Below are 72,089 nucleotides of genomic sequence, written 5' to 3' on the forward strand. Positions count from 1 at the left end.
GTGGTCTCCTCATGCTGCTACCATATACACACTATGTCACATTGCCACCCTGTGGCCTCCTGATGCTGCCGCCACCTTCAAACTATGTCACCTTGCTACTGGGTGGTATCCTGCTGCTGCTGCTGACATTTTCACATTATGTTACATTGCCCCTCTGTGGTCTTCTCATGCTTATGCCAACTCCACACTATGTCACCTTGCCACTCTGTGGTATCCTGCTACTGCTGTTGCCATCTCTACATTTTGACACCTTGCCACTCTGTGATCTCCTCATGCTTCTGCCAACTCCACACTATGTCACCTTGTCACTCTGTGGCATCCTCCTGATGCTGCTGCTGCTACTATCAGCTACACATTATGTCATCTTGCCACTTTCAGCTACACATTATGTCATCTTGCCACTAATACTGCTACTGCCATCTCCACACTATGTCACATTGCCACTCTATGGTATCCTCCTGATGCTGTTACTGTCGCCACCTCCAGACTCGGTCACCTGTGGCCTCCTCATGCTTCTTCCACTTCACCACTATATCATAGGGCCAGTCTGTGTACTACTCATGCTGTTCCCACCCTCCCCACTTTATGACTGGGCCACTATTTTGCCTTTCAGCCTGGCTGACATAATGATTTATTTGACCTTTCTTCTGATCTGTCAGAAGGAAGGAAAAATGAGACGCACAATAGGTCCTGTCTGTGTAGCAGCTGTAAGGCCTGTATGGTCCTATCAGAATTGGCTTATGATTTGGTAGCCAAAAGCAGGAGTGGGAACAAAACACAGAAGACATGCAAATATCCCATTCATGTGTCATCTCTGTCTTACATCCACTCCTGTTTTTCTTTTGGCATTAGCAATACTGATGGATTATTGAGCAAATGCTGACCAATTGAAGGCGTATGCTCCACAGACTGAATCCGTTTTTTGTGTGTTATTGTTTTGACTGATCAGAGGAAGGGCAAATCAATCTGTGATGTCAACACAAACTTACTGCTGACACCCTCTCCACTCTGTCCGGATGGGCTCTACTTGTATAAGCGTTTACCAGAACAGGTTCTGTAGACATCTATGTGGAGTCAACTGGCGATTGTGTAAAACGAGTGCACTTCTTCTTGACGCTTACATTGACTATTCTGAGTTCATGCTTGAGTTATTTGGTGAGTTTTTGCCCCTTGACTACCCAAATAAGTAAAGTGTGCAGTGATTCTAAGAGTGAAGCCTGTCATGTGCTTGTCATACTGACTGATGGTATTTTTTCACTACCACAGCAGACTCCTTATGCCTGTTACTGCAAGGCACAGTGTACTACGCCCCTATAAAAGCTCTCTGCAGCCCGTAAATAGCAGTTTTTTAACACTCATCTCTAATCATTATCTTTGAGAAGGGAAAGAAAGAGTCAAATTCACCCTCCTCCTCCTCCCTCCTTGCCCCATAGCAGTTGTGTTGTCTTCCTCCATTGAAGGTACATCACTGGCTGTATCAACTTTTAACCACTAATGTGTGGGAAATAAAACATTTCACTCTTAGTAGTCCTATTGAGTGCACACAAAGCATATTATTCAACTTGTTTTTGATTGATCATAGCAAACATTGTCTACTGTAAATAAATCACCTTTATGGGGGTACTGTGAATACCACTTGTAAGCGTTTCTATTTTCAATGGGCTGAGTCATAGCTTCATGAAATCCACTTTGATATCACAGTCATTGCAATTTCAGAATGCCATTGAATGTAAAAGTCTGGTACAAGCTAAATACAGTGCCTTGCAAAAGTATTCACCCCCTTTACTTTTTTTGTATTTTGTTACATACAACCTTAAATTCAATGTTTTGTTAATCTGAATTTGATGTGATGGATCAGAACAGAAAAGTCTAAGTTGGTGAAGTGAAATGAGAAAAATATATAAATAAAACAATAGTTTAGAAATAGAAAACAGAAAATTGGCATGTGCATATGTTAGGAAGCCCATACAAAGCTTTGGTGCAACCAATTATCTTCAGAAGTCACATAATTAGTGAAATGATGTCTACTTGTGTGTAATTTAAGTGCCACATGATCTGTCATTAAATGTACACACCTTTTTTGAGGTGCAACACCTAAGCAAGAGGCATCACTAATCAAACACTGCCATGAAGACCAAGGAACTCTCCAAACAAGTAAGGGACAATGTTGTTGAGAAGTAAAAGTCAGGGTTAGATTATAAAAAAATATCCAAATCTTTGATGATGCCCAGGAGCACCATCAAATCTATCATAACCAAATGGAAAGAACAAGGCACAACAACAAACCTGCGAAGAGACGGCCACCCACCAAAACTCACGGGCCGGGCAAGAAGGGCATTAATCAGTGAGGCAACACAGAGACCTAAGGTAACCCTGGAGGAGCTGCAGAGTTCCACAGCAGAGACTGGAGAATCTGTACATAGGATGACAAAAAGCCGTACGCTCCATAGAGTTGGGCTTTATGGCAGAGTGGCCAGAAGAAAGCCATTACTTTCAGCTAAAACAAAAAGTCACGTTGTGAGTTTGTGAAAAGGCATGTGGGAGACTCCCAAAACATATAGAGGAAGGTGCTCTGGTCTAATGAGACTAAAATTTTACTTTTCGGCCATCAAAGAATATGTTATGTCTGGCACAAATCCAACACATAGCATCACCCAAAGAACACCATCCCCACAGTGAGACATGGTGGTGGCAGCATCATGCTGTGGGGATGTTTTTCAGCAGCCGGGACTGGGAAACTGGTCAGAGTTGAGGCAAAGATGGATGGTGCTAAATACAGGGATATTCTTGAGCAAAACCTGTCCCACTCTGTGCGCGATTTGAGGCTAGGGCGGAGGTTCACCTTCCAGCATGACAATGACCTCAAAGACACTGCTAAAGCAACACATGTAAATGTGTGAGAATGGCCAAGTCAAAGCCCAGATCTTAATCTAATAGAAAATCTGTGGTCAGACTTAAAGATTGCTGTTCACAAGCACAAACCATCCAACTTGAAGGAGCTGGAGCAGTTTTGCAAGGAGGAATGGGCAAAAATCCCAGTGGTAAGATGTGGCAAACTCATAGAGACTTATCCAAAGCGACTTGAAGCTGTGATTGCTGAAAAAGGTGGCTCTACAAAGTATTGACTTTAGGGGGGTGAATAGTTATGCAGATTGAATTTTTATGATATTTTGTCCTATTTGTTGTTTGGTTCACAATAAAAAAAAGTCAACGGGGTGAATACTTTTGCAAGGCACTGTAAGTACTTCCCCAGCAGTGGTAAATATAATAAAATAACATAGTCATACTTACCACTTTTCTCTCCTACCATATCAACTGCTGTGTTCTGGTCCTACAACTCTGATGTTGTCTTCCTGGCTGTAGCAGTAATATTCCATGCACACTTTGTCACCAGGCAGCTAATCACTGGCTTCAGTGGCATGCAACACTTGACTACTGAATCCAGTGATTGGCTGAAGTCAAGATGTGATGTGTACAGAACATCACCACTGCATCCAGGATAGCAAACACAATGGGAGGCCTGGATTTTTTTTTTAAGGGGTTGTTCAAGTTAAAAGGACCCTGTCATCAAATGGCACAATGCTGCTCTGCACATTACACAGTTCTTAAAACTAAACATGAAGCCATTTTGCTGAAATAAAAGTTAATTTTTGTCCAAATCTGAAAATCATTATGGGACCAGGAGTTACTGGGGCATATTAACTTATTCTAGCAAAATGGTTTTATGGTTAGTTAAAAAATAAAAATAAAATAAAGTCACTTATCAAACTGGTGTAAATTAGAAATGGCTTAGTTACCCATAGTAACCAATCAGATTCCATATTTCATTTTCAAAGTGCCATTGGATAATGAAAGGTGAAATCTGGTTACTATAGGTAAATAAGACATTTCTAATTTACACCAGTTTGATAAATAGGTACACAAATTTGTTTGCGTGGCTCATCTGATTGTTAACATGTTGTGCATACTCAAAGTCTATCTGATTCACCCAATCAGTATAGTTAAAATGTAGTATATCTATATAGACGAGCATTCCTCACCTGGTTGTACGCAGAGCAAAGGTATTTAATTATTAAAATAATGTATAAAACAATTGTGTAGAAAAACAATAAAAATATATTGAAATATACAAAAAGTACATATAAATAAATGCATAAATAGATTGCGTAATCTCAAAGTAGGGCGGTTCTTTTAAATGTCCAGTTAAATGTCGTTTTCCCATATGATCAGTGACACATATGGGTAATTTATTCTTCCCCCAATTTGGCATAGGAGTGCAAAGCATGCAAAAGATAGTGCAAGAATTATATATAAATATATTTATGGATTATTGTGTATAGCCTGTTTGATTTTTGTGGATATAAAAACATTTGTTTCATGAGCAGGTTGTTCTGATGGACATAAGGTGTCCTACTATAGTACTCCTGCAATCATTATTCCATTAATTCGTAAAGAGACTATATTATACAATGTCCTTCTTTGCTTGTCAATATTGCCAGCTGTGTTGCTAGGTTCCTAAAAGGTGATGCTGCAATATCTTCCAATGGTAGTGATTAAACGTTCCAATGGTCTAGGATTCATTAGTGGTGATGTGACCTAGTTGCAGTACACTCCCACAACGATTGTTAAGTTTGTAACTCTTTCAGGCAGCTGGATGTTGGGCCATCTGTGGTGTCCCACATGGCCGCCAACAACAACCAGGACTGCTGTTGCCTGTCCTGACGTCTTCACGGCTGGTAGCCGCTCATGCAGGTCCGGCTCCCCTTCTATGGTCTTGCGGTAAGATGAGAACGTGGTCATGACGTCAGTCGTTCGGCGTCCCACGTGTATGATGCCGGCATTGTTCGTCCGATCCGCGGATGTTTTTTGCCGCTGCTGGAGGTGCATCCAGGGAAAAAGGGAAGAAGTTGTACGTTGTTATTCACACGTGGGATGCGGGTATCATCTTATTCACACCAGACGTGTTTCGGAGTCCAAGACTGACTCCTTCCTCAGTGGCTAACCCGCATTTACCCATAAGGCTCATATATATAACATCTTAGGATGTACATAAGAGATGGGGTGGATTTTACCCGTATATGGATTCATCAATTATTTCTCATCAGCCAAGGTCCATAGTATACATATTTTCCTAGTGCCCATATTACACTCCAGGCTATAATTTATCCTTAAATGTCAATCCATAGTGTCCATTCTCTCAAAATATAGTTTATAAACTTGAGATTGCTGAGTTGTGTTTTGTTGCGATAATGTAGCGTGTTTTTTTTTTTTTTTTTCCTCCTTTTCTCTCTTTTCCTTGCATTTTTGGTTTTGGGGGGATGAGATTGTACCTATTATATTAAGAATTCATGTTAAAAATACATACAAAACAATTATAATGAATAAAAACATATATGGTTGTATATGATTAATATGCAGGATTGTTCTCATAATACCCACAGGTGCCTATGTATCTGTGTATCTTTTTGAAATGGTCTATTCAGATAGCTGGGATGCTTGATAGTCGATGATGTTATCTACATTTGGCAGAACGGAGAATCAGAACTCCAAATGTTCCTTGAGGAAATAAACAACAATTCAGTTAATTTACATTTCTCAGCTAACATAAATAAAGTACAGATAGAATTTTTAGACCTTAATATCAAAGAAGAAAACAGTAAACTTACCTGTTGTACATTCCAAAAGCCGACAGTAAGAAACAGTTTTTTCTGCTACACAAGCTGTCATCTACCTAGATGGCTGGCTGGTAGGGTTGAGCAAACCCAAACTGTAAAGTTCGGGTTCGTACCAAACTTTAGGATTTTTGGACCCCGGACCCGAACCCGAACATTTCTGTAAAAGTTCGGGTTCGGGTTCGGTGTTCAGAAATTTATTGGCGCTTTTTGAAAGGCTGCAGAGTAGCCAATCAACAAGCATTTAACTCTGTGCCCTTAGAAGCCATCACAGCCATGCCTACTAATGGCATGGCTGTGATTGGCCAGTGCAGCATATGACCCAGCCTCTATATAAGCTGGAGTCATGTAGGACTGCACGTCTCTCTGCTGTTACTAGTGTAGGGATAGGATGCTGCTGCTGTGAGGAATAGAATAGGAAAGGAACTTTAATCAGAACTGCAATTGAACTCCGTGATCTACATAGATTTAGTTGTGTGGGTGCAGTGCACCATCTTTTTACCCTGCCCTGAACCCAGTGAAAGAGAAAAATAACTTGTATCCATCTGTTAGTTAGGTGGGCAACGGCGGCAGCCATTTTATGCAAGCTCAGTGCACCAGCACTTAAAATTCAAGCGTTATATACTGCTGTCATATTCTGTTATTCAAAAAACTCCCATTTAGGGCAAAAAACATAATTTTGCAGCCTTTGCTGCATCTGTCATTGTGACATACACGCGTTAGATACTGTTGTTCTAGTCTGTTATTAAAAAAACACAGATTCTGGGCAAGATCCTAAATTTGGGAAATTGTCACGGCCATGGCCATGACCGTGACTCCTGAACCGCTTGCTGTTGCCTGCGGTTTTGGTTGCTCGTTCAATCACAGGTGAGGGCCGTGGGGGCCACCCTTGTGGTCATAAGTTTAAGTTTAAGTTTGTGTGATGTTTAAGTTGATGTTTTCCTTTATTATTCAGTTCAGCTATGGATCTGGGTTCCTGTGTGTGGATGTGTGTGTGCTGAGTTCTATTTGTATTGTTGTGGACTTCAGCTTGCCTACACACGGATCCAGTCAGCAAGGCTGTGGCAGGTGGCTGGAACTAGTGCAGTTCACCTGCCATATCCATAGGCCTGTTTCTGTTCCCCTTTTTCCTGCAGCTTGGCCAGACTCCTGTTCCTCCGAGTCCAGAAGGAACAGGTCGTCTTACCCTTCACTCCTAGTTCAGGGACCGGCGGAGGGTGAGTAGGGATCCGAGGTTCCTGAGCATGGGCCCTCCTACCTTCAAGGTTGGCCCATGCAGCTAGGAGTTAGGGACGGATTAGGGATGCGTTAGGAGGTGACCTGCTCCCTAATTCTCTCGTCCTGGCCGAGCAGTGGTTTACATCTTCTGGCATCGCATGGCTGAGGATTTTCCCCATCTTCAGCCGTGACAGAAATATGAGGAGAGCGTCAAATAAGGGATGTGGCACCGGTCGTGGTGCTGCTGGTGGAGCTCATGTTGCAGGGAGAGGACTTGGTCGATCTGTGCCAGCTACACGCACAAGTGAAATACCTTCTTCAGGTGCGAGTGGGTGACAGAAGATTTATAGGTATTTGGTTAGGCCTAATGCGTCTCTATGAATGGTGAGGCCAGAACAAGTACAGGCGATAGTAGATTGGGTTGCTGACAGTGCCTCCAGTTCCTTCACATTTTCTCCCACCCAGTCTCCTGCTGAAAGATCAGAGTAAGCACCTGCAGCTGATGTCCATCAGTCTTTCACCTCACCTCCTTGCAAATCAACCAAGCAGTCGGCGGAAGAGGCGGTGGTCACACAGAGACACCAGCACAGCAGAAGAGGGAGCAGGGTGCAAAAGCGGAGCAGCCGTCCCCTAGACAGTACGCCTGCCCACCGCGGCAAGGGACCGAGCACACCAAAACCAGCTCCAAGGAGTTCCCTGGCGTGGCAGTTCTTCAGGCAATGTGCTGACGACAAGACACGAGTGGTTTGCACAATGTTCAATCAGAGCCTGAAGCGTGGCATAAACATTCTCAACCTGAGCACAACCTGCATGACCAGGCATCTAAGTGCAAAGCAAGAGCTTCAGTGGAGTAGACACCTCAAAAACCAAGAAAGGTCTCTCGCTCCTCCTGCTTCCTCTTCTGCTGCAGTCTCTGCCTCTTCATCCACCTCTGAAGTGACAGTGCCACCTGCCTCCCCGGAAACAGAGGATCTGCCAGCAACACCACCATCAGGGTCAATAAGCATCTCCACAATGTCCCACGGAAGCGTTCAGCTCTCCATCTCCAAAACACTGGAGCGGAAGAGGAAGCACCCCCCTACCCACCCGCGATCCCTGGCCTTGAATGCAAGCATTGAAAAATGACTGCCCTTTGAAATGCTGTCATTCTGTTTGGTGGAGACGGAGAGTTTTAAAAGCCTTATGGCGATGACTGTCCCACAGTACGTCGTGCCCAGTCACCACTACTTTTCCAGGCATGCCATCCCTTCCCTGCACAACCAAGTTGGATACAAAATCAGATGTGCACTGCGCAACGCCATCTGTGGCAAGGTGCACCTCACTACGGATATCTAGACCAGTAAGCATGGTCAGGGACGTTATATCTCCATAACAGCACACTGGGTAAATACAATGGCGGCTGGGCCTGAGGCGGATAGCAGTTTGGCGCATGTTCTTCCACCACCGAGGATTGCAGGGCGCTTCAGTTTGCCTCCTGTTGCTTCCTCCTCCTACTCTACTTTCTTATCCTATCCTTATCCGGTCAGCGTAACACCTTCACCACCAACTTCAGCACAGCCAGGGGTAAACGACAGCAGGCAGTTTTAAAACTTATCTGTTTGGGGGACAAACCCAACACTGTGCAGAAGCTGTGGACGGGCATGGAACAACAGACCAATGAGTGGTTGGTGCCAGTGAGCCTCAAGCCCGGCCTGGTAGTGTGCAATAATGGGCGAAGTCTCGTAGCAGCTCTGGGACTAGCCAGTTTGATGCATATCCCTTGACTGAATTTGGTGGTTCAGAGATTACTTAAAAATTATTATATAGAGCCCCCCTGCGCTCCTGTTGTTTAGGCTGTGTAGATCTACTTGATGAAGCAGATCCCGCTGCTGACTGGCCGACAAGGAGCTATTGTTCTCCTCAAGTATGTATAAACAATAATATTAAATCACCCGTGGGTAATATGAGGCAAGAAAGCGCTGGATGACACAGTCAAAACAATTAATCCTCTTGAGTGAGTGCTATTTGTCTGCACTAGTAGGATAGAACGGCTGGCACAGAGAAGTTTATGGCAGTAAAAGAGGTATTGTCGGTGTTAGTCCCGGAATGTCAAAATTACTATCAGTAGTGATATTAGTATTTCCTTGGTTTACCTTTTCTTCTGATCCACAGTGATTCCTGGATTAGTGGTCCGCTTTAAGTATCGTTATTGGTAGGAAGTTGCTGATGCTGTTCTTGTGGCGTCTTCCTAGCTCACCTTCCAGCAGCCGTGCGGCTCCGGCCGGAAGCACGCGCAGCGCGAGGGAGCTTGTGTGTCTGTTGCCCGGGAGACCGCTGATGGTGACGTCACCAAGCAAAGTACGAGGGCCTCCGTAGCACAAAAAGGTTACTTACGCGTTTCGGAGCCTATCGGGCTCCTTCGTCAGGTTTAATCCATTGGTTGTACCTAAGTGGTTTAAGTAGCTCCTCCGGTTCCCATGGCAACAGGTAAACAAAGATCTTACAGCAACAGAAATGTCAGTATGTTTCCATATATTGAATATTCTTTATTATTGAAATGAAAACAATTCTATTTCCTGATTTAATCCTACCGGGGCCAGACTGTTGCATCTGAATATCCATTTACTTTCCATTCTAGACATGGCTTTGACATAATCACCTCCCCTCTTGTCTTCCTTAACCCTTTCAATGCCCCCAAACAGGGATCCTGGGAATTTTCCTTGATGAAATTCTGTGTAATGACGTGATAATGAGTGATTGTCTGATTTTTTGTTTATATTGTTGATATGTTCCCTTATTCTCACCTTAAGTTCTCTTTTGGTTCGTCCAATATATATTTTATTACATGGACATTTAATATAATAAATAACTCCTTTCGTGTGGCAAGTGATATAGTCCTTGATTGTGTATTTGCCCTGTTGTGTGTCTATTTGGAGTATGGGTTTGACTTGGTGCTTCATGGTTTTACAGTTATTACATAATCTGCAGGGGAAGAAACCCTTTTTATTGTGTGTCTTGTAATTCACTGTATCTTTTTTAATGGACGGAGCCACCAAATTAGCCAGGTTTGGGGCTTTTTTTGAAAATAAATGTAGGGTTATTGGGGATCCTGTCACCAATGATCTTGTTGTATTTTAGGATGTCCCAGTGTTTGTATATAATCCTCTTGAAATTGTTCACCCCTATACTATAGGTTGTGATAATAGGGACTTTAATCACTTTAGGATCCTCCGGATCGTTTTTATTACTTTTATTTAATATTTTATCCTTTAATAAGGTGTTTTGATCCAGGTCTTTTACTGTTCTAATAATAGGAATAAGTGATTTTAATTCATAGCCCTTTTCAGTGAATTTGGCATTTAGTAAACCAAGGAAATACTAATATCACTACTGATAGTAACTTTGACATTCCGGGACTAACACCGACAATACCTCTTTTACTGCCATAAACTTCTCTGTGCCAGCCGTTCTATCCTACTAGTGCAGACAAATAGCACTCACTCAAGAGGATTAATTGTTTTGACTGTGTCATCCAGCACTTTCTTGCCTCATATTACCCACGGGTGATTTAAAGGGAACCTGTCACCCAAAAATCGCCTATTAAGCTGTTTACAGTACCTTATAGTGCTGTATAGTCGTTTCCTGATGCACTTTTTGTTAGTTTTGCAGCATGTATGCTCAGTCAGAAATCGATGTTATATTCAGCTGCTGCCCCGTGCTTCAAGTCAGGCTTGAAGTCACGGGGGCAGCGGCCTCGGCGTCTTACATGGCCCTCTCCCCGCCCCCTGCCTCTGTGACTGACAGCCGAAATCCGATTCCGGGACCGCGCTCAACGGCCGCATGCGCAGTAAAGGGCGGCAGGAGCGCGGTCCCGGCTGCCGCGCGTACTACGCGCCGTCTTACTTTCACCGCACTGCGCATGCGCCCGACATCCTGTATCAAACGCGCCCGCGCCCGGCATCTGGGCGCGGGCGCGTTTGATACAGGATGTCGGGCGCATGCGCAGTGCGGCGAAAGTAAGACGGCGCGTAGTACGCGCGGCAGCCGGGACCGCGCTCCTGCCGCCCTTTACTGCGCATGCGGCCGTTGAGCGCGGTCCCGGAATCGGATTTCGGCTGTCAGTCACAGAGGCAGGGGGCGGGGAGAGGGCCATGTAAGACGCCGAGGCCGCTGCCCCCGTGACTTCAAGCCTGACTTGAAGCACGGGGCAGCAGCTGAATATAACATCGATTTCTGACTGAGCATACATGCTGCAAAACTAACAAAAAGTGCATCAGGAAACGACTATACAGCACTATAAGGTACTGTAAACAGCTTAATAGGCGATTTTTGGGTGACAGGTTCCCTTTAATATTATTGTTTTTACTTAAAAATTACCCTGATATGTTAGAGCTGCTGCATAAAGTGTGGGCTGTCTGTGCGCGTTTTCGGCGTTCTCACCCTGCTGCTGCTCGCCTGTCAGTGCTGCAGCGTAACTTTGGCCTTCCCGCTCACAGCCTCATATGCGACATACCCACAAGGTGGAACTTCACCTTGCACATGCTGGCCATACTGTGCGAGCAGCAGCAGGCAATAGTGGAGTTTCAGCTGCAGCACACACGGATGAGTTGCTGTGCAGAACACCACCACTTCACCACCAATGAATGGGCCTCCATGCGAGACCTGTGTTCCTTGCTGCGCTTTTTCGAGTACTCCACGAACATGGCCAGTGCCGATAACGCCGTTCTCAGTGTTACTATCCCACTTCTATGCCTCCTTGAAAAACCGCTGCTGGCGATGATGGAAGAGGATATGGCACAGGAGGAGGAGGAAGAGGGATCATTTCATAGGGTTTCCAGCCAGTCATTTACAAGTGGCTCCGACGGTGGGTTCCTGCACCCACAAATGCCAGGTACAAATTTTTCCAGCCATGGCACAGTTCTGGAGGATGACAAGGTGGAGGATGAGGAGGAGAAGACGGAGGAGGAGGAACCATGTTCACAGCAGGGTGGCCCCCAGACCAGCTCATGGCCATCACTGGTGTGTGGCTGGGGGAAACAGAGGACATAGACGATACACCTCCCACAGAGGACAGCTTTTTGTTGCCTCTGGGCAGTCTGGCACACATTAGCGATTATATGCTGCAGTGTCTCCGCAACGACCGCCAAGTTGCCCACATTCTAACTTGTGCTGATTACTGGGTGGCCACACTGTTGGATCCTAGTTACAAGGACAACGTACCATCCTTAATTCACTCACTGGAACGTGATCATAAGATGCACGAGTCCAAGTGCACGCTGGTAGAAGCGCTGCTGGTGGCATTCCCACCTGACAGCGTGAGCACAGTGGAAGCACAAGGCGAAGGCAGAGGAGGAGGAAGAGGTCGCCAACGCAGTTGGGGCACCGCCCGCACCTCAGAAGGCAGGGTTAGCATGGCCGACATGTGGAAAAACTTTGTCAGCACGCTACAACAACCAGCACCACCAGCTGATATGGAACGTCTTAGTAGGAGGCAGCATTTCAACAACATGGTGAAGCAGTATGTGTGCACATGCCTACATGTACTGAATGACCGGTCTGTCCCCTTCAACTTCTGAGTCTCCAACTTGGGCACATGGCCTGAGTTTGCCCTTTACGCCTTGGAGGTGCTGGCCTGCACTGTAGCCAGTGTATTATCTGAACGTGTGTTTAGCATGGCAGGGGGCGTCATCACAGACAAGCGCAGCCGCCTGTCCACAGCCAATGTGGACATGCTCACATTCATTACAATGAACCAGGCATGGATCCCACAGGACTTGTCCGTACGTTGTGCGGAATAGACATGTATACTGGCCTTAACGAGCCATTATTATGCTACAGCACAATTGCTCATTCTTGTATTTTGGATATTTCACACTTGGAGTGTACCCTAAAAAAAAAAAAAAAGTAAAACCAAAAATCAGTGTTGGCTACCTAGTCCTCCTCCACCGCTGCTTCCACCTACACTGCTATGTCCACCGCCTCCTCAAACTCCTACTTCATATGGACCTCCACCTCATAAATCAATTTTTAGTTCTATTTTTTATTTGTACATATTTTATTTTATGTCACTTCACTAATTTATCTGTTAAATTTTTCGGGTGTTATATACCACTGCTCTACCTAGTAGACATGTAAAAAAAAAAAAATCACGAATTTGCCTGTTATATTTTCAGGTAAAATTCACCCATTTTTGTGTGTGATATACCACTTCTATACCTAGTAGACAGTTAAAAAAAAAATCTATTATTTGTCTGACATTCAACAATTTTTGGCTGTGATATACCACTGCTCTACCTAGTAGACGTAAAAAAAAAAAATCACTAATTTGTCTGTTACATTTTCAGGTAAAATTCACCCATTTTTGTGTGTGATATACCACTTCTATACCTAGTAGACAGTTAAAAAAAAATCAATTATTTGTCTGTTACATTTTTGGGTGACATTGAACAATTTTTGGCTGTGATATACCCCTGCTCTACCTAGAAGACAAGTTAATACATTTCACAAATTTTTCTGTTACATTCTTGGGTTGATATTTATAATTTTTTGCAGTGAATAAACCCCTGCTCTGCATAGGTGACAGTGACCGAAATTTAAAAAAAATAATCTGTTCAATTGGTGGGTGACATTAACCCATTACTGGCAATGAAAACCCCCTGCTCTGCATAGGTGACAGGGAAGTAAATTTCTAAAATTCATCTTTAATTGGCCCTTTCATTCGATCCTTCTGCTTTAATAACTTGTCCCACATTTCCGCTTCATTCCATTGCATCCCTTGGAGGTGGTCTCTCTTTCTCACGCTCCCTCTCCGGTGTGGAACCTTGATTTGCCGATAACAGTGATCAACATGGAAGGCTCAGAAAAGAACATCGAAAGTTGAAAGAGAAGATATCAAAATGGATCGTGGACGTCACAGAGACGTGAAATCAGGCAGAAGTTATCTAGAGTCAACAAAGCGGCAGCAGAGCCCATCCTGGCTAACGTTTCCAAATCCAAAATACCCCAGTGACAATCCCTATAATTTTTTATTAATCATTCCAATAACAGGGCATCTTAAGAGTCCTGTATTGTTATTTATTGTCACTACCTCCCCGAGTCAGGAGTGGGTAATTGCCGCACGCCCCCTCCTTAACTTGAAGCCTATGCTTCAATACTTTGTCCCACATTTCCACTCAATTACATTTAATTTCATCCATTGACCTCCCTTTGATGTGGTATCCCTTTCCCAGGCTCCCTCTCCGGCCTGGAACCCTGATTCCCCACCACCGGTGATCACCATGGTAGGCGCAAAAAAGAACATTGAAAGTTTATAGAGAAGATATCCAATTGGATAGTGGGCAACACGGGGACGTGGAACATGGTGGGGCAGTATGTGTGCACACGCCTACACGTACTGAATGATTGGTCTGCCCCCTTCAACTTTTGGGTCTCCAAATTGGGCACATGGCCTGAGCTTGCCCTTTATGCCTTGTAGGTGCTGGCCTGCCCTGCAGCCAGTGTATTGTCTGAATGTGTGTTTAGCACGACTGGAGGGGGTTATCACAGGTTATTTTTCCCAATGTTTTGGGGTGTACCCTAATTTTAAAAAATAAATTTAAAACCAAAAAGCAGTGTAGGCTACCTCCTCCTCGTTCACCGCCGCTTCCACCTACACCGCCACATCCACCGCCTCCTCAACCTCCTACTCCATATGGACCTCGTCCTCCTAGATCAAGATTTTATTCGATTTTTTTACGTATTTTGTGTTATTTAAATTCATTTCCCTATCCACAGAACACTTACCATGCTCTTAACCACATTTTGATGCCTTCTGCAGCTCTCTAGTCTTTTCCATGACATTTTTACAGCCATTTTAGTGCTCAAAAGTTCGGGTCCCCATTGACTTCAATGGGGTTCGGGGTCAAGTTTGGGTCCCAAACTTTTTTGTGAAGTTTGGTCGAACCTGAACATCCAGTTGTCCAATCATCTCCATTGGCTGGTATTCCGGAGGGTCAATTTAGAAGCTTAAAACGCAATTGTACAAGTGAGGAAAGGTTTGAGTACGAAGCACAACTAATGAAAGATCATTTTGTCTCTAGAGAATACTCCCCGATAGGGTTAGAAACATCCTTATCTAAAGTGAGGAATCTCGATAGAAAACCCTTTTTCACTGATGAGAAAACTAAAAATTATGATACATCTGAAAAAGAAGAAACTCTATGTATCATAATACCCCTTAGTGCCCAACAAAAAAAAGTGGAACAGATTTTCCGAACATATTGGCATCACATTCAAAAAGACAAATTGATAGGCCCCCTACATTGCCTGGAATCCACACATAATCTATACAAAGGCCCAAGACCTGGGATTAAAAGCTGCCTCATTCATTAAAGCACACAACAAGAAATTAAAACACCCAATGCGATGGGTTTTATAGATGCAACAAATGTTTTAATTGTGAAACAACCACCTTTCAAAAGAAGACAGAAAAACTACACTCAACCACAACCACTTTTGAGTATGAAATTTTAAAAAAATTCACCTGTAACAGCACAAATGTGATCTATATAGTGCAATGCCCCTTTAAAAAAACAGTATGTAGGGAGAAATAAAAGGACACTAAAAAGGCAGATATCAGAACACATCAATAATTAAGAATGGATATAAATAGGGATGAGCGAACCCGAACTGTATAGTTCGGGTTCGTACCGAATTTTGGGGTGTCCATGACACGGACCCGAACCCGGACATTTTCGTAAAAGTCCTGGTTCGGGTTCGGTGTTCGTCGCTTTCTTGGCGCTTTTTGAAAGGCTGCAAAGCAGCCAATCAACAAGCGTCATACTACTTGCCCCAAGAGGCCGTCACAGCCATGCCTACTATTGGCATGGCTGTGATTGGCCAGAGCACCATGTGACCCAGCCTCTATTTAAGCTGGAGTCACATAGCGCCGCCCGTCACTCTGCTCTGATTAGCGTAGGGAGAGGTTACAGCTGCGACAGTAGGGCGAGATTAGGCAGTGATTAACTCCTCCAAAAGACTCCATCCAGTGATCGATCTGCAGCTGTGGATGATTGAAATGCTGCTATTTAATTGCTCACTGTTTTTAGGCTGCCCAGAGCTTTTTTCAGTCACTTTTTTCTGGGGTGATCGGCGGCCATTTTGTGTCTTGTGTTGCGCCAGCACAAGCTGCCACCAAGTGCATTTAACCCTCAATGGTGTGGTTGTTTTTTGGCTAAAGCCTACATCAGGGTCAAGCTGTCACACCAAGTGCATTTAAAAAGCAATAGTCTGTTTATTTTTTGGCCATATACTACATCAGGGGCAAGCTGCGCCTGTCACCAAGTGCATTTAACCCTCAATGGTGTGGTTGTTTTTTGGCTAAATCCTACATCAGGGTGAAGCTGTCACACCAAGTGCATTTAACCAGCAATAGTCTGTTTATTTTTTGGCCATATACTACATCAGGGGCAAGCTGTCACCAAGTGCATTTAACCCTCAATGGTGTGGTTGTTTTTTGGCTAAATCCTACATCAGGGTGAAGCTGTCACACCAAGTGCATTTAACCAGCAATAGTCTGTTTATTTTTTGGCCATATACTACATCAGGGGCAAGCTGCGCCTGTCACCAAGTGCATTTAACCCTCAGTAGTGTGGTTGGTCAAGCTGTCACACCAAGTGCATTTAACCAGCAATAGTCTCTTTATTTTTTGGCCATACACTACATCAGGGGCAACCTGCGCCTGTCACCAAATGCATTTAACCCTCAGTAGTGTGGTTGGTCAAGCTGTCACACCAAGTGCATTTACCCAGCAATAGTCTGTTTATTTTTTTGGCCATATACTACATCAGGGGCAAGCTGCGCCTGTCACCAAGTGCATTTAACCCTCAGTAGTGTGGTTGGTCAAGCTGTCACACCAAGTGCTTTAACCATCAATAGTGTGGTTATTTTTTGGCCATATCCCAGTCTAATTTTGTCAGTAAACGTATACCTGTCACCCAGCGCCTAAATACTAGGCCTCAAGTTTATATCCAGCTAAATCTGTTGTTACTGGTGTGGCTGGGCAAGTTATTTAGTGTCCGTCAAAACACATTTTTTGTTCTGGGTTGAAATACAATTCCCAATTTAGCAATTTCCTAATTTAGTGGTTTCTGCTGTATCAGAGCTATTTGAAATCTATCCCTAAAAGGGTATATAATATTCAAGGTGCACATAGGGTCATTCTGAATAACTTCACACACACGCTACTGTGCATTTCCAAGTCTAATTCTGTCAGTAAACCTATACCTGTCACCCAGCGCCTAAATACTAGGCCTCAAATTTATATCCAGCTAAATCTGTCGTTACTGCTGTACTGTTGTGGCTGGGCAAGTTATTTAGTGTCCGTCAAAGCACATTTTTTGTTCTGGGTTGAAATACAATTCCCAATTTAGCAATTTCCTAATTTAGTGGTTTCTGCTGTATCAGGCCTACTTTAAATACATCCCTAAAAGGGTATATCAGATTCAAGGTGCACATAGGGTCATTCTCAATAACTTCCCACACACGCTACTGTGCATATCCCAGTCTAATTCTGTCCGTAAAACGTTTACCTGTCACCCAGCGCCTAAATACTAGGCCTCAAATTCATAGTCAGCTAAATCTGTGGTTACTGCTGTGCCTGTATTAGTGTAATACGGTACCTAAATAGATAGCCAGATAGTGTTAGGTGTTTGTAAAAAAAAGGCCTGAATTTGAATTCAATACATTGGGCCAAATAATATTTTTGTTGTTGTGGTGAACGATAACAATGAGGAAAACATCTAGTAAGGGACGCGGACGTGGACATGATCGTGGTGGTGTTAGTGGACCCTCTGGTGCTGGGAGAGGACGTGGCCGTTCTGCCACATCCACACGTCCTAGTGTACCAACTACCTCAGGTCCCAGTAGCCGCCAGAATTTACAGCGATATATGGTGGGGCCCAATGCCGTTCTAAGGATGGTAAGGCCTGAGCAGGTACAGGCATTAGTCAATTGGGTGGCCGACAGTGGATCCAGCACGTTCACATTATCTCCCACCCAGTCTTCTGCAGAAAGCACAGAGATGGCGCCTGAAAACCAACCCCATCAGTCTGTCACATCACCCCCATGCATATCAGGGAAACTGTCTGAGCCTCAAGTTATGCAGCAGTCTCTTATGCTGTTTGAAGACTCTGCTGGCAGGGTTTCCCAAGGGCATCCAACTAGCCCTTCCCCAGCGGTGGAAGACATAGAATGCACTGACGCACAACCACTTATGTTTCCTGATGATGAGGACATGGGAATACCACCTCAGCAAGTCTCTGATGATGACGAAACACAGGTGCCAACTGCTGCGTCTTTCTGCAGTGTGCAGACTAAACAGGAGGTCAGGGATCAAGACTGGGTGGAAGACGATGCAGGGGACGATGAGGTCCTAGACCCCACATGGAATGAAGGTCGTGCCACTGACTTTCACAGTTCGGAGGAAGAGGCAGTGGTGAGACCGAGCCAACAGCGTAGCAAAAGAGGGAGCAGTGGGCATAAGCAGAACACTCGCCGCCATTAGACTCCACCTGCTACTGACCGCCGCCATCTGGGACCGAGCACCCCAAAGGCAGCTTCAAGGAGTTCCCTGGCATGGCACTTCTTCAAACAATGTGCTGACGACAAGACCCGAGTGGTTTGCACGCGGTGCCATCAGAGCCTGAAGCGAGGCATTAACGTTCTGAACCTTAGCACAACCTGCATGACCAGGCACCTGCATGCAAAGCATGAACTGCAGTGGAGTAAACACCTTAAAAACAAGGAAGTCACTCAGGCTCCCCCTGCTACCTCTTCTGCTGCTGCCGCCTCGGCCTCTTCTGCTGCTGCCGCCTCGGCCTCTTCCTCCGCCTCTGGAGGAACGTTGGCACCTGCCGCCCAGCAAACAGGGGATGTACCACCAACACCAACACCACCTCCGTCACCAAGCATCTCAACCATGTCACACGGCAGCGTTCAGCTCTCCATCTCACAAACATTTGAGAGAAAGCGTAAATTCCCACCTAGCCACCCTCGATCCCTGGCCCTGAATGCCAGCATTTCTAAACTACTGGCCTATGAAATGCTGTCATTTAGGCTGGTGGACACAGACAGCTTCAAACAGCTCATGTCGCTTGCTGTCCCACAGTATGTTGTTCCCAGCCGCCACTACTTCTCCAAGAGAGCTGTGCCTTCCCTGCACAACCAAGTATCCGATAAAATCAAGTGTGCACTGCGCAACGCCATCTGTAGCAAAGTCCACCTAACCACAGATACGTGGACCAGTAAGCACGGCCAGGGACGCTATATCTCCCTAACTGCACACTGGGTAAATGTAGTGGCAGCTGGGCCCCAGGCGTAGAGCTGTTTGGCGCACGTCCTTCCGCCGCCAAGGATCGCAGGGCAACATTCTTTGCCTTCTGTTGCCACCTCCTCCTTCTCAGCTTCCTCCTCCTCTTCTTCCACCTGCTCCTCCAGTCAGCCACACACCTTCACCACCAACTTCAGCACAGCCCGGGGTAAACGTCAGCAGGCCATTCTGAAACTCATATGTTTGGGGGACAGGCCCCACACCGCACAGGAGTTGTGGCGTGGTATAGAACAACAGACCGACGAGTGGTTGCTGCCAGTGAGCCTCAAGCCCGGCCTGGTGGTGTGCGATAATGGGCGAAATCTCGTTGCAGCTCTGGGACTAGCCGGTTTGATGCACATCCCTTGCCTGGCGCATGTGCTGAATTTGGTGGTGCAGAAGTTCATTCACAACTACCCCGACATGTCAGAGCTGCTGCATAAAGTGCGGGCCGTCTGTTCGCGCTTCCGGCGTTCACATCCTGCCGCTGCTCACCTGTCTGCGGTACAGCGTAACTTCGGCCTTCCCGCTCACCGCCTCATATGCAACGTGCCCACCAGGTGGAACTCCACCTTGCACATGCTGGACAGACTGTGCGAGCAGCAGCAGGCCATAGTGGAGTTTCAGCTGCAGCACGCACGGGTCAGTTGCACTGCGGAACAGCACCACTTCACCACCAATGACTGGGCCTCCATGCGAGACCTGTGTGCCCTGTTGCGCTGCTTCGAGTACTCCACCAACATAGCCAGTGGCGATGACGCCGTTATCAGCGTTACAATACCACTTCTATGTCTCCTTGAGAAAACACTTAGGGCGATGATGGAAGAGGAGGTGGCCCAGGAGGAGGAGGAGGAGGAGGAGGAGGAAGAGGGGTCATTTTTAGCACTTTCAGGCCAGTCTCTTCGAAGTGACTCAGAGGGAGGTTGTTTGCAACAGCAGAGGCCAGGTACAAATGTTGCCAGCCAGGGCCCACTACTGGAGGACGAGGAGGAAGAGGAGGAGGTGGAGGAGGATGAAGCATAGTCACAGCGGGGTGGCACCCAACGCAGTTCGGGCCCTTCACTGGTGCGTGGCTGGGGGGAAAGGCAGGACGATGACGATACGCCTCCCACAGAGGACAGCTTGTCCTTACCCCTGGGCAGCCTGGCACACATGAGCGACTACATGCTGCAGTGCCTGCGCAACGACAGCAGAGTTGCCCACATTTTAACGTGTGCGGACTACTGGGTTGCCACCCTGCTGGATCCACAGTACAAAGACAATGTGCCCACCTTACTTCCTGCACTGGTGCGTGATAGGAAGATGCACGAGTACAAGTGCACGTTGGTAGACGCGCTACTGAGAGCATTCCCAAATGTCACAGGGGAACAAGTGGAAGCCCAAGGCCAAGGCAGAGGAGGAGCAAGAGGTCGCCAAGGCAGCTGTGTCACGGCCAGCTCCTCTGAGGGCAGTGTTAGCATGGCAGAGATGTGGAAAAGTTTTGTCAACACGCCACAGCTAACTGCACCACCACCTGATACGCAACGTTTTAGCAGGAGGCAACATTTCACTAACATGGTGGAACAGTACATGTGCACACCCCTCCACGTACTGACTGATGGTTCGGCCCCATTCAACTTCTGGGTCTCTAAATTGTCCACGTGGCCAGAGCTAGCCTTTTATGCTTTGGAGGTGCTGGCCTGCCCGGCGGCCAGCGTTTTGTCTGAACGTGTATTAAGCACGGCAGCGGGCGTCATTACAGACAAATGCAGCCGCCTGTCTACAACCAATGTGGACAAGCTGACGTTCATAAAAATGAACCATGCATTTATCCCACAGGACCTGTCCGTCCCTTGTCCAGATTAGACATTAACTACCTCCCCTTAACCATATATTATTGTACTCCAGGGCACTTCCTCATTCAATCCTATTTTTATTTTCATTTTACCATTATATTGCGAGGCTACCCAAAGTTGAATGAACCTCTCCTCTGTCTGGGTGTCGGGGCCTAAATATATGCCAATGGACTGTTCCAATGTTGGGTGACGTGAAGCCTGATTCTCTGCTATGACATGCAGACTAATTCTCTGCTGACATGAAGACAGATTCTCTGTTACGGGACCTCTCTCCTCTGCCTGTGTGCTGGGCCTAAATATATGACAATGGACTGTTGCAGTGGTGGCTGACGTGAAGCCTGATTCTCTGCTATGACATGCAGACTGATTCTCTGCTGACATGAAGCCAGATCCTCTGTTACGGGACCTATCTCCTCTGCCTGTGTGCTGGGCCTAAATATATGACAATTGACTGTTGCAGTGGTGGCTGACGTGAAGCCTGATTCTCTGCTATGACATGCAGACTGATTCTCTGCTGACATGAAGCCAGATCCTCTGTTACGGGACCTCTCTCCTCTGCCTGGGTGCTGGGCCTAAATATATGACAATGGACTGTTGCACTGGTGGCTGACGTGAAGCCTGATTCTCTGCTATGACATGCAGACTGATTCTCTGCTGACATGAAGACAGATTCTCTGTTACGGGACCTCTCTCCTCTGCCTGGGTGCTGGGCCTAAATATATGCCAATGGACTGTTGCAATGGTGGCTGACATGAAGCCTGATTCTCTGCTATGACATGCAGACTGATTCTCTGCTGACATGAAGCCAGATCCTCTGTTATGGGACCTCTTTCCTCTGCCTGGGTGCTGGGCCTAAATATATGACAATGGACTGTTGCACTGGTGGCTGATGTGAAGCCTGATTCTCTGCTATGACATGAAGACAGATTCTCTGTTACGGGACCTCTCTACTCTGCCTGTGTGCTGGGCCTAAATATCTGACAATGGACTGTTGCAGTGGTGGCTGACGTGAAGCCTCATTCTCTGCTATGACATGCAGACTGATTCTCTGCTGACATGAAGACAGATTCTCTGTTACGGGACCTCTCTCCTCTGCCTGGGTGCTGGGCCTAAATACAGACGTGGACAAAATTGTTGGTACCCTTTGGTCAATGAAAGAAAAAGTCACAATGGTCACAGAAATAACTTTAATCTGACAAAAGTAATAATAAATTAAAATTCTATAAATGTTAACCAATGAAAGTCAGACATTGTTTTTCAACCATGCTTCAACAGAATTATGTAAAAAAATAAACTCATGAAACAGGCATGGACAAAAATGATGGTACCCCTAACTTAATATTTTGTTGCGCAACCTTTTGAGGCAATCACTGCAATCAAACGCTTCCTGTAACTGTCAATGAGACATCTGCACCTCTCAGCAGGTATTTTGGCCCACTCCTCATGAGCAAACTGCTCCAGTTGTGTCCGGTTTGAAGGGTGCCTTTTCCAGACTGCATGTTTCAGCTCCTTCCAAAGATGCTCAATAGGATTGAGGTCAGGGCTCATAGAAGGCCACTTTAGAATAGTCCAATTTTTTCCTCTTAGCCATTCTTGGGTGTTTTTAGCGGTGTGTTTTGGGTCATTGTCCTGTTGCAAGACCCATGACCTGCGACTGAGACCAAGCTTTCTGACACTGGCTAGTACATTTCTCTCTAGAATTCCTTGATAGTCTTGAGATTTCATTGTACCCTGCACAGATTCAAGACACCCTGTGCCAGACGCAGCAAAGCAGCCCCAGAACATAACAGAGCCTCCTCCATGTTTCACAGTAGGGACAGTGTTCTTTTCTTGATATGCTTCATTTTTTCGTCTGTGAACATACAGCTGATGTGCCTTGGCAAAAACTTCGATTTTTGTCTCATCTGTCCACAGGACATTCTCCCAGAAGCTTTGTGGCTTGTCAACATGTAGTTTGGCATATTCCAGTCTTGCTTTTTTATGATTCGTTTTCAACAATGGTGTCCTCCTTGGTCGTCTCCCATGTAGTCCACTTTGGCTCAAACAACGACGGATGGTGCGATCTGACACTGATGTTCCTTGAGCATGAAGTTCACCTTGAATCTCTTTAGAAGTCTTTCTAGGCTCTTTTGTTACCATTCGGATTATCCGTCTCTTAGATTTGTCATCAATTTTCCTCCTGCGGCCACGTCCAGGGAGGTTGGCTACAGTCCCATGGATCTTAAACTTATGAATAATATGTGCAACTGTACTCACAGGAACATCTAGTTGCTTGGAGATGGTCTTATAGCCTTTACCTTTAACATGCTTGTCTATAATTTTCTTTCTGATCTCTTGAGACAGCTCTTTCCTTTGCTTCCTCTGGTCCATGTCGAGTGTGGTACACACCATATCACCAAACAACACAGTGATTACCTGGAGCCATATATATAGGCCCAATGGCTGATTACAAGGTTGTAGACACCTGTGATGCTAATTAGTGGACACACCTTGAATTAACATGTCCCTTTGGTCACATTATGTTCTGTGTTTTCTAGGGGTACCATCATTTTTGTCCATGCCTGTTTCATGAGTTTATTTTTTTACATAATTCTGTTGAAGCATGGTTGAAAAACAATGTCTGACTTTCATTGGTTAACATTTATAGAATTTTAATTTATTATTACTTTTGTCAGATTAAAGTTATTTCTGTGACCATTGTGACTTTTTCTTTCATTGACCAAAGGGTACCAACAATTTTGTCCACGTCTGTATATGCCAATGAACTGTTGCAGTGGTGGCTGATGTGAAGCCTGATTCTCTGCTATGACATGCAGACTAATTCTCTGCTGACATGAAGACAGATTCTCTGTTACGGGACCTCTCTCCTCTGCCTGTGTGTTGGGGCCTAAATATCTGAGAATGGACTGTTCCAGTGGTGGGTGACGTGAAGCCTGATTCTCTGCTATGGGACCTCTCTCCAATTGATATTGGTTAATTTTTATTTATTTTATTTTTATTATTATTCATTTCCCTATCCACATTTGTTTGCATGGGATTTACCTACATGTTGCTGCCTTTTGCAGCCCTCTAGCCCTTTCCTGGGCTGTTTTACAGCCTTTTTAGCGCCAAAAAGTTCGGGTCCCCATTGACTTCAATGTGGTTCGGGTTCGGGACGAAGTTCGGATCGGGTTCGGATCCCGAACCCGAACATTTCCAAGAAGTTCGGCCGAACTTCTCAAACCCGAACATCCAGGTCAACTCTAGATATAAACAACACTCACTGTCAAAACATTTCAAGTTATTTCATAAACAAGATCCCAAGGGCCTATCTTTTGCGTCAATTGAAAGAGTTGAGGAACACTGGATAAGAGGAAACCACATTATGTCATTATGAAGATGTCTTGCATAGAATCGAAATACATATTCAAATTGAACACACTCATACCGGAAGGACTGAATGCAGATTTTGAGATGTTCGGCTTCCCATAAACCCACAGGGGTGGGCGCCCCTGGCCGATGAAGGGTCGGCGTCTGGCTGCTTATGAGCACCCAACCCTCCCTCGGTAGGAGGCTCCCTCCCCTTCCCCTCCTATCAAACATTCAAGCTATCTGAAGAGACCTTTGCACCTGTGGGTACTATGAGAACAATCCCGCATATGAATCTTATACAACCATATATGTTTTTATTCATTATAATTGTTTTGTATGTATTTATAACAAGAATTCTTAGTATAATAGGTAAAATCTAATACCCCTAAACCAAAAATGCAAGGAAAAGAGAGAAAAGGAGGGGAAAAAAAACAAAAAACGCTGCATTATCGCAACAAAAACACTACTCAGCCATCTCAAGTTTATTAACTATATCTTGAGAGAATGGACACTATGGATTGTCATTTAAGGATAAATTATAGCCTGGTGTGTAATATGGGCACTGGGAAATAATGGACCTTGGCTGATGAGAAATAATAGATGAATGTATCCATATACGGGTGAAATCCACCCCATCTCTTTTATACATCCCAAAATGGTATATATAGGAGCCTTATGGGTAAATGCGGGTTAGCCACTGAGGAAAGAGTCAGTCTTGGACTCCGAAACTCGTCTGGTGGGAATAAGACGATACCCACATCCCACATGTGAATAGCAACGTACAACTTCTTTCACCTTTTCCCTGGAAGTGCTTCCAGCCGCAGCGGCAAACCCTGTCTGCGGACCGGCCGAAAAAGAACGGCATTATACACGTGGGATGCCAAAGGACTGACGTCACGCCACGTTCTCATCTTACCGCGAGACCATAGAAGGGGAGCCGGACCTGCACGAGCGGCAGTCCTGGTTGTTGTTGGCGGCCACGTGGGATGCAAAGGATGGCCCAACAAACAGACTATACACTATATATCTAATTCTTGCACTTTTTGCACTCCTATGCCAAATTGGGGAAGAATAAATTACCTTTATGTGTCCCTGATCATATGGGAAAACACTACTATTAACTGGACATTTAAAATAACTGCCCTACTTTGAGAATATGCAATTTATTTATTTATATGTACCTTATATATATATATATATATATATATATGTATATATATATATATATATATATATATATATGTATATATATATATATATATATATATATATATATATACATATTTATAATTTTTTTTACAGAATTGTTGTCTACATTATTTGAATTAATAAATACTTTTGCTCTGCGTACAACCAGGCGAGGAGTGCTCATCTATATAGATATACTACAGTTTGATAAATAACCCTATACGTTTGAAAACTGTAATCTGCCATTTGCTGCATAGGCTCAAGATGATGACAGTTTGCTTTTAACTAGGACAACCCCTTAAAATAATCTATATTTCACAATAGATGTGTGTTAATGGGAAGCAAACAAATTCAAATTCATATCTTTAAGTTTAAGAACTTTTTGTTTTGCAAGGAAGTGACAGTAAAGGACTGTATGGTCAGATGTGACATAAAAGGTGGCAGTCTTCACAGAGGTCTTGTCAGATCTTCTCCTTCAAAGAACATTCTAAAGTTAAAGCTTTTTCCTGGAGCAGCTCTCTGTTCTGCTCCATCTTGACAGAATATATGAGAAATGCTGTATATAGGAGATGCACATTGTTCCAGTCCATACTAACCTAACATAATACAGAGAGCAAGAATGCTATATGATACCGCACACTGGAAAGTAGAGGCCTTTACTCTCTCCTGGTTTCACCCCTCTTATCAAGATTAACACTTGGGGAACTCCCATAACCTCATTGTCAGCCAGCCTCTCTTGGGATGTGTTGAGGAGAGGTGAGCTGTCCAGTATCACTATGAAGAGGAATTAGAGGGCAAAGGAAAAAGATTTAAAACTTTTACTCAATATTAAAACCGGAACATTGTTCTGCTTCAAGTAGCTTATCATTTATAATGTATTCTCAATTAAAAGTGTTATTAGAATCAGATCATTATCTGTGTTTGTCAATCATCAGTGATAAGTATTCCTTACAGATATCTCTAGAATTACATCTACCTGTACTTGTATTAAAGATGAGTGACAATGCAACATAATCGTAGTACACTTAGCTCATCATGCCCGCTGTAGACATAGAACATACAGATGTGTCCTTTCTTGCATTTCCTCTTAGTTTGAGGCATTTCAAGTTGAGTGGCATGAGATGACCAGCTTAATAACATGGGTTACTCCTTCAGATGTTTTATTTATTTATTTATTTTTAACAGAGCTGGTCATTTTTAGTGTTGATCACAAATATTCAAATTGTGTCACGACCCCTGGTCATGGTCGTGACTCCTTGGGTGCCGCATGCTGTTGCCCGTGGTTTGGGAGTTCGTCAACCGCAGCTGGGGCACTTAGTTGTTTGCCTCAGGTGCGGTTGCCGCGGACAACAAGTGTGCGTGCGGTTGCCCTTGGCAACGTGTTTTATGTGCACTCCCTTTGTCGTTTTGTGGTGCACGAGGTTATGTATTATGTGCACTTCCCCTTATATGTGTGTTTTCCCTTCTGTGTGCTGGAAGGGTTAACTTCCTTCCCAGTGTGTGTGATGTCACTGGGTGTGGTTGATCGTTGGGTGGGGCCTCTTGGCCTATAAAGCCTCAGTCCCTGGCTGGGCTCAGTAGGTTGCTCTCAGCCATGCTGGCTGGAGCAGCCTCCTGTCTCCTCCATCTGCCTGGTGAGGACCATCCTTCTGGTCATAAAACCTCTGTCAGTTTATTCTGTGTTTCATGGTGTTATTTAGGTGTGTGCGGGGTTATCTTGTTAGTGCAGCTTATGGTTTCCTGGTTTCCCTTGTATGTCTGGTGTGTGCTGTGTCCTTTATGTTGCTGTGGACATCAGCACTTGTTCATGGGTTCCAGGTTTGTGTGTCTGTGGCAGGTAAGTGCAGGACTAGTCTCACTTACCTGTCATTTCCATATGTCTGTTGATGTTCCCCCTGTGTTGCTTGGCCGTTGAGACTCCTGCTCCTCCGTGTCTAGGAGGAGCAGGTCGTCTTACTCTGTCCCCTAGTTCAGGGCCGACTTGAGGGCTTGTAGGGACTCTTAGGTTCCGGCGTATGAGCCCTCCTACCACCGAGGTCGGCTCATACAGACAGGAGACAGGGTCAGCGTTAGGGACGCTATAGGAGGTGACCTGCTCCCTAACTCTGTGGTCCCGGCCAAGGGGTAACCCCACCATCTCCTGGCACCGCACGGCTGGGGGTTTCCCCCACCGCCAGCCGTGACAGTATGACCAGAACTGGCACCTCACCTGGTCTTCCTTCGTAAGAGGGTGAAGCATGCATCCATTGACCGTTGGGGTGCATGCGCGTTCTCCGGAGGGAGAGCGTTACGGGGTTCACCGTTAACGGCGCGGTTGGTGGCTTTTCCCCGCCACCTTGCTAACCGTGTCCGTGTTGGTGACCCCTCGTCCCTCTCAGGGTTCCTATCTCTGGTCGTCTGCTGGCAGCATTCCTTCGGTGTTCCGGCAGGTGTGCTGGTTGGGGAGTGTCTGCTGGCAGCGACCTGGAGTAGGAACGTCCTCCTGAGTTGGACGCGGTGTCCTGTTTTCCTCCTCCAGACTGCTTTGTTGGCTGGCGACCTGGGGACTGTTGTGTACGGTCCAGGTCTGTTGGCGGCAGTTCCGGGGGGAGATACGGGCATCTATCTGGCAGTGCCTCCAGTGTTCTCTCTTCCAGTCTGCTCTGTTGGCTGGCGACCTGGGACTGTTGTGTACGGTCCAGGTCTGTTGGTGGCAGCTCTGGAGGGAGACACTGGTGGTTATCAGGCATTGCCCCTCCCCCCCCTCCCTGTTGTTTTGGTCCCACCAGCTTCCCTTTTCGGTTGGAGGGGGCTTTGAGGGGAGGGAGTGTCACGACCCCTGGTCATGGTCGTGACTCCTTGGGTGCCGCATGCTGTTGCCCGTGGTTTGGGAGTTCGTCAACCGCAGCTGGGGCACTTAGTTGTTTGCCTCAGGTGCGGTTGCCGCGGACAACAAGTGTGCGTGCGGTTGCCCTTGGCAACGTGTTTTATGTGCACTCCCTTTGTCGTTTTGTGGTGCACGAGGTTATGTATTATGTGCACTTCCCCTTATATGTGTGTTTTCCCTTCTGTGTGCTGGAAGGGTTAACTTCCTTCCCAGTGTGTGTGATGTCACTGGGTGTGGTTGATCGTTGGGTGGGGCCTCTTGGCCTATAAAGCCTCAGTCCCTGGCTGGGCTCAGTAGGTTGCTCTCAGCCATGCTGGCTGGAGCAGCCTCCTGTCTCCTCCATCTGCCTGGTGAGGACCATCCTTCTGGTCATAAAACCTCTGTCAGTTTATTCTGTGTTTCATGGTGTTATTTAGGTGTGTGCGGGGTTATCTTGTTAGTGCAGCTTATGGTTTCCTGGTTTCCCTTGTATGTCTGGTGTGTGCTGTGTCCTTTATGTTGCTGTGGACATCAGCACTTGTTCATGGGTTCCAGGTTTGTGTGTCTGTGGCAGGTAAGTGCAGGACTAGTCTCACTTACCTGTCATTTCCATATGTCTGTTGATGTTCCCCCTGTGTTGCTTGGCCGTTGAGACTCCTGCTCCTCCGTGTCTAGGAGGAGCAGGTCGTCTTACTCTGTCCCCTAGTTCAGGGCCGACTTGAGGGCTTGTAGGGACTCTTAGGTTCCGGCGTATGAGCCCTCCTACCACCGAGGTCGGCTCATACAGACAGGAGACAGGGTCAGCGTTAGGGACGCTATAGGAGGTGACCTGCTCCCTAACTCTGTGGTCCCGGCCAAGGGGTAACCCCACCATCTCCTGGCACCGCACGGCTGGGGGTTTCCCCCACCGCCAGCCGTGACAAATTGTGAATTTTTATCGCAAATATCGGCACTTCGAGAATTTGCGAATATTTAGAATATAGTGATATATATTCGTAATTTTGAATATTCAAGATTTTTTTTAAACCGTACACATGATCCCTCCCTGCTTCTAGATTTTGGGACAATGAGAAGGCAGCAATATCTTTGAATTTAGGAGTAGTGTTGATGCCTCGGCAAACGTATCTTTTACTGCAGAGGAGAAATCTCGTCTTGCAGCGCCGCATACACCGACTTTTGTGTAATCTGACAGCAGCGCAATGCTTCTGTCAGAATGCACATCAGTGCTGCAGCTAGTCGATCGGTTGGTCCACCTGGAAGGTAAAAAAAACAAAACAAAAAAGAAAAGAAAAAACCAGGCCGCAATGCAATAAATTTATTTACTTTATAATAACATTTGAACGGAACATATAAACTTTATTTAACTTTTTGAACAGAACGCTAACTTATTTGCTTACTGGTGGTTTTATTTTTATTTTTTTACCTTTATAGGACAAATCTCTCCTTCCCCATGGGACAATGTGCAAAGCGCAAATTGCCCAAAGATGTGGTGAAGTACATTATGCACTTTGTCCCAGGTGAAAGGAGAAGTTTGCAGCAGCTCTGTGTGAATGGGCCCTAATAGCCCTGTGTGCCTGTCCTGTGAGATGCAATCCCTATGCTAAGTGTACCTGTGTGTGGTACTTCCGGAAACACTCCCCAAAGCATAGGGCAGGGTGGTCAGGGCAGTCAGGACAGAAATAGCGGGTGTCAGGCCTTATTCCACTCCTGCTACAGACACAACATCTTTTTCGGGGTGACGGTTGGGTTGAGGTACCAGCAACAACATTGGGGAAATGTCACTCGTGTAGACGGCTCACTACACTGGTGGATGGGGCCACGGAACCTCCTGGATACAGGAGGTTCTCGATGATCTCTTCCTGAAATTTGAGGAAGGATCCTGTTCTCCCAGCCTTACTGTAGAGAACAAAACTATTATATGCAGCCAATTGAATTAAATATACAGACACCTTCTTATACCAGCGTCTGGTGCGTCGGGAAACTAAATAGGGAGCCAACATCTGGTCTTTGAAGTCCACCCCTCCCATGAGCGAATTATAGTCGTGGACACAGAGAGGCTTTTCAATGACACTGGTTGCTCATTCAATTTGTATTGTCGTGTCTGCGTGAATGGAGGAGAGCATATAAACGTCACGCTTGTCTCTCCATTTCACCGCGAGCAGTTCTTCATTACACAAGGCAGCCCTCTCCCCCCTTGCAAGACGGGTGGTAACGAGCCATTGGGGGAAGCCCCGGCGACTAGGTCACGCGGTGCCACAGCAGCCAATCTGTTCTAGGAACAAATGCCTGAAGAGGGGCCCACTTGTGTAGAAATTGTCCACATAAAGATGGTACCCCTTGCCAAATAAGAATGACACCAAGTCCCAGACTGTCTTCCCACTGCTCCCCAGGTAGTCAGGGCAACCGACCGGCTCCAGGGTCTGATCTTTACCCTCATAGATCCGAAATTTGTGGGTATAGCCTGTGGCCCTTTCACAGAGCTTATACAATTTAACCCCATACTGGGCGCGCTTGCTTGGGATGTATTGTTTGAAGCCAAGGCGCCCGGTAAAATGTATCAGGGACTCGTCTACGCAGATGTTTTGCTCAGGGGTATACAAATCTGCAAATTTGTTGTTGAAGTGGTCTATGAGGGGCCGAATTTTGTGGAGCCGGTCAAAAGCTGGGTAGCCTCTGGGACGGGAGGTGGTGTTATCGCTAAAGTGCAGGAAACGCAGGATGGCCTCAAATCGTGCCCTGGACATGGCAGCAGAGAACATGGGCATGTGATGAATTGGGTTCGTGGACCAATATGACCGCAATTCATGCTTTTTGGTTAAACCCATGTTGAGGAGAAGGCCCAGAAATTTTTTTAATTCGGAAACTTGGACGGGTTTCCACCGGAAAGGCTGGGCATAATAGCTTCCCGGGTTGGCGGCTATAAATTGAGTGGCATACCGATTTTGTTTCTGCCACGACTATGTCCAAGAGCTCCGCAGTCAAGAACAGCTAAAAAATCCCAGGGCTGAACCGATCTGAGCTGTCTCAACCCGAACTCCAGACTGGGCGGTGAAAGGGGGAACTAATGGTGCGGCTGAAGTTGGGGACTGCCAATCAGGGTTTGCCAGCACCTCAGGGATTCTAGGGGCTCTATGGGCCTGTCTGTGCGGTGGCTGCGACATGGTAACTATTGCACGTGCCACTGTACCAGCTTCAACTGCCCTTCTGGTGCTCGCCACTTCAACGGCAGTGCTGTTACTAGGTCCAGGGTGGGCTGCGCTGCTAGTGTATGCCTCACCACGTAATCCGACAGCGCCAGCCCCACTCTGCTACCCTTGAAGTGGATCCTGCGCAACCTGTGGTGTAGCAACATGGGGCCGGGTACGCCTGTCGGTATCAGGGACCTCAACCTCCTCGTCCGAACTTTGAGTCAGACTGCCACTGCTTTCTACAGGTTCATATTCTGACCCGCTGGATTTGTCAGATGAAGGTTCCCATTCCTCATCCGACTGGGTCAGAATCCTGTAGGCCTCTTCAGAAGAATACCCCTTGTTTGACATTTGGGCTACTAAATTTAGGAGGGTATTCCCTGAGACTACCCAAGAAAAAAAGCAAGCCTGTCTTACAAATAGGAGGCTAGCAAAGTACTGGAGGCCGCTGCGATTGATAAAAATATCAAAACTGATCTTTTTTATCGCCGCAGCGCCTATGAAAGTGATTGTGCAGTGATAAAAAAAATATATATTTTTTGTCACTGCGGTGGGGTGGGCGTGGGTGAACGCACGTCTGGGCGACCGATCAGGCCTGATCGGGCAAACACTGCGTTTTGGGTGGAGGGCGAGCTAAGGTGACACTAATACTATTATAGATCTGACCGTGATCAGTTTTGATCACTTACAGATACTATAAAAGTACAAATGCTGATTAGCGATACGCTAATCAGCGAATCAGTGACTGCGGTGCGGTGGGCTGGGCGCTAACTGACCCCTAAACTACCTAAGCCTAAACTATCCTAAAACCTATCAGTCAATACCAGTGGGAAAAAAAAGTGACAGTTTACACTGATCACTTTTTTCCCTTTCACTAGGAGATTGACAGGTGCGATCAGGGGGTTAATTGGGGTGATGGGGGGTGATCTGGGGGCAAAGTGAAGTGTTTGGTGTACTCACTGTGAACTGTGCTCCTCTGCTGAGACCAACCGACGAAAAGTACCAGCAGAGGAGCACAGCAGCCATTTAACACCTTATATTTATAAATATAGGGTGTTAAATGGCCTGTGATTCTTTTTTCTTTTTTTTTTTTAAATCATCAGCCTGCTAGCGATGATCATTGGCTGGCAGGCTGATGATATAACCCCCCTCCAACTTTTGCCGGCCCGCGATGCGCATGCGCGGGCCGCCTGTGAGCGTCATCTCGCGTCTCGCGAGATGACGCGTATATGTGTGACTCTGCCTGAGACTGCCGCCTCCGGACCGCGATCCTGCGTTTGGCGGTCCGGAGGCGGTTAAATTCCCGCTCATACTGGGCTTTGAAGTCAAGAAAGCCATCTTATGAGTTATTGATAGCTCTCTCTGTATACACAGTTATAGAGGTATGGCTCTGATATCACTCATAGGACCACCTCCCTGATTTTAAGGCCCAGAATGAGCAGAGCTTTAAATGAATAAGATACAAGCTGTGCTGAATTTTATCTCACAAAACTACATATCATTCTGTTCAGTTGCTTATTCTCTATAACAGGCTGCCTGCATCTCAGACACCATGTTCAATATTCAATATGACAGGTACCCTTTAATAATACCAGAGTGACACTGACATATGTATATATGGGTAAACAAATGGTTGACAGTTTTAACAAACAGTGTGTTTAAAAACACATTAAGGGTCCATTCACACGTCCGTTGTTTCTTTCCTGATCTGTTCCGTTTTTTGCGGAACAGATCTGGACCAGATCTGTACCCATTCATTTTCAATGGGTCCTGAAAAAAAATCAGACATTGTGCTGTCCGATTTTTTTTAGGACCCATTGAAAATGAATGAGTCCAGATCTGGTCCAGATCTGTTCCGCAAAAAACGGAACAGATCAGGAAAGAAACAACGGACGTGTGAATGGACCCTAAACCTCACAATGTTAAATCATCTATTTGTGTGTGACGATGCCACTTGCAGTGTTAAAATCTCTCTCTGAGATGACACTGGAGGCAGGACAGAACAGTGAGAACAAACTAGGCCAGTCCCGGCCACTGTTCCAATATGACTGCCCAGAAATCTATGGGGTCAGGGAACATGATAGGCCAGAGTCCAGGTAGGCCATTATCAGGTACATCTCCATTTGCTGATTTGCATCACCCTGGAGTGGCACATTAAAAAACTGCTCTATCATGTTCATGAAACTGAACTAGTTGCTGCAGCTTGTGCAGCTTGTGGTAGCAGAGACTGTGAAAGGTGGGTCACTCGGTGGGGAGAGGGCTAAGAGGACCTCCTGGTCAGACACGCTGGCGGCAAGCATCTGCACACTGAAAGCTGCTGCCAGCTGCATACACATTGTATCCTGGTAATAAAGCAATTTTACCTCCCTTTTGGCAAGGTGGTGGTAAGGACATACCTGCATAAGCAAGGAAGCATACAGTTTTCCATTCTCACCAGCATGCCCACAGACCCAGTTCTTTCTGGCTCCATCTCCCACTGAGACGACTGGATGGCATGGCCGATGTTATTGTCATCATCAGGCTTGAGAGAATCAACCTTCGGTCGAGACAAAGTTTAACATTGGCATTATTGTAGTAACCACCCATTAGCTTGCAGTAATATACAATGCATTCAATAACACTGGTATAACAATATCATGATTGCAGTCTTACTTTTGTTGTAGTTACCCATTATCTTGCCTTAATAAACAGCACATTTATTAACACAGGTATAATGCCCAATACAAATTATACATTTAATCTGTCTTTTTAGAAAAAATGCATTATTGCTCAGCGTTTTCAGCCAAATGTATGCAATTGGGGTGCTGGCAAGTCTATGAACTGTAGAAACAAAATTTGTACACAAACAAAAGCTGTCTGGCTGTTCATACAGAAAAATATGGTTTTCTTGCAGAATGCAGAACTAGTTACGAGCAAGCTACATGAAACAACTGAGACAGCGACCAGTCCCTCATTCTCTCTGTATGCTTTCTCTGATCACACCCTAAAATATGCCCAATTATACATCTAAACGATTGAGGCATTTCCCTGCTTCCCTGACTCCATGGACTTCGGACTGATTTAGCGAAAAAATGTTTTCAAAATTAATAACAAATTGGATTTATTTAGAATTGATTCACTCATCTCAAGCCCTCACCATAATTAAGCGTCAGCCTGGCCATCTGTCTGAAGAAGCTGTGCTCCGCGTTTGTGAACTTGTAGTGCTTGATTATGAAGATAATAGAGATTGTATTGTATTTGGCAGAATGAGAGAGGCTGCATTGTTTATCTGTAGAGGAACTTGGAGAGGACATTTCTACCAGTAAATTCTCCTAGTCATAGCCTTGGGAAACCGTATGTGACAACTGTAAAGATTGCACTTAGTGTATTCAGCACCTGTTTGAACTGTATGCCAAGCTACTGCAGTTAAGAGTGTTCATGTGTTCACAAAGCCAGCCTTATCATTGTATGCACCCCTTTTATCACCACAGTACTGCATTGTCTCTTACTTCAGGGAATCCTGCCTTGCACCTCAAAACTCATCTCCCCCAAGGACACCCCCTTAACACAAGGCAGTACCTCCCCAAAACCAGGGTGTTCCCCAAAGGGGAAAAAAGGTGCACCCTTCCCATCACAGCATGCCGGCCCAAGTAGTAACCGAACCTGAGTCACAACTGTAAGTAGGACTACTCCTATCCTGTCCACCACTTCTGGTGCCCACCTGTTACAGTTGTTCACCACTCACTATACAGGTGTATTTACAGTACTTGCATGCCCACAAGGTTCTATTGGCACTTCCCACTATCAATCCCCAGGAAAATGCTTTCCAGACTAAGGATGTTTTAGGCATCACCCATCTGACCTGTCTTGCAGCCCAGCATTGCTGCGTCTCTCACAGTTAATCAATTACTGCCACCAGTGCACAGTGCATTTGTACAATAAGCTCAAAGGAGGAGATTTACTAATCCCCATATGCCAGAAAACTGGTGTGAAAAAGTCGCAAACCACAGGTCTGAGACTTTTTAAATGAGCATGCACACGACCGTTCAGTTTTTTGCAGTCCGCAAATTGCGAATCTGCTCAACACGGAAGCCGCCCATGTGCGTTCTGCAATTTGTGGAACAGAACAGGCGGCCCATTGTAGAAATGCCTACAAGGACCTTTATACTTTTTTTGCGGGGCCATGGAACGGAGCAACGGATGCACACAGCACACGGAGTGCTGTACGCAAAAACTGCGGCTCGGATGCGGACCAGAACAACGGTTGTGTGCATGAGGCCTAAATGGCATTTTTATAATGCCATTGGCACGCGCCAAAAATGGGTATGGACATCGGCTCTGGAGGATTTATCATAATTTAAGCCAGTTTTTTTACTGTTAAATTTGTAGTGCTGACCCAGCTTGCACAGCTTAAGCACACTAAGGCTGAGTTCACACGGGCGAGATTTCCACGCGGGTGCAATGTGGGAGGTGAACGCATTGCACCCGCACTGAATCTGGACCCACTCTTTTCTATGGGGCTGTGCACATGAGCTGTGATTTTCACGCATCACTTATGCATTGCGTGAAAATCGCAGCATGCTCTCTATTGTGCGTTTATCAAAACACATTGCACCCGCGCGATAAAAACTGAACATCGGAACGCAATCGCAGTCAAAACTGACTGCAAATGCGTACCTAATCGCGCGGGTTTGCTGCAATACACCGGGACGCATCCGGACCTAATCCGGACACGCGCGTGTGAACCCAGCCTAATACATTTCTGGTGGAAGATATCCCCTTTAATTGGCTTTACTAGAGCAGCCCTGCATAAGAAATAAGCAGTCTATTAGCCCTATTCCAACCCTGACAGTCCATTTGGAAAATGGAACACGCTAAAAAGATTCACAACATGTAAATAATGACTATAGCAACATCAAACTATAAGGTGGATATACCATCACTCCCTTACAAATATTTGAGCTGATTAAGGAACACCTACCCACCCAATTCAATTAGCTTCCTTATGGCAAGAGTTGCTAAAGATGTTGTAACTTAAAGTGTTTAGTAAAGAGAGAACCTCAAATTCTATATCTTGCTGAGTTGAACACACCACCTGGTGCTAATTGTGTGCTATGACTGACATAGAAAATAATCTTTACCAAACATTAACTTTTATCTACCTAGATCGAGCAACTGAGCAAATAGCTATTGCACTGATTATTATTATTTATGTTCTATATCTCCTGTAAAGTCCTAAGCTCGGTTCTACAATATTGTCTCCCCCACCCAGGTTTTCAGGAGCTGCCATAAGTGGCAGGAAAAGATTTCCATCTTCAAATACAGCTAAGGAGCCCCCTGGGCATGTCATTAAATTGAAAATGAAAAAAAAAAAATCCATTACCATTTTTTTGCCGGGCACTCTAATTGGTCTGGAACCAGCAGGAGTGGGGGGACCCTGCTGAGCACCTGAACTCTCCCCCCATTGTGCGTACTTCCTCATGGTCTCTAAGAAGCAGGGATCTCAAAGTGTGATTTTTACCTTGAAGACCCTGTGACCTCTTCCCAGCAAGACAGGGGAGATGTGAGGTTTATAGGGGAAACCATTTGGCTGACACAATTCCCAGACATAAGAAGTCAGTTCTCTTTATTATTTACCCAATGAAAACTTCACTGTCACTTCTGTGGCAAATCCTAATGGGCTCTATCACCATTAAGAACCAGTATATTTTCAAGTCTCTTTAGTTCATAGTAATTATGGGCAAAATAAACAAAACTAAAGAAAATAACAAACAACCTTTAGGAACATAGTATATACTCTATTTTGTCACTCAGAACAGAGCATTGTCAGAAGTCCTTCAATAAAGATAATTGGACTTTTCTAGTAGGGATTATAAACTGAGCATTTATTTACAGTCTGTTCTACAGTTTTGTGACCATACCATTGTGCTCTAAGAGACGGCAAACAAAGCAATGCCCTAATATACAGTGCAATTTGTATTACATTGTAGGTATTGCAACCTTCAAGAATGAAAGTGATCTGACAATACAGCAGGGCAGCAGCAGGAAAAACAAAGGTTGTGTTGATTTTTAAATAGCCGGACAAACCATTAAAGGCCATATTTACACATGCCTTATCTGTTGTAGATATTTGGTGCAGATTCTGGACTGGAGATCCATGGTACATTATAGTAAAATGTTGGTGAGTGGGGTTTGGAAAATTACCAGTCTATTCTCTTCTGCCACAGTGGCCAGGCCGGCCTCAGCACCTGGCATAACCGGGCAAGTGCCAGGGCCCACAGCACAGCTGAGGCCAGAAGCAATGAGCGCTTCCATCAATACAGATGGAAGCACTCATTGCTGGAGCACTGGGAGCTGATGTCCTGTCACGCAACACTTAGCTCCTGCGCTCCTCCCCTCCTTCAGGCCGGCCGCGCTCTGAATGGTGAAGCAGGAAGACTTATTATCCCCGCTCCACCTTTCAGACTGCAGGCACAGATCGTGCTGCCGGCATGTGTGGGTGGATCCTGCAGTCCAGTAATCTGCATAGGCTCCGCCCACACAGAGGTCTTTATAACTATGGAGGGGGCACAGAGGTATTTATTACTATGGAGGGGGCACAGAGGGCATTTCTACTATGGAGGGGGGACAGGGGGCATTACTACTCTGGAGGGGGCGCAAAGGGCATTACTAATGTGAAGGGGGCACAATGGGAATTTCTACCATGGAGGGGGCAGAGAGCCATAGGGCATTACTACAATGAAGGGAGCACAGTGGGCATTATTACTGTAAAGGTGGCACAGTGGGCATTATTACCGTGAAGGGGGCACAATGGGGATTATTACTATGAAGGGGGCACAATGAGGATTATTACTGGGAAGGGTGCACAGATAGGGCATTACAACTGTGAAAGGGGCACAGAGAAGGCATAACTACTGTGAGAGGGCACAATGTGGGCATAACTACTGTGAGGGGGCACACATCTGTACAAAACTACTGTGAAGGTTGTACAATGAGGGCAATACTACTGTATCACAATCTTCCAGATGTAAACTGGAAAACCAAAATAGCTAGTTCTGCCAGGAGTACAGATATTCTAAATTCCCTACTGGAATTATCTCTACAGCAAGTAGTGGAGGAGCCAACCCGGAAGGAGGCCATTTTAGATTTAGTATTCACAAATGGGAATTTGGTATCTGATATTACTGTAGGGGAAAGCTTGGGATCTAGTTATCACCAGTCAGTGTGGCTTACTATAAGTACAGTGACTGAGTCACACCACACAAAAACAAAAGTTTTAGATTTTAGAAAAACTGACTTTTCTCAAATTTGATTAGTGGTATACGAATCCCTATCAGACTGGAACAGTTTCATTGGAGTCCAGGAGAAATGGGACTACTTAAAAGTGGCACTATTGAAGGCAACTGAAAATTGCATTAGGCTTGTCAGTAAAAGCAAAAAAAGGAAGAGACCACTGTGGTACTCAGCAGAAGTGGCCAAAATCATTAAAAACAAAAAGATAGCATTTAGGAATTATAAAAAAAAAAAAAAAAAGAGGATGATAGGCAAATTTATAAGATTAGGCAGAGGGAGGCCAAACAAGTTATAAGAGCTTCTAAAGCACAGGCAGAAGAAAAAAGGCGGTAAGGCATTCTTCAAATACATAAATGAAAAAGAGAAATTAGCTTAGTCAGGGAAAAAAGGCGAGAAGGCATTCTTCAGATACATAAATGAAAAAAGGAAACTAAAACAAGGAATTACCAAATTAAAAACAAAAGAAGGAAGGTATATGGAAGAAGATAAAGAACTAGCTGACTGCCTCAATGTATACTTCTGTTCAGTTTTTACAAAGAAAAATGAAGGAGAAGGACCTCAGTTAGGAAAGAAGACTAATTAATCTTTTGATGCATGTGTCTTTACAGAGGAAGAGGTTCTAAGTCAACTGTCTAAAATTAATACAAATAAGTCACAGGGGCCTGATGGGATACACCCAAAGCTATTAAAAGAGCTCAGCAGTGAACTAGCAAAACCATTAACAGATTTATTTAACCAATCACTGGCAACAGGAGTCGTCCCAGAAGATTGGAAATTAGCAAATGTGCCCATTCACAAGAAAGGTAGTAGGGAGGAATCGGGCAACTATAGGCCAGTAAGCCTGACATCAATAGTGGGGAAATTAATGGAAACCATACTTAAGGAGAGGATTGTGGAACATCTAAAATCCCATGGATTGAAAGATGAAAAACAGCATGGGTTTACTTCAGGGAGATCATGTCAAACTAATCTTATTGATTTTTTTGATTGGGTGACTAAAATAATAGATGGAGGAGGTGCAGTAGACATCGCTTATCTAGACTTTAGTAAGGCTTTTGATACTGTCCCACATAGAAGGCTTATCAATAAAGTGCAGTCTTTGGGCTTGGACTCCCATACTGTTGAATGGATTAGGCAGTGGCTGAGGGACAGGCAACAGAGGGTTGTAGTCAATGGAGTATATTCAGACCAAGGTCTTGTTACCAGTGGGGTACCTCAGGGATCTGTTCTGGGACCCATATTATTTAATATCTTTATCAGCGAAATTGCAGATGGCCTCAATGGTAAGGTGTGTCTTTTTGCTGATGACACAAAGATTTGTAACAGGGTTGATGTTCCTGGAGGGAAAAGGATTTAGGAAAACTAGAGGAAAGGTCAAAAATCTGGCAACTAAAATGTAGTGTTGATATGTGCAAGATAATGCACCTGGGACGTAAAAACCCAAGAGCAGAATATAAAATCAGTGATACAGTCCTAACCTCAGTATCTGAGGAAAGGGATTTAGGGATCATTATTTCAGAAGACTTAAAGGTAGGCAGACAATGTCATAGAGCAGCAGGAAATGCTAGCAGAATGCTTGGGTGTATAGGGAGAGGAATTACCAGTAGAAAGAGGGAGGTGCTCATGCCGCTCTACAGAGCACTAGTGAGACCTCATTTGGAGTATTGTGCTCAGTACTGGAGACCATATCTCCAGAAGGATATTGATACTTTGGAGAGAGTTCAGAGAAGAGCTACTAAACTGGTATATGGATTGCAGGATAAAACTTACCAGGAAAGATTAAAGGACCTTAACATGTATAGCTTGGAAGAAAGACCAGACAGATGGGATATGATAGAACTTTTAAATACATAAAGGGAATCAACAAGGTAAAAGAGGAGAGAATATTTAAAAGAAGAAAAACTGCTACAAGAGGACATAGTTTTAAATTAGAGGGGCAAAGGTTTAAAAGTAATATCAGGAAGTATTACTTTACTGAGAGAGTAGTGGTTGCATGGAATAGCCTTCCTGCAGAAGTGGTAGCTGCAAATACAGTGAAGGAGTTTAAGCATGCATGGCATAGGCATAAGGCCATCCTTCATATAAGATAGGGCCAGGGGCTATCCATAGTATATAGTATATTGGGCGGACTAGATGGGCCAAATGGTTCTTATCTGCCTACACATTCTATGTTTCTATGTTTTAATATTTTTTTAAAGTATTGGGGGGGGGGGGGGGGGGTTTCCAGAGAAAAGAAGGGATTGCGTGATGACGTAATCTCAAGCCACACATGATTTTGAGATACCTTTGAATCATGGGAATAATGAATTAAAGGACTTGGTTACCGATAATCCCCCCTTTATCATGAATTTATGTACCACCCCATTTATTGCAATTAGATCAATATGTGCTTCCTCCACCATGAATTTATTTATTAATTTATGTATTGCTTTAATTTTTACATGATCTATTACAAAGAGCTTAATATGTGCTTTCCCCTCTCCTCCTTCCTCCCTTTTTCCTCTTTTTAAATCACTTTGGAGTTTCTTTACTGGTTGACTGTACTGGTTGATCGTATGTAATTGCAGATAATATGTGACAGCTGAAGAAGGTCTATTCAGACCGAAACGCATGTTAAAGGATTTATGTTATTTGTTTGTGATGTAAAATATTGGGCAACTGGATCATGAAACGACTGTGTGAATAAATACCTAGCAATCTGTGTGCCTCAATTTCTATTACATAGATTGTGGCTAAATCTAGCACTTGACTGACACGGAAGAAAAAATAGAGTGTGGTTCTCCATTTCTCCACAACTTCCACATTCATTGCTCTGCTACATTTATATCAAGCTGGCAGCTCCATGGTAGTGTCCTTTCTACTGTAGCTATGCTCTCCCTATCACAGCTCAGAGAGCGTGTCTCCGCTCTCCCTATCACAGCTCAGGAGGCAGTTGAAGGATGAAACTGAGCAAGTGCGGCCTTCTCAGTGAGCAGGTCAAAGAAATAAGAAAAAAAACTAAGACCATGTGACTCTATACAGATACATTTTATTAAATAACTAAGTGGCTATACAAAATGTTTAATTACATGCAATTACAAAAGTATTGAGATCCAGGTGCTGGTTTAAAAAAAAAACTGGGACACCCTTTATTGGGCTCATCAGTCTGAGAGTGACCTGTAGGCATTTATGTGGGTGCAATACAACACCTTGGCACTATGACACAAAAATAATTGTGTCGGTGACATGAAGCAATTTTTTTGTTTAATTACACAGTATTTTCTTCCGTCTAACTGTAATATGAGATTTAGTCTGTTAATTGTGTCAGTGACATAATGGCTTTTTTTTTGTTTAATAACACTGCATTTTCATCCATCTAAGGGCACGTTCACACGTGTGAAGCCCGTGCCCATGCTGAGGACCGCAAAAATCAGTCTGCAATGCACAGGCACCGTACGTGGGGCAGGCGCATTCACTTGAATAGGTCCGCGATCCTTCCGTTCCACGAAAAGATAGAACTTGCTCTATCTTTTTGTGGTGCGGAAGCACGGAAGGTAACCCCAGAAAGCACTCTGTAGTGCTTCTGTAGTGTTCCATTCCGTTCTTCTGTTCCACATATCCGGATTTGCGGATCAATTGAAATGATTAGCAGATTTGCAAATGCGGTCCGCAATACTGCAACAGGCCTCACACGTTCGTGTGAACGAGCCCTATAAGACAGTTAGGTCTCATGCACACAAACATATATTCTTTCCGTGTCCATTCTGTTTTTTTTTTGCAGACCGTATGCAAAGCCATTCATTTCAATGGGTCAAAAAAAACTAAAACAGAAGTTACTCCATGTACATTCTGTTTCCGTATGTTTGTATTTCCGTTCTGCAAAAAAATAGATCATATATAAAAAAAGAACATATTATGAACATATTTTTGTCCGCATTACGGACAAGAATAGGACGGAATGTACATGGACATCATCCATATATTATAAAGTTTTTAAAAATAAAGTAAGCAGATCAGAAACATGTTCTGAAAATATTAGGTACTTGAATTCAAATAGCTGATGAATAGAGTTGAGCGGAAACCTGGATGTTCGGGTTCGATGGGTTCAGACGAACTTTACAAAAAAGTTTGAGTTCGGGACCCGAACTTAACCCAAACTTGACCCCGAACCCATTAAAGTCAATAAGGACCCGAACTTTGGAGCACTAAAATAACTCTAAAAAAGTCATGGAAAGGGCTAGAGGGCTGCAAATGGCATCAAAATGTGGTTAAGAGCATGGCAAGTGCTTTGTAAACAAATGTGAATAGGGATATGACTTAAAATAACATAAAATACGCAAAATAAATAAATAACAATCTTGATCTAGATCAACAAGGTCCATATAGAGTAGGAGGTTGAGGAGGCGGTGGATGTGGCGGTGTAGGTCGCAGCGGCGGTGGAGAAGGAGGCGGTAGCCTACACTGGTTTTAGGTTTAAATGGTAAAATGTCTCCCAAGAATGTAACAGACTAATTAGTGAAATGTATTTCCTTGTCCAATAGGTAGAGCAGGGGTATATCACAGCCAAAAATTGGTGAATGTCACCCGACAATGTAACAGAAAATTAGTGAAATTTATTGACCTGTCCACTTGGTAGAGCAGAGGTATATCACAGCCAAAATTGGTGAATTTCACCCGAAAATGTAACAGACAAATTTGTGAAATTTGTTTACCTGTCTACTAGGTAGAGCATGGGTATATCACACCCAAAAATTGGAGAATTTCAACCGAAAATGTAACAGACGCATTAGTGAAATTTGTTTGCCTGTCTACTAGGTTGAGCAGGGGTATATCACAGCCAAAAATTCGTGAATTTCACCCGAAAATGTAACAGACAAATTAGTGAAATTTGTTTACCTGTCTACTAGGTAGAGCAGGGGTATATCACAGGCAAAAATTGGTGAATTTCACCCAAAAATGTAAGCGACAAATTATTTAAATGACATAAAATTACATAAAAAACGTACAAATGGGAAAAAAAATATCTTAATGTATGAGGTGGAGGTCCATATGGAGTAGGAGTTTGAGGTAAATACAGCTCTAACCAAATACTGGGGAATACTATCACAGGATCCCCAACTATGTGGGGCTATATCACCGCATCCCTCAATGACGTTTCGGAGGGCAAGAAATCTGCGTGACCATTTGGTCTGCAGCGACTATGTTCATAGAGAGGCTAATCCTTTTGGGACTAAGGGGTCCCCATGGGGGAGTAAGGAATGTGGGAGATGTGTTGCCTGCTCCAATATAATTTGAGCGGTGATAGGACATATAAGATCACACATACCATCAATTGCACTACCATTGGAGTGGTTTACTGGGTGATATGCCCATGTGATCTTATTTATGTGGGGTTGACCTCACGCCCGCTAAAAAGAAGGATTAGGGAGCATGTTTTGTCCATTAATGCGGCACGCGAGGAGGAGGTCATAACACAGTTGAAGACCTTGGCTAGGCATTTCAAAGACAAACATGATTGACCGAGTACTTATTCCAAAAAGAGGAGGCAATTGGAAAAAAATGTTGGCCCAACGTGAGACCAAATGGATCTTTCTCCTCAACGCGGTCTCACCCAATGGCCTTAATCAGAGTATCAGCTATGCCCCATTTATTTAGATAGTGGTTTTGGGTGGGGATAGTGGAGTTCTATCTTTCTGACCGTTCTGTGCCTTCTGCTCTATTTACACCTTGGTGCCCTGCGGCCGGGTTGTCCAAATCGACACGTAGTTGTATTTCTTTTAACTGTGTATTTTTAACATTTGTTATTTTGTTTTTTATTGCATATATTCTTAACAGTTATATACATTTACTACCCATTACTCATGACCATATATATATATATATATATATATATTCCAGACTAGGGGACAATTATTGGATGGGGATGTTATGATATGGAAGAAATAATTTCCCCATTTTCGCCTGAGATGTTGGAGCTCCGTGGCATGACAGGACCTTGATGCCCATTCACATTTATTTTATGTTTACATTTGATTTAAATGTTAATAACTGTAAAATTATTTATTATTAGGGATATATAGTACTGCTATTTTTGGTATTATGTAATAATACTTTTCTTTACTGCATGGCATTTCACCAGCACATTGCGCTTGCACTTTTCACCTCTTTATCAAATCAAGTGGTATCTACTTTTGTATTGAAATATGGTTTGTATTGAAATATGAAGTTTGTATACAATATGTAATATTTATAATTCTCAACTTGCTTACCTATGAATTTGTCCTACACTTGTGCACTTTTTAAGAGGTAATACGCTATTAGAAATTATCACATATGAGTACATTTGTCTCTCAGGTTGAGTACTCAAGCAAATGTATTTGCCAGTATGTTGCATATCTAGTCTGACTTACAAAGAATTTATTAATTTACACAAGTTACTATTATACTACATGTTGATTGTGTAGTTTCTTATCTTACTATAATGCATTCGTATGCCACATCCATGTGGTTGAGATTCTGTCCTCAAGGGGTGAGACGACTTGGGTGCAATCATGTGACTTACTGGCAGACGTCACGGTCATGTGGCCGCAGCCGAGCGATATTGTTCAGTGCGTGGTCTCGCGGGACTTTTTATATCTTAGTGTGGTTTGGTGTGATGTGTCTCTGGCTGACGTAGCGATCACGTGACCGAGACCACCCGTGCACAGTATCGCAAGAGTGGCTGCGACTCGTCTGGTGACGCAACACTGGGGGTGGGCCATCCTTGGTCATGTGACCGCTATGATGAGGTATGAAATCACTACCTCTGCCCAGCGGGACTCCGCCCAGGACAAAAGGGAGCTGATCCATTGGTCTAACCACAGGTGCCCCAGGTTTTTTATCAATTTTCTTAATCAATCTCTGGATATATAATGTGGGTGAGTGTTCAAATAGATACGCCCCTTGAGAAAGCGGAGCAAAACGTACGTCAGGGTGCGCTCACAGCTGACTGGAGGTTGGATCCCTGTATTGTGCCATTGCCCAGGTATTTTCTGCTCTCTTTTCCCCTACTATTACTATTGGTTGCCTGCAGGGACCCTGTGTTGGCTGCTCACATACATGGCACTTAGGAATATTAGATAGGCTTCCAGGACATTATTGGTACACATACAGTATATATTTTTTTCTGGCACTGCTGTAATGATCTTTGTGCCGAGTTTATTTTTGATGTTGGGAACTTATACCATGCTGGTCAGCATGTGAGCTACCATTCGCAACACTACCTGTATTGCTGCTTTACATTTCTATATCATTGTCCTTTATCATGTGTTCTTGTAATTATTTGTATTTAATTATTTAATAAAGCTTCATATTTTGTGTATGTATGTGTGTCCCTACGGGTTTTCTTTTTGGGTTTCTAAATTAGTGAAATTTGTTTACCTGTCTACTAGGTAGAGCAGGGGTATATCGCACCCAAAAATTGGTGAATTTCACCCAAAAATGTAACAGACACATTAGTGAAATTTGTTTGCCTGTCTACTAGGTAAAGCAGGGGTATATCACAGCCAAAAATTGGTGAATTTCACCCGAAAATGTAACAGACAAATTAGTAAAATTTGTTTACCTGGCTCCTGAGGAAGCCAGCAAGCCTGGCGATACGCGTGGGGCTTTCTTTCTGATCGCCACAGATACCCCCCATCATGCCAATACCATGATAAGTATCTATTAACTCTTATTCATTGTTGATGGATCTCATGCACTTTATATTTTGATATGTTGATGGATGTGGGGGTTCATACATGAAATTGTGGTGATTCAGATGGGCATGCGCCGATACACGGCTTACATGGCCCGGATTTGTTGCATACAACGATTTTAAACTTTTTTATGCTGTGTCTGTTTCCTAAATAAACTTGTACATTTTGTAGATGTGCGGCTCCTGTTTCGGTATTCTTTCTTCTCTTTTGTTACATTGTGCTTTATATACCGAGGGCCGGCACTCTTTTCCTTGATTTTTGGATGTGCCCCTATTTTTCTTAGATTGCAAGGAAAAGCAGGGGTATATCACAGCCAAAAATTGGTGAATTTCACCCAAAAATGTAACAGACAAATTAGTGAAATTTGTTTATCTGTCTATTAGGTAGAGCAGGGGTATATCACAGGCAAAAATTGGTGAATTTCACCCAAAAATGTAACAGACAAATTTAGTGAAATTTGTTTACCTGTCTACAAGTTAGAGCAAAGGCATATCACAGCCAAAAATTGGTGAATATCACCCGAAAATGTAAGCGACAAATTATTGAAATGATATAAAAGTACATAAAATACGTACAAATGAAAAAAATTGATCTTAATGTATGAGATGGAGGTCCATATGGAGTAGGAGTTTGAGGAGGCGGTGGACGTAGAGCGGTGCAGGTGGAAGCAGCGGTGGTGGAGGACGAAGTAGCCAGCACTGGTTTTTGTTTTTGCATTTTTTTTATTAGGGTACACCCCAAAAGAGTGGGAAATATAAAAAATACAACAATGAGCAATTGCGCTGCAGAATAACAATGGCTGGGTAAGGCCGGTATACATGTCTATTCTGCACAAGGTACATTTTAATGAAAATGAGTTAACGCCCCCATGCTAAACACACGTTCAGACAATACACTGGCTGCAGGGCAAGTCAGCACCTCCAAGGCATAAAGGGCAAGCTCAGGTCATGTGCCCAATTTGAAGACCCAAAAGTTGAAGGGGGCAGACCTGTCATTCAGTGCATGTAGGCATGTGCACACATACTACTCCACCATGTTGCTGAAAAGCTGCCTCCTGCTAAGATGTTCCATAGCAGCTGGTGGTGCTAGTTGTTGTGGCTTGCTGACAAAGCTTGGCCATGCTAACCCTGCCTTCTGAGGTGCTGGCGGTTCCCCAGCTGCGTTTGCGACCTCTTCCTCCTTCTCTGCCTTTGCCTTGTGCTTCCACTGTACCCCCACTATCAGGTGGTAATACCACCAGCAGCGCGTCTACCAGCGTGTGCTTGTACTCGTGCATCCTGCGATCACACTCCAGTGATGGAATTAAGTACGGTACATTGTCCTTGTAATGGGTATCCAGCAGCGTGGCCACCCAGTAATCAGCACAAGTTAGAATGTGGGCAACTCTGCGGTCATTGCAGAGACACTGCAGCATGTAATTGCTCATGTGTGCTAGGCTGACCAGAGGCAACAAAAAGCTGTCCTCTGTGGGAGGTGTATCATCTGTGTCCTCTGTATCCCCCTAGCCATGCACCAGTGAAGGCCACAAGCTGGTTTTGGTGCCACACTGCTGTGAACACGGTTCCTCCTCCTGCATCTCCTCATCCTCCACCTCATCATCCTCCAGAACTGTGCCCTGGCTGAACAATTGTGTACCAGGCGTTTCTGGGTGCAGGAGCACGCCCTCGGAACTTGTGAATGACTGGCTGGAAACCCTATGAAATTATACCTCTTCCTCCTCCTCACATCTTCTTCCATCATCCCCAGAGGAGTTTTTTCAAGGAGGCATAGAAGTGGGATAGTAACGCTGAGAATGGCGTTATCAGCACTGGCCATGTTGGTGGAGTACCCGTAACAGCGCAACAAGGAACACAGGTCTCGCATGGAGGCCCAGTCATTGATGGTGAAGTGGTGCTGTTCTGCAGATCGACTCACCCGTGCGTGCTGCAGCTGAAAGTCCACTATCGCCTGCTGCTGCTCGCATAGTCTGGCCAGCATGTGCAAGGTGGGGTTCTACCCTGTGGGCACGTCACACTTGAGGTGGTGAGCGGGAAAGCCAAAGTTACGCTGCAGCGCTGACAAGCAAGCAGCAGCTGGGTGAGAACCCCGAAAGCATGTACAGACGACCCGCAATTTTTGCAGTAGCTCTGACATATTGGGGTCATTTTAAGGAATCTCTGCACCACCAAATTCAGCACATGTGCCAGTCAAGGGATGTGCGTCAAAATGGCTAGTCCCAGAGCTGCTACAAGATTTCGTAAATTATCGCACACCACCAGGCCAGGCTGGAGGCTCACTGGCACCAACCACTCATCATTTTTTTGTTCCATGCTCGTCCACAGCTACTGCGCATTGTGGGGTTTTCTTCCCAAACAGATACGTTTTAAAACTGCCTGCTGTCGTTTACCCCTGGCTGTGCTGAAGTTGGTGGTGAAGGTGTTATGCTGACCAGATGAGGAGCCGGTAGAGAATGAGGAAGCGGAGTAGGAAGCAACAAGAAGCAAACTAAAGCGCCCTGCAATCTTCGGTGGTGGAAGGACATGCGCCAAACTGCTATCTGCCTCAGGCCCAGCCCCCACTGCAATTACCCAGTGTGCTGTTAGGGAGATATAACGTTCCTAACCGTGCTAACTGGTCCAAGTATCCGTAGTTAAGTGGACCTTGCCACAGATGCTATTGCGCAGTGCACACATTATTTTGTCCCCCACTTGGTTGTGCAGGGAAGGGATGGCGAGTGGGTAGGGTGGTACTTCCTCTTCCGCTCCAGTGTTTGGGAGATGGAGAGCTGAACGCTTCCATGGGACATTGTGGAGATGCTTGGCGACCCAGGTGGTGGTGTTGCTGCCAGATCCTCTGTTTAGGGGGTGGCAGGTGGCACTGTCACTCCAGAGGTGGATGAAGAGGCCGAGACTGCAGCAGAAGAGGAAGCAGGAGGAGCCAGAGACCTTTCTTGGTTTTGGGGGTGTCTACCCCACTGCAGCTTGTGCTTTTGCACTAAAATGCCTGGTCATGCAGGTTGTGCTCAGGTTGAGAACGTTTATGCCTCGCTTCAGGCTCTGATTGCACAGCGTGCAAACCACTCGTGTCTTGTCGTCAGCACATTGTCTGAAGAACTGCCATGCCAGGGAACTCCTTGGAGCTGGCTTTGGTGTGCTCGGTCCCTTGCTGCGTTGGGCAGTAGCAGGCGTACTGCCTAGGGGACGGCCGCTCCGCTTTTGCACCCTTCTTGTGCTGTGCTGTTGGCTCTGTGCGACCACCGCCTCTTCCTCCGAACAAGACAAGTCACTCGCATGACCTTGATTCCATGTGGGGTCAAGGACCTTATCGTCCTCCACATCATCTTCCACCCAGTTTTTACCCCTGCCCTCCTTTTCGGTCTGCACACTGCATAAAGCAACAGCAGTTGGCACCTGTGTTTTGGCATCATCCGAGATGTGCTGCGTTTTTCCTCCTATATACTCATCTTGAAACATTAGTGGTTGGGCATCAATGCACTCAATCTCTTCCACTTCTGGGGCAGGGCTATGTGGATGGCCCTGGGAAACCCTGCTACGATAGTCATCAAAAAGCAGAAGAGACTGCTGCATGACTTGGGGCTCAGACTGCTTGGCTGATTTGCTAGGGGGTGAGGTGAAAGACTGATGGACATCGGCTGCAGGTGCTAACTCTGATCTTTTAGCAGGAGACTGGGTGGGAGACAATGTGAAGGAACTTGAAGCACTGTCAGCAACCCAATCTACTATTGACTCTACTTGTTCTGGCCTCACCATTCGTAGAGCTGCATTAGGCCCGACCAAATAACACTGAAGGTTCTGTCGCCTACTCGCACCTGAGGAAGGAGTTTCACTTGTGCGTGTTGTAGTGTCCCACTACGTAAAGGTGGGCACTACTAAGGGTCATGTTGTCCCCACCTCCTGTGGGAGATTGGTATTTTGTATTGCATTGTAATGTGTATTTTCCTGTTATCTCCTGTACCAGGCCTGCTAGGGGTGTAGTTTCGCCTCCTAAGCTGTAGATGGAGCTAGGGAACCCCCTAGTATATATAGTTAGGCCCAGACAGGAAAGAGTCAGTCCAGTCTAGTCCAGGAGGCTAAGTAGTTCAGTCTAGCCTGAAACCAGGAGAAGAAGTTTCCTCCTGAAGTGATCCTGCATCTTGCAAAGTACAGAGCAGTGCCAATCTTATCCAGCCAAGTAGAAAGCTGAAGGGCAAAAGGTTATTGACAGCAAGTGGATTTTTACCAGAGAAAGGTTTCCCTACCCAAGGATAAAGCCAGCTATTAGACATACGGGCCTTGGAGAAAGCCAGACAGGATCTGAAGAAAGTACAGCCTGATCTGTGAGTGTTATTCCCTCTGAGTATCTTGCTAGGATTTTGCCTGCCATTTATGTGAAGCCTGCCTGTTACCAAAATCTTTCATATGGAACTGTTTGAAGCCTGTATATAGTTGAACTGTTCAGTAAAGTGGAGTTCTAGTTCACTACAAACATGTGTACCTCCATTATTCCTACAACAAACCGGTGTGCCACCGTTACCGGCACTGGCGTCACAAACTATAAGGGATCTTGCCAACGGCACATTAAACCAAGAACACCCAGGGCACCTTACCTATCACCCGACCTGGTCCCTATATCCAGAGAGTGCCCCCAGAGTATCTACGTGCCAGCCTCTCCATCACTGCTGTATGCCTGCCCAGGGTATCCTACAAACTGTGAGTACTAAGAGCAACCCTCGGTCTGTTAACTGTCCCCTGTGACCTCACATTCGCTCACCCTGAAGGACTGGCGTACTGCAGATCTACCACATCCTCTCCCTGCAACAGGACCTCCACCAGCAGCACCACGACCGGGGCCACATCCCTTATTTGACACTCTCCTCAATCTCTGCAAATTTAGGATCTTGCTCAAAATGGGTGTTTTTTTAATAACAGAATATAACAGCAGTATCTAATGCGTGTATTTCACACTGACAGATGCAGCAAAGGCACCAGATGTAGCTTATTGCCAAAAATGTTTTTTTTTTTTTTTTTTACTCTTACTTTTACTTTACTTTTTTAATATTATTGTAGTATATCAAGCTTGTATTTCACACTGACAAATGCTGAAAAACGCCCTTGGTGTTAGATATTGCCAAGAATGGGTGTTTTTTTTTTTTAAACCCAGACTATTATTGCAGTATTTCAAGCTTGTATTTCACACTAACAAATGCAGCATAGGCCCCTGATATAGGGTATTGACAAAAAATTTTGTTTTTTTAAACCCAGAATATTACTGCAGTATTTCTAGCTTGTATTTCACACTGACAGATGCAGCAAACGCCGCAAATTTAGTATTTTGCCCAAAATGAGTGTTTTTTTAAAATAATATAATATAACAGCAATAGCTAACGATTGTATTTCACACTGACAGATGCAGCATTGGCTGCAAATTTAGTATTTTGCCAAAAATTTGTGTTTTTTTAAAGCCTGAAAATTATTGCAGTATTTCAAGCTTGTATTTCACACTGACAAATCCTGCAAAGGCACCAGATGTAGGATATTGCCAAAAAATTGTGTTTTTTTCTTAAACTCAGAATATTATTGCAGTATTTCAAGCTTATATTTCACACTAACAAATGCAACATAGGCCCCAGATGTAGAGTATTGCCAAAAATGGGTGTTTTTTTTTAAACCCAGTAATTTATTGCAGTATTTCTAGATTGTTGTTACAGGACGCCGGCGACATGTTTCTCCTCTCCTGTGCCGCCGGCTCCCTGATGTGACACGGCGGCAGACACACACACCGCATCCTGCTGTAGCACCGAGCGGGGAGCAGCTCGGCATCTTGGTTGCTGGGGTAACGGGGGGCGGAGTGGACGCATGCTTCCTCTCTCTGTGTCCGGCGTCCCCTGTTGGACGCATGCTTCCTCTCTCTGTGTCCGGCGTCCCCTGTTCCCATAGTAATGCTCAAGGGGTTGAGCACCAAGCTGGGAGGTCATGTGGTGCCGGCCACGTCACATGATCCCTGCCCCTTAGTATATAAAGAGGCAACCTGCCAGCCAAAGGTTGCCTGTGATTAATTGTCCTAGGCTATTTGTTATTATGTTTCCTGCACTATCTGGATTTTGACCCGTGCCCATTTTTGACCCGCTACTGCTTGCTCCTAGTTTCTGACGTGACCTTTGGCTTTGTGACCTGACCTGTTCTTGCTGATTCCTGTGGTACTTTATTACTCTCCTGGTATTTGACCCAAGCTTCTCCTGACTATTCTCTGCTTACTCCATTTGTACTTTGTTGCTCTCTTGGTATTGACTCGGTCCGTTCACTATCCGTTGTTTGTCTGGTCTGTCCTCCCAGCACGTATTCTAAGCTAGGGACTGCCGTCCAGTTGCCCCTGTCATCAGGACTTGCGAGGCAAGTAGGCAGGGCCAGGGGTGGAGCGCAGTGGTTACTATCCTCCCCCCTGTGTGTGTGTGTGTACATGTGACCGTGACAATTGTATTTCACACTGATAAATGCTGCAAAGGCCACAGATGTAGAGTCTTGCTAAAATTGGCAATTTTTTTTAAAATCCAGAATATAATTGCAGTATTTCAAGCTTCTATTTGACTGTCACAAATGCACATTTGCTGTGCTGGTGCACACAACTTGCACAAAATGGCCTCTGACGCCCACCTAACTTACAGACGGATAAAAGTTATTTTTCTGTGTCACTGGGCTCAGGGCAGGGTAAAAAGATTGTGTACTGCACCCGCAAAACAAAATCTATGTAGATCGCTGAGTTAACAAGCAATTCAGATTAAAGATTATTTCCTATTCTCTCCCTCACAGCAGCAGCATCCTATCCCTACACTAATCAGAGCAGAGTGACGTGCAGCGCTACAACTCCAGCTTATATAGAGGCTGGGTCACATGCTACACTGGCTAATCACAACCATGCCATTAGTAGGCATGGCTGTGATGGCTTCTAAGGGCACACAAGTTAAACGCTTGTTGATTGGCTGCTCTGCAGCCTTTTAAAAACTGCCCTTACCTCACTGAACCCCAAACCCAAACCCAAACTTTTACAGAAAATTTTGGGTTTGGGTCCAGGGTCCAAAAATCCTAAAGTTCGGTACGAACTTTGCTCAACCCTACTGATGACTTAATGCTATGTTCATATAAGCATTTTTCTGTAGGCATGAAAAATTGATTTGAAACACCAGCAGTAAAACACCCATATGAGCCGAGTCTACATATTTTTGTGACATCTTTTCTTGCATATGTGAACAATGGAACTTCTAAGTTAATCAAGACAATATATGCAGTACCCATAGAAGTGCATGGTTTACTATTTGTTAGAGGGTTAAAACTGATGTGGACTGTCAGTATCTCTGAACTGTATTTTTTTGGCAATTGTCATTTTTTGTGATAATATTTAATGCAGTTCATTGTTTGCTATGAAATGCACCATGCCTTAAAGAAGTTCTCTGGTAATAATTAGAGATGAGCGAATCGAAGTTGACGAAGTGGAATTTGATCCGAATTTCTGGAAAAATTAGATTCACACTGAATCCGAATTTCCTCACGCTTCGTGGTGACAAAACACATTTTTTTTCTAAAATAGCTGCTGCACGTGTGAGGACATGGAGCAAGGAACTCTGAAAACGTGGGATAACCCATAATGCTATGCATGCAGACAATAAATAGTCTTAGTCATTTTGGATTCAGCCATTTTCCAGTGTACTTAGTGCAGGGAGAGACATCAGCAGGTGCTAGGGACAGTGTTAGGAAAGACTTCATTGTGCTTAAAAAAACTATTTACAAATTCAGGGAAATATCATCAAGGTGTAGGTAAATCAGAGAGAATCCATTCCACAGGATTTATGTAGAACAGGGTTCACTAGAGGTTACAACCTGGGTAATAGGAACAATTCTATTACACCTTGCTGCACTGACTGGGGATCCAAATTGCCATTGTACATCTCTGTAATTCCAGCAAACCGTTCTTGTTATTGGGGTGCAAGTGCTGTTTGATACAGGCATTAACAGGGTATATTACAAGGAAATATTTCTATGTCGTATTTGCCCTTGTGCGGTGCAGTTATATGTTCTAAAGCATTTTTTGGCTTGTATTAGTGGGAAAAAGGGCTTATTAGCCGTTGTGTGGTGAAGTGCAAAAATTACAGCCCTATATGTCGTGTATTAGTGGCAAAAAAAAAAAATATTTGCCATTCAGCGGTGCAGTTATATGTTCTTAAGCCCTTTTGTAGAGTGTATAAGTGGAAAAAATAGGGGCCTATTTGCCTTTCAGTGGTGCAGTTATATGTTCTAAAGCCCTTTTGTCAAGTGTATAAGTGGAAAAAAGAAAAATATATTTGCCGTTTAGCAGTGCAGTGATATGTTCCAAAACCTTTTGTGAAGTGTATAAGTGGGAAAAACATATATATATATTTGCCGTTCAGCTGTGCAGTTTTAAAGTAGTGTTGATCGGGCACCAAAGTGCTCAGGTGTTCGGGTGCTCGGGTCGAACACTTCAGGATGCTCGGTTGCTCTACCGAGCACCCGAGCACAATGGAAGTCAATGGGAGAACCCGAACATTAAACCAGACACCCCCTGCTCTGAAGAGGGGAGGGTGTCTGGTTCATAGGAAAAGGTCAGAAATTGATGGAAACACCACCGAAATGGTTCAGGAACGAATGTTGTCCGAGCAGTATGCCACTTTTACAGACTGACAATAATACTCACAAAACCAAAGATAAAAGCTCTTGCTGAGGCTTGCTCTACTAAGTGGGCTTCTTATTAAGTGGAGTTAAAAAAAAAGGAGTTCTAGTGCTGAGTGTGGTTTGAAGCAAAGATCCTTGAAATTTAAGTTTTTGCATTTTAGTACTGCCATTTGAAACTTTTTTTTCTCTGCTGGGTGTTGCCATTTAGACCCATTTTTTGTTCTCTGCTTGATTAAGGGGAGTGGCCTGGGCAACCAGGCGCTATCAACTGAACCACTGAACTCTCCGGAGCTTGCTCTTCCTGAGGCTTGCTCTACTAAGTGGGCTTCTTATTAAGTGGAGTAAAAAAAAAAAAAAGAGTTGGAAACTAAGGTTGGATGTAATTTTCTTGTGTGTTGTTGGCTAAATTTTAGTCCTTCAACCACAGCAGACAGGGTCTAATTCTAAATCATATTTACTGTTTTACTTTTTTACTTTTGTAATCCCTATTTAGTATGTGTTGCACAATTGACAACGCAGTCCAGTGCACATCTTGCATGATGTATGCAGTCCTGGAACTGCCGTTCAAGGGTGTATATCTTTGTTCAAGATGTGAGCAAATAACCCGTTTGGAATCGCAAATCGAGTCTCTAAATGGGCAAGTTGCAACACTGAGAGGCATTGACAATTTGCAAAAGAGTTTGCTTCTCACCGAGCAAGCACTCTTTGGGGTAGATGAGGGGGAGGGTGACAGAGAGGAGGCTGAGGAAAGTGAGGTAGCTAGCTGGGTAACAGTTAGAAAGCGGGGTAGAGGGAAGAGTGCCAGGGAGGCTAGCCCTGATCTGACACACCCCAACAAGTTTGCACGTTTGGCAGATGAGGGGGATGTCAGTCCGGGGACGGCACTGCTGCAGCCGGACACTTCCTCTGCCAGTCAGGGGAATGTCAGCTCCAGTAAGCAGGGAACCAGGAGAGCAGGGCAGGCCAGACAGGTGCTGGTAGTGGGCGACTCCATTATTAGGGGAACAGATAGGGAAATCTGTCACAAAGACCGTGATCGCCGAACAGTGTGCTGTCTTCCTGGCGCTAGAGTTCGACACATCGCGGATCGGGTTGACAGATTACTGGGAGGGGCTGGAGAAGATCCAGCGGTCATGGTCCATATCGGAACCAATGACAAAGTTAGAGGTAGGTGGAGAGTCCTTAAAAATGATTTCAGGGATTTAGGTCAAAAGCTGAGGGCAAGGACCACAAAGGTAGTATTTTCCGAAATACTGCCGGTACCACAAGCCACACAAGAAAGGCAGCAGGATATTAGGGAGATTAACAAGTGGCTCAAGAACTGGTGTAGGAAGGAGGGGTTTGGGTTCCTGGAGAACTGGGCCAACTTTTCTATCGGCTACAGGCTCTATTGTAGGGACGGGCTGCACCTCAATGGGGAAGGGGCAGCTGTGCTGGGGAGAAAGATGGCTAGAAGGTTGGAGGAGGCGGCAAATCATAATGAGGTGGTTATTATGGGGGACTTAGGCTACCCAGATATAGACTGGGAAACTGAAACTTGTATATCTCATAAGGGAAACAGGTTCTTGGCAATAACCAAAGACAATTACCTCTCCCAACTGGTTCAGGACCCAACTAGAGGGACAGTCATACTGGACTTAGTATTAACCAATAGGCCAGACAGAACAACAGACATGCAGGTTGGGGGACACCTGGGAAATAGTGACCATAAAGTAATAACCTTCCAATTATCATTCAAAAGAGCGTTTCTACAGTGAGGAACAAAGATACCAAACTTCAAAAAAGCTAAATTTAGCCAACTAAGAGAGGCCATAGGCCTAACTAACTGGAACAAAGTCCTCAAAAATAAAAATACAGCCACAAAATGGGATATCTTTAAAACATCCTAAAATCTCATTGTGAGAGGTACATACCATATGGGAATAAAAGGTTAAGGAACAAAAAGAAACCAATGTGGATAAATAGAACTGTAAAGAAAGCAATAAATGACAAAAAGAAAGCATATAAAAGCATATTTAAAGGAAAAAAAAATAGAACATGTAAAAAACAAATAAAAGCGGCCAAACTAGAGACCGAGAGATTAATTGCCAAAGAGAGTAAAACTAATCTTAAAATGTTCTTCAATTATATAAATGTTAAAAAGTATAAATTTGAAGGTGTCGGCCCTTTAAAGAGTAATGAGGGGGAAGTCGCAGAGAGCGACGAGGAGAAAGCAAAGCTGTTAAATATTTTTTTCTCCAATGTATTCACTGAGGAAAATAAACTGTTAGATGACATGCAGAATGTAAAAATAAATTCCCCATTAAAAGTGTCCTGTCTGACCCAGGAAGAAGTACAACAGAGACTTAAAAAGATTAAAATAGACACATCGCCAGGAACGGATGGCATACACCCCCGTATCCTTAGGGAATTAAGTTATGTCATAGCCAGACCCTTATTTCTGATATTTGCAGACTCTATACTGACAGGGAATGTTCCACAGGATTGGCGCGTAGCAAATGTGGTGCCAATATTCAAAAAGGGTCCAAAAACAGAGCCTGGAAACTATAGGCCGGTAAGTTTAACATCTGTTGTGGATAAACTGTTTAAAGGTTTTCTGAGAGATGCTATCTTAGAGCATCTCAATGGAAATAAGCAAATAATGCCATATCAGCATGGCTTTGTGAAGGATCGGTCATGCCAAACTAATTTAATCAGTTTCTATGAGGAGGTAAGTTCTAGACTTGACAGCGGCAAATCAATGGATATAGTATATCTGGACTTCTCCAAAGCATTTGACACTGTACCACATAAAAGGTTAGTATATAAAATGAGAATGCTCGGACTGGGAGAAAACGTCTGTATGTGGGTAAGTAACTGGCTCAATGATAGAAAACAGAGGGTGGTTATTAACGGTACATACTCAGATTGGGTCACTGTCACTAGTGGGGTACCTCAGGGGTCAGTATTGGGCCCTATTCTCTTCAATATATTTATTAATGATCTTGTAGAAGGCTTGCATAGTAAAGTATCAATTTTCGAAGATGACATTAAACTGTGTAAAGTAATTAACACGGAAGAGGACAGTTTACTACTACAGAGGGATCTGGATAGAGTGGTGGCTTGGACAGATAAGTGGCATATGAGGTTTAACACTGACAAATGTAAAGTTATGCACATGGGAAGGAATAATGCAAGTCACCCGCACATACTAAATGGTAAAACACTCAGTAACACTGACATGGAAAAGGATCTAGGAATTTTAATAAACAGCAAACTAAGCTGCAAAAACCAGTGTCAGGCAGCTGCTGCCAAGGCCAATAAAATAATGGGTTGCATCAGAAGGGGCATAGATGCCCGTGATAAGAAAATAGTCCTACCACTTTACAAATCGCTAGTCAGACCACACATGGATACTGAGATACTGTGTACAGTTCTGGGCTCCTGTAAATACGGCAGACATAAGAGAACTGGAGAAGGTCCAGAGGAGGGCAACTAAAGTAATAACTGGAATGGGGCAACTACAGTACCCTGAAAGATTATCAAAATTAGGGTTATTCACTTTAGAAAAAGATGACTGAGGGGAGATCTAATTAATATGTATAAATATATCAGGGGTCAGTACAGTGATGTAGCCCATCATCTACTTATCCCCAGGATGGTGACTGTGACGAGGGGACATCCTCTGTGTCTGGAGGAAAGAAGGTTTGTACACAAACATAGAAAATGATTCTTTACGGTAAGAGCAGTGAGACTATGGAACTCTCTGCCTGAGGAGGTGGTTATGGTGAGTACAATAAAGGAATTCAAGAGGGGCCTGGATGTATTTCTGGAACGTAATAATATTACAGGCTATAGCTTCCAGAGAGGGGTCGTTGATCCAGGGAGTTATTCTGATTGCCTGATTGGAGTCGGGAAGGAATTTTTTATTCCCCTAAAGTGGGGAAAATTGGCTTCTACCTCACAGGTTTTTTTTTTTGCCTTCCTCTGGATCAACTTGCAGGATGACAGGCCGAACTGGATGGACAAATGTCTTATTTTGGCCTTACGTACTATGCTACTATGTTGGGTATAATTGTTAGGAAACATTCTTTCCTATATATTTACTTGTATATAAGTGCTGCCAAAAAATACAAGGAAGAGGCACTCCGATACAACCTGTATATCACATAATAGAGTGCCTCATTTACTTTGTGGTACAATTGTTCAGGTAGTGGGACTCCTACACTCATAAAGCCTATGCATTAAGTGAAATGGCTGCCAAAAATTACAAGGAGCCGCCACTCCAATACACTCTTTATTAAACATAAAGGAGGGCATCATACATACCACTGAAAAATTATAATTGATGGCCTGCTGGTAGCCTTCAAAAACATTAGGGGTGAGGGCCTGCTGCTGATCTGACCATCTAAAACATTATGGGCACGGGTCTGCTGCTGATCTGACTATCTAAAACATGGACGAGGGTCTGCTGCTGATCTGACCATGGAAAAAAATTATGGGCAGGGACCTGCTGCTCAGCTGACCATCTAAGATATTATGGACGAGGGCCTGCTGCTGATCTGACCATGGAAAAAATTATGGGCGAGGACCTGCTGACGAGCTGACCATCTAAAACATTATGGACAAGGGCCTGCTGCTGAGATGACCCTCTAAACGAAGAATTACAAGGAATCGGCACTCTAATACACCCTTTATTACACATAAAGGAGGGGATTATACACCCTTGAAAAATTATGATTGATGGCCTGCTGGTGGCCCTCAAAAACATTAGGAGATGCTCTGCGCTGACTTGAAATGCTCTGTGATGACTTGCAATGCTCTGTGATGATTTGCAATGCTCTTTGTAGACTTGTGATGCACTGGTGCAGGCTTTAGGCCTAGTGGCGGGAAACTAGCTGAATGCAGTACGTGGTCTCTCCATGGATAGCGGTGCAGGCACTCTAGCTCTGGACTTTGGCCTCCCACCATGCGTCTCTTTCTCTCTCTAGTGATCCCAGGAGGGTTGGCGCTCTCTCTTTGACTATTTTGCCTTTGCCGTTCCGCCACTTTAATAGTCGGCTGCAGTTTGACTAATGCACATGTCAAACCTCTCTGGCCTCTATGGTAGCTATGCTGAGGTGTCTTTGCTTGCTCACTCAGGGAACAGTTGCTGCTCTAATGCGCTCTTTTCTGTGCAAGTTGAGGAGCACTATCACTTCACCCTCTGAGGGTAATAGTTCCACTATGGCTGGAGCTGCACTATGAAGTGCCTTTTGCACTGTGGCATTAGAAGAATTTTGATATCTCTGACTTTTTATTCTAACCAGACTGTCTAGTACTCTGTAATTCCTCTAGCCCCTTTCTATGGAAACAGTAGGTTTAAAGAGCACACCAAGTGCTTGCAATAACTTCTTTATTAACTTCAATTTTTATTCATATATAACACTGCCGCCTCCGCAGCAGATAGTCCATGTACAAAACACGTGCTATCACAAAATGGCGGTATGCATAAGATGGTGGCTCAACTGTTCAATCTTGAAATTCAACATAAAATAGTGGATATATTTCATTCTTCAGCATCTGTACTCTCCCTTTAAGTTATTTAAGCATTGAGGTTAACCAATAGTACACTTGCTGAATTTGGTTTGCAGTTTTCTCTATACAATTGCTTATGATCTGGCATGATTGTATGCAATTTGGATTGCAATATGAAATTTGAATTTGGATTGTAAACTTTGTAGTTTGCAATTGGTTGAACTGTAAGTAAACACACATATCTGGTTCAGTATAAAGTTCTAATCACTATATTAACATTAGGAACATTATATAACTGTTTTAAATGCCTATTTTGGCCTCTCTGCTTCCATAAAACACAGCTCTTAGTGGAGTGAATGTCTGTTCAGCTTCTCTCCTCCGGTGTAATAATTCTAGCAGCTCCTGCTTGGGGAATTTACCACACAGGCTGTGTGTGAGGCTGGCTGTGATTAGTCAAAACTCCTGCTGTGTGTGAGGCTGGATGTGATTGGTCAAGACTCCTGCACAGCAACAACAGCCCAACTCCACACTCTCTGCCACATCACCAAGCCCACCCCACATCCACACAATGAATCCCAAAGGCATATTATCTTTTCTGCTTCTGTGAACACAATATATAACAGTTATATGACATCTAAACATGAAGTCCCTGTAAATAACTCTGCTTTTGTTCTTAACACACAAACATAGGAACTGTATTAAGGATATTGGCAGGTCTAGTTGTATAAACACGCAAGCTATATTAGCAACCTAGGACAGGTCTTAGCTGGCCAGCTACATAGAGAGCAGCTGAGACCATTTTCAGATACAAATTACTGTAATAAATAAGTCCGAAAACGAACATACTCCATAGGAGGGACAACAAACAGCTGGATTTCTGAAGTTGACTGAGCAGGAGCAAAACATCACTTTAATATGTTGCAATTGACAAATTTGACTTGCAAGTAAAATGAAAATAAAATCACAATTAAGGGTACTTTCACACTTGCGGCAGGACGGATCCGACAGGCTGTTCACCATGTCGGATCCGTCATGCGGCTATTTCGCTGTGCCGCCGGACCGCTGCTCCGTCCCCATTGACTATAATGGGGACGGGGACGGAGCTCCGGCGCAGCACAGCGGTGCACGGCGAAAGGCCGCCAGACTAAAATTACTGCATGCCAGGCTTTTTAGTCCGGTGGCTTTCGCCGTGCACCGCCGTGCTGCGCCAGAGCTCCGCCCCTGTCCCCATTATAGTCAATGGGGACGGACCAGCGGCACGGAGAAATAGCCGCAGGACGGATCCGACATGGTTAACAGCCTGTTGGATCCGTCCTGCCGCAAGTGTGAAAGTTCCCTTACTCCAAAATAAAGACAAAACCAGTTTGACAAATCAGGACCAAGGTCTGCAGATGGAAAACTGGTAAAATAAAAAAATAAAAATAAATGCAGAATACAAGTCATATAATGGCACATTACAGCTTAGATCTAATTCACACATCTGTATTTTGGTCAGTGTTTGGTCAGTGATTTTCATCAGTGATTGTGAGCCAAAAGCAGGTGTAGGTAAGAAATACAGAACAAGTGGAAATCTTTCCATTATCCCTTATAGCTGTGAACATTTTACTTCTGGTTTTGGATCAAAATCACTGATGGAAATCACTGACCAAACCACTAAAATGTGAAGTAGGCCTTATTCTGAAAAGGCCCTTGAAATGACAGGACACCTGTATTTTCAACTTTCTTTTTATTTTAAGTTGTTTTTATATTATTCGCCTTATCTTTTCAGATGACTTTAACATCCAGTCAAATTAGATGTCACCTGCTATTTTTTTTGCTAAATTTTTTCAGTTGCATTGTAAATACAGTCAGGTCCATAAATATTGGGACATCGACACAATTCTAAAATTTTTAGCTCTATACACCACCACAATGAATTTGAGATGAAATGTGCTTTAACTGCAGACTGTCAGCTTTAATTTGATGGAATTTACATGCAAATCAGGTGAACGGTGCAGGAATTACAACAGTTTGCATATGTGCCTCCCACTTGTTAAGGGACCAAAAGTAATGGGATAATTGGCTTCTCAGTTGTTCCATGACCAGGTGTGTGTTATTCCCTCATTATCCCAATTACAATGAGCAGATAAAAGGTCCAGAGTTCATTTCAAGTATGCTATTTGCATTTGGAATATGTTGCTGACAACTGTTAAGATGAGATCCAAAGAGCTGTCACTATCAGTGAAGCAAGCCATCATTAGGCTGAAAAAAAACAAAACAAACCCATCATAAAGATAGCAAAAACATTAGGCGTGGCCAAAACAAGCATCGGTGAGCTCAGCAATACCCCCCCAAAAAAAACACATAAGACCACGGAAAACAACTGTGGTGGATGACCGAAGAATTCTTTCCCTGGTGAAGAAAACACCCTTCGCAACAGTTGGCCAGATCAAGAACACTCTCCAGGAGGTAGGTGTATGTGTTTCAAAGTCAACAATCAAGAGACTTCACCAGAGTGAATACAGAGGGTTCACCACAAGATGTAAACCATTGGTGAGCCTCAAAAACAGGAAGGCCAGATTAGAGTTTGCCAAACAACATCTAAAAAAACCTTCACAGTTCTGGAACAACATCCTATGGACAGATGAGACCAAAATCAACTTGTACCAGAGTGATGGGGAGAGAAGAGTATGGAGAAGGAAAGGAACTGCTCATGATCCTAAGCATACCACCTCATCAGTGAAGCATGGTGATGGTAGTATCATGGCATAGGCATGTATGGCTTCCAATGGAACTGGTTCTCGTGTATTTATTGATGATGTGACTGCTAACAAAAGCAGCAGGATGAATTCTGAAGTGCTTTGGGCAATATTATCTGCTCATATTCAGCCAAATGCTTCAGAACTCATTGGACTGAGCTTCACAGTGCAGATGGAGAGTGACCCAAAGCATACTGCAAAAGCAACCAAAGAGTTTTTTAAGGGAAGATGTGGAATGTTATGCAATGGCTAAGTCAATCACCTGACCTGAATCCGATTGAGCATGCATTTTACTTGCTGAAGACAAAACTGAAGGGAAAATGCCCCAAGAACAAGCAGGAACTGAAGACAGCTGCAGTAGAGGCCTGGCAGATCATCACCAAGGCTGAAACCCAGCATCTGGTGATGTCTATGCGTGCCAGACTTCAGGCTGCAATTGACTGCAATGGATTTGCAACCAAGTATTAAAAAGTGAAAGTTTGATTTAGGATTATTGTCCCATTGCTTTTGGTCCCTTAACAAGTGGGAGGCACATATGCAAACTGTTGTCATTGCTACACTGTTCACCTGATTTGGATGTAAATACCCTCAAATTAAAGCTGACAGTCTGCAGTTAAAGCAAATCTTGTTTGTTTCATTTCAAATCCATTGTGGTGGTGTATAGAGCCCAACATGTTAGAATTGTGTCGATGTCCCAATATTTATGGACCTGACTGTATATTGAAAACTGTACATTGCTAACAATTTGCTATAATAAAATTCAGTAGGATGAACTCAGCTATGCTACAACTGCATAAGTCGAACTTGTTTAGGATCTGTCTGTCATATGACTAAGTAGACAAAAATTAACAGCTACGTGTCATGATGGATCTAGAAACATAAGAATACGTTAAGTGCTTGCTTAGGAACCTTGAAAACAATAACAAGCTGCTTATTTGACAGCCACATCCACTTCTTGGAAATGGAGTGTACAATTACTGAAAGCATAAATACAATATCAAAGGAAGAACTACACTTCATATACAGATGTATTTCTAACACCAAATGCTTTCAGTGTGATTGAAAACAAAGCACAAGTCCCTGAAAACAACCGAAAGTGAAGACAAGACTTTCATTTTGTTCATATAACTTACTTACATAACTAAAAGATAATGGAGAAGATCAAAATTATCAAAATTAGAGATGAGCAAATCTATTCTAAAGAAACTGGATTCATCATGAATTTCACAAGAATTCTTCTTTTTAATAAAGTCGAAGGCAATTGTGTAGCCTAGTACGGTAAACAGGACAGGGAACATGAAGATGGAGGATGACATGACATGCATTGCTTTGCAGGCAACCTGACAGTGAATCAGGAAGGGAGGATATTGTCCGGTCTTCGTGCAATACCTTCATAAATAAATTTGTACCGTAAAAAAAAACATTTTATGAACTCAGGTTCGGTGCCAATACATTCTAATACTGTATGGAGCTCCTACTCTGTACAGTATTAAAATGAAGTTTTATGCGAATGCACTTCAGATGTTTCATCCGAAGTCGATTCGCTCATCCCTAGTGTCAATAGTAGTGTCCTCTATAAGTGTAGAAAACATTTGTCAATAAGAATCAGGCATGGATAAATGAGGAATTTCATACACCTCTGGCTGAGGCCAATACATAGATCTGCCATTGCTGACAGTGGCTATGAATCACTGGCCTAATTGTGCCACTGCTGCTGTCTGCGTGTCTATCATGTTTATAGTTACATACGGTGGAACAATGGGATGTGCATTTTAGAAATAATGCACATTTTCATCAGCATTGATATCATTTATTTTTAAGAATTCATCTAAGCCCTTTTTAAAACTGTCCTCTGATTCACAGTTAAAACTGTCCTCTATTCCACAGATTTACAGTTCTTACAGTAAAGAAGCTGTGACGCTTCTGGAGACTGAACTTTTTCTTCTCTAGTTAGAGGCAGTGGCCCTTGTCTTTTAAAGGGGATTTTACATAGAACAGGCCCATTTATATATTTGTATAGGTTAATCATGCCCCCCCTAGATGTCTCTTCTCAGGACTAAATAAATGTAATTCTTTTAGTTTTTCCTTATAGTCAAAATCCTCTTTGCCCCTTATCAGTTTAGTCACTCTCCTTTGTATTCTCTCCAGCTCCAGAGCATCCTTTCTATGGACTGGTGCCCTGAACTGAATTGCATATTCCAAATGAAGCTGCATCAACACTTTGTAAAGAGGTAATATTACATCCCTGTCCTGAGAGTCTATACCTCATTTAATACAAACCGGATTCCAAAAAAGTTGGGACACTAAACAAATTGTGAATAAAAACTGAATGCAATGATGTGGAGATGGCAAATGTCAATATTTTATTTGTAATAGAACGTAGATGACAGATCAAAAGTTTAATCCGAGTAAATGTATAATTTTAAAGGAAAAATACGTTGATTCAAATTTTCACGGTTTCAACAAATTCCCAAAAAGTTGGGACAAGTAGCAATAAGAGGCTGGAAAAAGTAAATTTGAGCATAACGAAGAGCTAGAAGACCAATTAACACTAATTAGGTCAATTGGCAACATGATTGGGTATAAAAAGAGTTTCTCAGAGTGGCAGTGTCTCTCAGAAGCCAAGATGGGTAGAGGATCACCAATTCCCACAATGTTGCGCAGAAAGATAGTGGAGCAATATCAGAAAGGTGTTACCCAGCGAAAAATTGCAAAGATTTGCCTCTATCATCATCAACTGTGCATAACATCATCTGAAGATTCAGAGAATCTGGAACAATCTCTGTGCGTAAGTGTCAAGGCCGTAAAACCATACTGGATGCCCGTGATCTCCGGGCCCTTAAATGACACTGCACTACAAACAGGAATGCTACTGTAAAGGAAATCACAGAATGGGCTCAGGAATACTTCCAGAAACAATTGGAAACAATTGTCAGTGAACACAATCCACCGTGCCATCCGCCGTTGCCAGCTGAAACTCTACAGTGCAAAGAAGACGCCATTTCTAAGCAAGATCCACAAGCTCAGGTGTTTTCACTGGGCCAGGGATCATTTAAAATGGAGTGTGGCAAAATGGAAGACTGTTCTGTGGTCAGACGAGTCACGATTCAAAGTTCTTTTTGGAAATCTGGGACGCCATGTCATCCAGACCAAAGAGGACAAGGACAACCCAAGTTGTTATCAACACTCAGTTCAGAAGACCGCATCTCTGATGGTATGGGGTTGCATGAGTGCATGTGGCATGGGCAGCTTGCATGTCTGGAAAGGCACCATTAATGCAGAAAAATATATTCAGGTTCTAAAACAACATATGCTCCCATCCAGACATCATCTCTTTCAGGGAAGACCCTGCATTTTTCAACAAGATAATGCCAGACCACATTCTGCATCAATCACAACATCATGGCTGCGTAGGAGAAGGATCCGGGTACTGAAATGGCCAGTCTACAGTCCAGATCTTTCACCTATAGAGAACATTTGGCGCATCATAAAGAGGAAGGTGCAACAAAGAAGGCCCAAGACGATTAAACAGTTAGAGACAATTAGACAAGAATGGGAGAGCATTCCTGATTCTAAACTTGAGAAACTGGTCTCCTTGGTCCCCAGACGTCTGTTGAGTGTTGTAAGAAGAAGGAGAGATGCCACACAGTGGTGAAAATGGCCTTGTTCAACTTTTTGGGGATTTGTTGACACCATGAAATTCTGATTTAGAGTTGAGCGAACACCTGGATGTTCGGGTTCGAGAAGTTCGGTCGTACTTCCCGGAAATGTTCGGGTTCGGGATCCGAACCCGACCCGAACTTCCTCCCGAACCCGAACCCCATTGAAGTCAAGGGGGACCCAAACTTTTCGGCACTAAAAAGGCTGTAAAACAGCCCAGGAAAAAGCTAGAGGGCTGCAAAAGGCAGCAACATGTAGGTAAATCCCCTGCAAACAACTGTGGATAGGGAAATTAATTAAACTAAAAATAATATAAATTAAAATTAACCAATATCAATTGGAGAGAGGTCCCATAGCAGAGAATCTGGCTTCACGTCACCCACCACTGTAACGGTCCATTGTCAGATATTTAGGCCCCGGCACCCAGGCAGAGGAGAGAGGTCCCGTAACATAGAATCTGGCTTCATGTCAGCAGAGAATCAGTCTGCATGTCATAGCACAGAATCAGGCTTCACGTCACCCACCACTGTAACAGTCCATTGGCATATATTTAGGCCCAGCACACAGGCAGAGGAGAGAGGTCCCATAACAGAGAATATGGCTTCATGTCAGCAGAGAATCAGTCTGAATGTCATAGCAGAGAATCAGGCTTCACGTCAGCCACCACTGTAACAGTCCATTGTCAGATATTTAGGCCCAGCACCCAGGCAGAGGAGAGAGGTCCCGTAACAGAGGATCTGGCTTCATGTCAGCAGAGAATCAGTTTGCATGTCATAGCAGAGAATCAGGCTTCACGTCAGCCACCACTGCAACAGTCCATTGGCATATATTTAGGCCCAGCACCCAGGCAGAGGAGAGAGGTCGTGTAACAGAGGATCTGGCTTCATGTCAGCAGAGAATCAGTCTGCATGTCATAGCAGAGAATCAGGCTTCATGTCAGCCACCACTGCAACAGTCCATTGTCAGATATTTAGGCCCAGCACCCAGGCAGAGGAGAGAGGTCCCGTAACAGAGGATCTGGCTTCATGTCAGCAGAGAATCAGTCTGCATGTCAAAGCAGAGAATCAGGCTTCACGTCAGCCACCACTGCAACAGTCCATTGGCATATATTTAGGCCCAGCACACAGGCAGAGGAGAGAGGTCCCGTAACAGAGAATCAGGCTTCACGTCACCCAACATTGGAACAGTCCATTGGCATATATTTAGCTGTAGACAGGCGGCTGCGTTTGTCTGTAATGACGCCCCCTGCCGTGCTGAATACACGTTCAGACAAAACGCTGGTCGCCGGGCAGGCCAGCACCTCCAAGGCATAAAAGGCTAGCTCTGGCCACGTGGACAATTTAGAGACCCAGAAGTTGAATGGGGCCGATCCATCAGTCAGTACGTGGAGGGGTGTGCACACGTACTGTTCCACCATGTTAGTGAAATGTTGCCTCCTGCTAACACGTTGCGTATCAGGTGGTGGTGCAGTTAGCTGTGGCGTGTTGACAAAACTTTTCCACATCTCTGCCATGGTAACCCTGGCCTCAGAGGAGCTGGCAGGATGTGAACGCCGGAAGCACGAACAGACTGCCCGCACTTTATGCAGCAGCTCTGACATGTCGGGGTAGTTGTGAATGAACTTCTGCACCACCAAATTCAGCACATGCGCCAGGCAAGGGATGTGCGTCAAACCGGCTAGTCCCAGAGCTGCAACGAGATTTCGCCCATTATCGCACACCACCAGGCCGGGCTTGAGGCTCACCGGCAGCAACCACTCGTCGGTCTGTTGTTCTATACCATGCCACAACTCCTGTGCGGTGTGGGGCCTGTCCCCCAAACATATGAGTTTCAGAATGGCCTGCTGACGTTTACCCCAGGCTGTGCTGAAGTTGGTGGGGAAGGTGTGTGGCTGACTGGATGAGCAGGTGGAAGAAGAGGAGGAGGAAGCCGAGAAGGAGGAGGTGACAACAGGAGGCAAAGAATGTTGCCCTGCTATCCTTGGCGGCGGAAGGACGTGCGCCAAACAGCTCTCCGCCTGGGGCCCAGCTGCCACTACATTTACCCAGTGTGCAGTTAGGGAGATAAAGCGTCCCTGGCCGTGCTTACTGGTCCACGTATCTGTGGTTAGGTGGACCTTGCTACAGGTGGCATTGCGCAGTGCACACTTGATTTTATTGGATACTTGGTTGTGCAGGGAAGGCACGGCTCTCTTGGAGAAGTAGTGGCGGCTGGGAACAACATACTGTGGGACAGCAAGCGACATGAGCTGTTTGAAGCTGTCTGTGTCCACCAGCCTAAATGACAGCATTTCATAGGCCAGTAGTTTAGAAATGCTGGGCCAGGGATCGAGGGTGGCTAGGTGGGAATTTACGCTTTCTCTCAAATGTTTGTGAGATGGAGAGCTGAACGCTGCTGTGTGACATGGATGAGATGCTTGGTGACGGAGGTGGTGGTGGTGTTGGTGGTACATCCCCTGTTTGCTGGGCGGCAGGTGCCAACGTTCCTCCAGAGGCGGAGGAAGAGGCCGAGGCGGCAGCAGCAGAAGAGGCCGAGGCGGCAGCAGCAGAAGAGGCCGAGGCGGCAGCAGCAGAAGAGGTAGCAGGGGGAGCCTGAGTGACTTCCTTGTTTTTAAGGTGTTTACTCCACTGCAGTTCATGCTTTGCATGCAGGTGCCTGGTGATGCAGGTTGTGCTAAGGTTTAGAACGTTAATGCCTCGCTTCAGGCTCTGATGGCACAGCGTGCAAACCACTCGGGTCTTGTCGTCAGCACATTGTTTGAAGAAGTGCCATGCCAGGGAACTCTTTGAAGCTGCCTTTGGGGTGCTCGGTCCCAGATGGCGGCGGTCAGTAGCAGGCGGAGTCTCTTGGCGGCGGGTGTTCTGCTTTTGCCCACTGCTCCCTCTTTTGCTACGCTGTTGGCTCGGTCTCACCACTGCCTCTTCCTCCGAACTGTGAAATACAGTGGCACGACCTTCATTCCATGTGGGGTCTAGGACCTCATCGTCCCCTGCATCGTCTTCCACCCAGTCTTGATCCCTGACCTCCTGTTCAGTCTGCACACTGCAGAAAGACGCAGCAGTTGGCACCTGTCTTTCGTCATCATCAGAGACTTGCTGAGGTGGTATTCCCATGTGCGTCAGTGCATTCTATGTCTTCCACCGCTGGGGAAGGGCTAGGTGGATGCCCTTGGGAAACCCTGCCAGCAGAGTCTTCAAACAGCATAAGAGACTGCTGCATAACTTGAGGCTCAGACAGTTTCCCTGATATGCATGGGGGTGATGTGACAGACTGATGGGGTTGGTTTTCAGGTGCCATCTGTGCGCTTTCTGCAGAAGACTGGGTGGGAGATAATGTGAACGTGCTGGATCCACTGTCGGCCACCCAATTGACTAATGCCTGTACCTGCTCAGGCCTTACCATCCTTAGAACGGCATTGGGCCCCACCATATATCGCTGTAAATTCTGGCGGCTACTGGGACCTGAGGTAGTTGGTACACTAGGACGTGTGGATGTGGAAGAACGGCCACGTCCTCTCCCAGCACCAGAGGGTCCACTAACACCACCACGACCATGTCCACGTCCGCGTCCCTTACTAGATGTTTTCCTCATTGTTATCGTTCACCACAACAACAAATATATTATTTGGCCCAATGTATTGTATTCAAATTCAGCTGAATATAAATTTGAGGCCTAGTATTTAGGCGCTGGGTGACAGGTATAGGTTTACTGACAGAATTAGACTTGGAAATGCACAGTAGCGGGTGTGTGAAGTTATTCAGAATGACCCTATGTGCACCTTGAATATGATATACCCTTTTAGGGATAGATTTCAAATAGCTCTGATACAGCAGAAACCACTAAAATATGAAATTGCTAAATTGGGAATTGTATATCAACCCAGAACAAAAAATGTGCTTTGACGAACACTAAATAACTTGACCAGCCACACCAGTAACGACAGATTTAGCTGGATATAAACTTGAGGCCTAGTATTTAGGCGCTGGGTGACAGGTATACGTTTACTGACAGAATTAGACTGGGATATGGCCAAAAAATAACCACACTATTGATGGTTAAATGCACTTGGTGTGACAGCTTGACCAACCACACTACTGAGGGTTAAATGCACTTGGTGACAGGCGCAGCTTGCCCCTGATGTAGTATATGGCCAAAAAATAAACAGACTATTGCTGGTTAAATGCACTTGGTGTGACAGCTTGAACAACCACACTACTGAGGGTTAAATGCACTTGGTGACAGGCGCAGCTTGCCCCTGATGTAGTATATGGCCAAAAAATAAACAGACTATTGCTGGTTAAATGCACTTGGTGTGACAGCTTCACCTTGATGTAGGCTTTAGCCAAAAAACAACCACACCATTGAGGGTTAAAGCACTTGGTGACAGGCGCAGCTTGCCCCTGATGTAGTATATGGCCAAAAAATAAACAGACTATTGCTGGTTAAATGCACTTGGTGTGACAGCTTCACCCTGATGTAGGCTTTAGCCAAAAAACAACCACACCATTGAGGGTTAAATGCACTTGGTGACAGGCGCAGCTTGCCCCTGATGTAGTATATGGCAAAAAAATAAACAGACTATTGCTGGTTAAATGCACTTGGTGTGACAGCTTCACCCTGATGTAGGCTTTAGCCAAAAAACAACCACACCATTGAGGGTTAAATGCACTTGGTGACAGGCGCAGCTTGCCCCTGATGTAGTATATGGCCAAAAAATAAACAGACTATTGCTGGTTAAATGCACTTGGTGTGACAGCTTCACCCTGATGTAGGCTTTAGCCAAAAAACAATCACACCATTGAGGGTTAAATGCACTTGGTCGCAGCTTGTGCTGGCGCACCACAAGACACAAAATGTCCGCCGATCACCCCAGAAAAAAGTGACTGACAAACGGTCTGGGCAGCCTAAAAACAGTGAGCAATTGAA

This window comes from Bufo gargarizans, chromosome 9, assembly GCF_014858855.1.
Source record: "Bufo gargarizans isolate SCDJY-AF-19 chromosome 9, ASM1485885v1, whole genome shotgun sequence".
Taxonomy (NCBI): Eukaryota; Metazoa; Chordata; class Amphibia; order Anura; family Bufonidae; genus Bufo; species Bufo gargarizans.